The following is a 72,089-nucleotide window of genomic DNA, read 5'->3' as shown; positions in this document are numbered from 1 at the left end:
GTTTAGGGATAGGCTGGATTCTCTATTTAACTCCACTCAGATCGTTACTCCATGCCAGCTGTCAATGTTCTAGTACTGGTTCAGATCTCTCCTGGATCTTTCTGAGGACCTGTCTACTCCAGCGAAGCTAAGTTCCTGCTTGTTCATTTGTTACATATGGTTTTTCTTGCTAAGTTCTAGTCCAGCTTGCTATCATGAAACTGCCTGGCTAGCTGGAAGCTCTGGGGGTGCAGAGTGGCACCACCACCACACCGTGAGTCGGTGCGGGGGTATTTTTTGCACACTCTGCGTGGTTTTGTAGTTTTTTGTCTTGACCGCAAAGATCCCTTTTCTATCCTCAATCTGTTTAGTTAGACTGGCCTCCCTTTGCTAAAGCCTATTTCATCCTGTGTTTGTGATTTCCTCTTAACTCACAGTCAATACTTCTGGGGGGCTGCTTTTACCTTTGGGGAAATTTCTCTGAGGCAAGTGAGGCTTTGTTTCCTTTCTTTAGGGGTAGTTAGCTCTTAGGCTGTGAAGAGGCGTCTAGGCAGAGTCAGGCACGCTCCACGGCTATTTCTAGTTGTGTTGATAGGAGTAGGGTTTGCGGTCAGCAGAGTTCCCATTTCCCCAGAGCTCGTCCCGATTCCGTGTTTAACTATCAGGTCATTCCTGGTGCACCTAACCACCAGGTCATAACAGTTATGCTTATTAGGCAGTTCAAATCATATCTTAGCTCAACCAGGGAGGCCTGGTTAATAGTCTCAGGTTATTGCAAAGCAGCAACAGCTTACATGACCAGCAAATGCAGATGGAAGTAAACACGAACAGCAGATGAAGGAGGATTACTGGAAACTTGTGTATGCAGCAGGAACTCAGAGCAGAGTAGCAGGATCACCACACAGGTTCACAGGAGCAGGTGTAAAGCCAGGGAGTAATCAGAGGTCAGGAGCTGGATGCAAGGCAGAATACTCTAGCACAGACTGAAGGCTGGGGTGGAGTTTTATAGCAGGAGACACAGTGCACATGAGACCAAAGACGCCATCTTGGAAAAGGGCAGTAATGCACAAAAGGTAGAAAATGTTCCGAGTCCTGACAGCAGCCCTCCCATAGAATATAAGGTAGCCTCCTCATAGGGTATAAGGCAGAGCCCTCATAGGGTATAATGCAGACCATCATAAAATATAATGCAGCCCCTCTCATATAGTATCATGCAGCCCCATAGATTATAATGTAGCCCCCTCAAATAGTATAATGCAGCCCCCCATAGAGTATAATGTAGCCTCCTCATAGGGTATAATGCAGCCTCCTCATAGGGTACAATGCAGCTCCCCTATAGAATATAGCCACCTCATAGGGTATAATGCAGCCCCCCATAGAATATAATGTAGACCCCTCATAGGGTATAATGCAGCCCCCTCAAACAGTATAATGCAGCCTCCTCATAGAATGTAATGTAGCTCCCTCATAGAATATAATGCAGCCCCCCACAGAATATAATGTAGCCCCCTCAGGGTATAATGTAGCATCCCCCATAGAATATAATGTAGCCCCCTCATAGGGTATAATGCAGCCCCCATAGAATATAATGTAGTTCCCTCATAGGGTATAATGCAGCCCCATAGAATATAATGTAGCCCCCTCAAAGGGTATATTGTAGCCCTTCTATAGAATATAATATAGCCCCCTCATAGGGTACAATGCAGCCCCTCATAGAATATAATGTAGCCCTCTCATAGGGTATAATTCAGCCCCCTCATAGGGCATACTGTAGCCCCCATAAAATATAATGTAGCCCCCTCTTAGGGAATAATGCAGCCCCCTCATATAGTATAATGAAGCCCCTACTATAGAATATAATGTAGCCCCCTCATAGTGTATAATGCAGCCCCCTCCATAGAATATAATATAGCCACTTCAGGGTATAATGCAGCCCCCTCAAAGGGTATAATGCAGCCTCCCTCCATAGAATATAATGTAGCCCCCTCATAGGCTATAATGCAGCCCCCCATAGAATATAATGTAGCACCCTCATAGTGTATATTGCTGCCCCCATAGAATATAGTGCAGCCCCCTCAGGTTATAATGCAGCCCCCCATAGAATATAATGTAGCCCCCTCATAGGCTATAATGCAGCCCCCCATAGAATATAATGTAGCACCCTCATAGTGTATATTGCTGCCCCTCATAGAATATAGCGCAGCACCTCAGTTTATAATGCAGCCCCCCATAGAATATAATGTAGCCACCTCATAGGGTATAATGCAGCCCCCATAGAATATAATGTAGCACCCTCATAATGTATATTGCTGCCCCCCCATAGAATATAGTGCAGCCCCGTCAGGTTATAATGCAGCCCCCCATAGAATATAATGTAGCCTCCTCAGAGGATAATGCAGCCCCCTTATAGGGTATAATGCTGCCCCCTCATAGGGTATAATGCAACTCCCCATAAAATATAACGTAGCCTCCTCAGGGTATAATGCAGCCCCCTCATAGGGTAAAAAGCAGCTCCCTCATATGGTATACTGCAGCCACCTCATAGAGTATAATGCAGCCCCCCCATAGAATATAATGTAGCCCCCTCATAGGGTATAATGCAGCCCCCTTGTGAAGAAGCCAGATTATATCCTAATTACCTAGACAACTATTTTTAGCTAACAAAGAATGTGCTGTTATCTATACATTTGCTTGTGTAAACCTGTAATAGTGACTTGTAAGCTGATATTTCATATAACATAGTGTGTGCTTATCTTTGATGACTAGTGATGTTTGCTGATATGCTAATTATGCATTGTATTATGGAGACAGTTTGTTGACTTCGAAAGCAGGGAGGGAAAAATTATGCAAATAGATTAAATAATTAAGTAATGCTATTTGATCTCATCACCATTGTTTCCCTTTTCTGTGAGGCTGGACTGAAGGACCAGGGCTAAATCTAAAAATAGGTTACATGCCTTTGTATAAAGAGACTCAGAGACAGAGAGACTGGGAGTGAGAGAGCCAGAGACTCAGCCAAGACACCTAAACACTCAAAAGGACCAGAGACAGGACTGCAGCCAATTCATCATGGCACCATCATGAGGGACACGGATCTATCATTCTACAGGAAACAACCTAGGGGGTTTTGGCTTCGGTTGGAAGAATACAAATCTACTCCATCGCTGCACCATGGATATGTTTGGAGAAAGCCAGGATTGGGACCCGCTGGTCGCTTGGCTCCATGGAGATGTTCGGATAAGCCAGGTTGTGACTCTCATGTCAACTGGTCTTGTACCTTGTATGTGTAAACAAAACCGTCAGCACAGCTAGTGTTGTGGTGCTCAGGTAGGATCCCAGACCTTGTGCAAATAGTAACAAAATCTGGCGCACACCATGTAGATGCTGTGAAAAATGTAATATAAAGTACATACAAAAGTAGATGTTTCGGTCATGATGACCTTCATCAATGTACTAAAGTAGTGTACTATGAGGTATAGTGAATAACAGTAAATCTGTCCAGTATGCGACTAGCGATGGATACCGCATCCTTGTCCCTGCTTTGAATCACATTAGCGATTCATTGCCATCTTGGCAATACCGCCCTCTGCTTTCAAGCTAGTTCGTATAAAGGGGTATTTCTGCCCTAACAGATTTACTGTTATTCACTATACCTCATAGTACACTACTTTAGTACATTGATGAAGGTCATCACGACCAAAACATCTACTTTTGTATGTACTATATATTACATTTTTCACAGCATCTACACGGTGTGTGGCAGGTTTTCTTACTATTTGTATCTTGTATGGACTCAGTGTCATCTTCCTATGCTTGTCTTTACCTCCTCTTTGTGTGTGTACCACAGGTGGATTAGCCAAGCCTGGGAGCTCTGACGTAACATCTGCCATTATCCCGGCGGGTCATCAGAAGGGTGAGACTCAGTAATGTGCACCATCTTGGAGAATTTTTCTGGGACTGTTCTACATGTTATCTGCCTGTTTTGTGGTTCAATAAAGCATTGCCACACTGTTTTACCCTCACCCTGTGTTGTCTGAGTAGTGTTATGCCCACGTTAACGGAAGAGCGGGCGTTAGGTGGGACGATCCCTAGTCCATGCAGTTCCGGCTAGTGGACCTGGGCACCCACTGACCCCCGTGTCTCTACACCCCTCATATAGTATAATGCAGCCCCTCCCATAGAATATAATGTAGCCCCTCATAGGGTAAAATGTAGCCCTATCATAGGGTATAATGCAGCCCCCCTCATATAGTATCTTGCAGTCTCCCATATAATATAATGTGCACCCCCAGAGTATATAATATAGCCCCTTTGGAGTATAATGCAGTCCCCCATAGGGTATAATGCAGCCCCACATAAAATATAATGCAGTCCCCTCATAGAGTATAATGCAGCCCCCTCCATAGAATATAATGTAGCCCTCTCATAGGGTACAATGGAGCCTCCCACATACTGTATAGTATCATGCAGCCTCCCATAGAATGTAATGGTGACCTTCAGAGTATAATGCAGCCCCCCAATAGAATAGAATATAGCCCCCTCCAAGTGTAATGCAGTCCCCTCATAGGGTATAATGCAGCCCCACATAGAATACAATGCAGCCCCATATGGTATAATGCAGACCCCATACAATATAATGTAGCCCCTCAAATAGTATAATTCAGCCCCCCATAGAATGTAATGTAGCCCCCTCATAGGGTATAATGCAGCCCCTTCATAGAATATAATGTAGCCCCCTCATAGGGTATAATGCAGCCCACTCATATAGTATCATGCAGCCCCACCATAGAATATGATGTAGACCCTCATAGAGTCTAATGCAGCCCCCCTTCATAAAGTATAATGTAGCCCCCTCCACAGTATTATGGCCATCAGTACTCACTCATTGAAGTGGCATCACGCACCAGTTGTGTCAGAGGGGAATGATGAGGGAGGGAGGGTCATCTAATGCCCTCTCCTCCATCATGTTTTTCTAACTGTATCGGCATCTATGATCTATGATGTCGATACAGTTGATTGCAGTGAGCGCTGGGGGTAGCAGCGGTGGAGCAGCAGGTGACAGGAGGCAGGAGCCAGCTGCTGCGGCCAAAGTCTGTGCCCACCGCTAAAGATAAATATTCACTTCTCCCCATGAACATGGGTGTGGAGAGAAGTGAATATTCATTCGCTTTAGGAAAAAAAATGAATATCCAGTCCTCTCCACGCCCATGGGTGTAGGGAGCAGTACATTTTAATTTCTCTTTAGCAGCTGGCACAGGCTTTAGTAGCAGCAGCCGGCTCCTGCTCCACTGGCGCTGGGCGGGCCCCCCTGACTCACAGGTCCCATAGCAGCTGCGTAGCGTGCCGCTGTTAGCGACACGCCACTGGCTGGGGACCCCTGGGACACGTATGGGAACAGGGACCTGACAATGGACCTAGCAGCTTACAGACTAGCTAAATACTAATGTTGCTCAGGCGCCTTTCAACAGATGAAGGTTCCTTAAGTACTAAGTGCCTCCCAGCCATTGGCTGGAGACACATCAAGTGCGAGCGCTGTCTCTTTAAGAGACATGGAGCGCCAGCTCAATGAGACCGTGACGCCACAAAGGTCCTTCGCGCAAAGCATCCCTGGGAATGGAAGCCGCCGCGTGCACCGCTGAGAGCCAGGAAGACTCCGGGGGCCATCAGAAGGTACAGTTAGGTCCATATATATTTGGACAGAGACAACATTTTTCTCATTTTGGTTATAGACATTACCACAATTAATTTTAAACAAAACAATTCAGATGCAGTTGAAGTTCAGACTTTTAGCTTTCATTTGAGGGTATCCATATTAAAATTGGATGAAGAGTTTAGGAGTTTCAGCTCCTTAACCTGTGCCACCCTGTTTTTAAAGGGACCAAAAGTAATTGGACAATTGACTCCAAGGCTATTTCATGGACAGGTGTGGGCAATCCCTTCATTATGTCATTCTCAATTAAGCAGATAAAAGGCCTGGAGTTGATTTGAGGTGTGGTGCTTGCATTTGGAAGGTTTTCCTATGAAGTAAACATGCGGTCAAAAGCGCTCTCCATGCAGGTGAAACAAGCCATCCTTAAGCTCTGAAAACAGAAAAAACCCATCCGAGAAATTGCTACAATATTAGGAGTGGCAAAATGTACAGTTTGGTACATCCTGACAAAGAAAGAAAGCACTGGTGCACTCATCAATGCAAAAAGACCTGGGCGCCCACGGAAGACAACAGTAGTGGATGATCGCAGAATTATCTCCATGGTGAAGAGAAACCCCTTCACAACAGCCAACCAAGTGAACAGCACTCTCCAGGAGGTAAATTTATTTTTGGGGCTGTGGGAGAGGGACCTTTTTATGTCAGAGCTTGGATCATCAATGGACCGCATCCCAATGTGGGTGCGGTTCATTGATGATATATTCTTGATTTGGCAGGGCTCGGTGGAATCCCTTCATGAGTTCATGGTAGGGCTAAATCAGAATTCTTTGAATTTGAAGATAACCTATAGCTATGATCGGTATGTGATGGAATTTTTAGATGTAAACATACAGAGGACTAAAGATAACTGCCTACAAACTAAGGTTTTTAGAAAAACCACGGCAGTTAATTCTTTATTGCATGCCACATCATCACATCCCCAGACCATGATAAACTCTATCCCCATAGGCCAGTTCTTGAGGTTACGAAGAATATGCTCGGAAGACACTATATTTGAAGAACAGGCCCTCGAACTCAAGAAGAGATTTCTCGAGAGGGGATATAGTCGTAGATCGATAAAGAAGGGATACAGCCGGGCTAAAAATATCTCCAGGCATCAGGCACTTTATGGAAATAAGCCAGACAAGAATAATCAAATTGTCCGATATATAACGCAATATCACGGACAAAGTGAGATGGTGAGGTTCCAGCTTAATAGATTTTGGGGGATTTTAAAAACTGACCCTGTACTGACCAGATACATAGGTGAGAGACCGAGTATAACCTACAGGAGGTCTAAGAATTTGAGGGATCATTTGGTAGAAAGCCATTACAAGTACAATCCAGTTCTCCCCTCTTTCTTGGACAGTTGCAGGCCTACCATGGGCTGCCGCCCGTGTGGCAAATGTGTGGCATGCCCGAACATAGTGAGGGAGCACAAATTTTGCACATCAAATGGCACGAAAAGCTTTGAAATCATGAGTAATATAACGTGTACAACAAAAGCAGTAATATACTATGCTACGTGCCCATGCTCCCTCATATATGTGGGCATGACCACTAGGCAGCTAAAGATAAGGGTCAGGGAACATGTGCTTGGGATAGAAGCCTCCAAAGAAGAACAGGACATCTCATCCTTGAAAACAATTCCCAAGCACTTCAAACTCTTTCACAATAGTGACCCCATGGGATTTAAGGTAATTGGTATTGACACAGTGAAGATAGGTGAACGTGGTGGACCGGTCACCATACCATTGGCCAAAATGGAAACAAAATGGATATGGGCCCTAGATACTGTCTCACCTAGAGGATTAAATGAAAATATAAGCTTTGCTCCTTTTTTATAATGGAAAAAATTTTTTTAAAAATTTTTTTTTACCTTTATCATGTACACATCCATGAATTTTTATGGATATTTGTTTGAGACCTTTTTTTTTTTAAATAACTCATTTTAACCTGAGGTTATGTTTGTGGTTCAATTTTAATTTATGTCTTAATTAACCCTTTTTATATTTAATTTAATTTAATTTTATTTTATTTATTTATTTTTAGTGTTCATACATACCTGTTTTCAGGATGGATGGGGATATTGAATGATGTCTCTGGCGGCGATGTGGGAACTGAAATAATAAGAAAAGAATTGATGAATTATCCTGCCACTTGCGCGTCCGTTTATGGATTTGTATTTAACTCTTTGTCTACTGATTCAGAACGTTTATGTGTGTATATATATATATATGTATATGTATATATATGTATGTATGTGTATATATATGTATGTACATATGGATTAATGGCAGTTTAGTCTATCGATATACAATGATTGTCCGTTGTAAGCGGGACAGATTGCTTGTAGTGTAGGATATATCCTTTAGTAATTGGTGCATGTATGAATTTATAGAAGTTTGGACTATTTACATATATGTATATATGAACTAATGGCAGTTTAATCTATTTATATATATGAATTGTCTGTTGTAGGCGGGATAGATTGCTTGTAATATAGGATATAGCCTCTAGTACTTTAGTACATGTATGTATATATATGAATGAATAGCAATTTGATATACTAATTAGTCGTGGTAAGCGGGATAGATTATGTAATATATAATATGGGAATTTTTGCGGATAGGGCGCCCCGCAGTGAACAAATGATGTACCTGCAATATTCTGTACATATGCGCCGGCGCAACCAGAGGTACAGACATAGGATGGAATAACATATATAAAGGGTACATTTTCGGACCACAAAACAGGACCCCCTGACGAAGGAAAGAGTCCGAAACGTGCGTAGGGGTACGCAGACACAGGACACGGCCACCCATAGGTATTTACCTGTCAAATCTCTGATTAAACCTCTCCTTATATTTTTGCACACATCGTGTGGTTTTGAATCGGCTGATTAATGCCGTAGCACCTTGCACCTTTGCAATTTATTTGCTCATACAATCCTTCTGCACATTTTGCACTTTTTTGATCCCTATATCACTGCAATATTTAGACCAAAAATAGGGTCTTTCATTATTTATTTTTTATTGTGTTTGCTGCTAATTATTATTTGCACCACGTTTGCACTTTTGGCTATTGGAGTATGTCCATATATAAGTTGTGAGGTTCTGGGATTTTCTATATAAATGTGGCCGGTACATTTTATACTGTATATTATCATCCTTTTGTCCTGTGCTATATATATATTTTTTAATTAATTTTAATTTGTTTTTAATGTATAAACTGAGTTATTTGTTTGTGTATTAAATAAAGTATCAACTTCTATACACTTTCTTGTCTTGGTGTTCTCTGGTGATCCATATTGGGGTGTCTGGGTTGTTAGTTTCCATTAGGTGGCGGCAGTCACTCACTTGCACAGTATACCAGGAATAGGTTGATTTTGAGGATTGATAAGGATATATAAGGCATTCCCTATATTGGTGGTATAACTGTGTATTTAATATTACATATATTGCTGTGTTTCGCACAGGTTTTTTCTCTTTCATCACTAATATGGATTTCAAGACCAGGGAGCTTGCCTGGCAAGGACAGCTCAATGAGGTTTTCTCAAACAATGATGTGGTAACCAAAACAATGGGAGGCTTACAATATGACGAACTCTTCAAAAAAATTAAAAATCTAACATATAAAAGGACCCGTTCTTGGTGGAACAGGGCATTCTTGGAGAATTATGTTCAGCACCACCTAATTCCGAGAGGCTTAAGAATACGTCTGACCCCCGCATTCCCTGTGAATGATGAGGCATTCATTAAAAATTGGGAGGGAATATGTAATTTGGCATCCAAACAACTCATGGAGTTATTAATTACACATCATTCAAAAAATTTATGCGAAGTGGATGAACTGCTTGATAAGATGTTTATTGAAGCCAAATCATATTTACCTGAGGATCAATTCTCCTCCCTAAATGCTCAACTTGAAAAGGAAATGGATCATTGGATCAAAGAGATCCGGGTTAATCAAACTAACAAACTGGTAAGAGATCAGAAAGACTTCTCCCAAGGAAAAATTTATAGATGGCGGAGGGACAATGTGAACGGTGATGTTCGGAGCCGCAATATGTCCGCCTCCTCCAGTGCAGCTGTGGGGGATTTGTCGGGTGCCTCCTCTTCCGCCTCTGGTCTGAATGCAATGGCCTCAACTCCAAAACGTAAACGAGAACCACGGTACATACCAGCAAAACGGACTTATGGACAATCTCCGGAAAGAATGGGAAACAACCTAAAGGTGATTAACCTCAGTAAACATGTATTGTCCCAAAATGAGATTGATATACTTCAAAAAGGGCTAATGTTTTGTCCGACCGCCAAGTTCAATAAATTTGAGGCCATAAAAGATTTACACTTATTTGCGAGAAAATTAATTTTTAAAAAGCAATTTCATAATGAGGATTTGATGCGATTGTTTCCCACAGAGGCGGAACAGGAGGCACTTGCGGTCCTGAATGAATTGGCACAAGAACAAGATGAACCAGTAGGAGGTAAGATCCCTATGTCCATTCGCCCGAAATCACGCAAATTTCCACCCTTGTCAGCTTGCTCTATAATAGATGTATTTGTTAAAACTGTAAGTAAAGCATTTGATGATATTCCAGTGTTCCCCCAACATGACAATTTAAATATAAAAGAAAAAAATGCTTTAAAAAAACTTCAAAACTTGAAGGATGTGGTATTTAAGCCGGCTGACAAGGGTGGAAATGTGGTTGTGTGGCCAAAAGATCTTTATGAGAACGAAGCCCTTCGCCAGCTAAAAGATAGGGCTTGCTATCAAAAACTGACCTTCAACCCGCTGCAGAAATTTCAGAGAGAACTAATGGATATACTTCGGGGAGCCCTTGAGGGGGAAGTAATTTCTAGGGACCTATATGCCGCACTTCAGGTAGTGGAACCCAAAATACCTACTTTGTACCTCCTGCCTAAGGTACACAAAGATCAAGTTAACCCACCAGGAAGACCAATAATTTCAGGTTGCGGGAACTACTTGGAAAAAATTAGTAAATTTGTGGATGCTAAACTTAAACCATTGGTGGAAGAGTTGCCCTCTTATTTGAAGGACACTAATGAGTTTTTAAAGAAAGTAGATGGCTTGTATATTGGTGATGACACTCTATTAGTATCTTGCGATGTGGAAAGCCTCTACACTAATATTCGGCATAGGGATGGAATTCAGGCAGTTAAATTTTTTCTTGAATCATCACTTCTGCCTGAAACAATGAGACGGTTCACCATTCAACTATTGGAGTTCTCTTTAACCAAAAATTTTTTTCTGTTTAGGGGGTCCCTCTACCTACAGCTCCAAGGCACAGCGATGGGCGCGGCCTTCGCGCCCACTTATGCAAATTTATTTTTGGGGCTGTGGGAGAGGGACCTTTTTATGTCAGAGCTTGGATCATCAATGGACCGCATCCCAATGTGGGTGCGGTTCATTGATGATATATTCTTGATTTGGCAGGGCTCGGTGGAATCCCTTCATGAGTTCATGGTAGGGCTAAATCAGAATTCTTTGAATTTGAAGATAACCTATAGCTATGATCGGGATGTGATGGAATTTTTAGATGTAAACATACAGAGGACTAAAGATAACTGCCTACAAACTAAGGTTTTTAGAAAAACCACGGCAGTTAATTCTTTATTGCATGCCACATCATCACATCCCCAGACCATGATAAACTCTATCCCCATAGGCCAGTTCTTGAGGTTACGAAGAATATGCTCGGAAGACACTATATTTGAAGAACAGGCCCTCGAACTCAAGAAGAGATTTCTCGAGAGGGGATATAGTCGTAGATCGATAAAGAAGGGATACAGCCGGGCTAAAAATATCTCCAGGCATCAGGCACTTTATGGAAATAAGCCAGACAAGAATAATCAAATTGTCCGATATATAACGCAATATCACGGACAAAGTGAGATGGTGAGGTTCCAGCTTAATAGATTTTGGGGGATTTTAAAAACTGACCCTGTACTGACCAGATACATAGGTGAGAGACCGAGTATAACCTACAGGAGGTCTAAGAATTTGAGGGATCATTTGGTAGAAAGCCATTACAAGTACAATCCAGTTCTCCCCTCTTTCTTGGACAGTTGCAGGCCTACCATGGGCTGCCGCCCGTGTGGCAAATGTGTGGCATGCCCGAACATAGTGAGGGAGCACAAATTTTGCACATCAAATGGCACGAAAAGCTTTGAAATCATGAGTAATATAACGTGTACAACAAAAGCAGTAATATACTATGCTACGTGCCCATGCTCCCTCATATATGTGGGCATGACCACTAGGCAGCTAAAGATAAGGGTCAGGGAACATGTGCTTGGGATAGAAGCCTCCAAAGAAGAACAGGACATCTCATCCTTGAAAACAATTCCCAAGCACTTCAAACTCTTTCACAATAGTGACCCCATGGGATTTAAGGTAATTGGTATTGACACAGTGAAGATAGGTGAACGTGGTGGACCGGTCACCATACCATTGGCCAAAATGGAAACAAAATGGATATGGGCCCTAGATACTGTCTCACCTAGAGGATTAAATGAAAATATAAGCTTTGCTCCTTTTTTATAATGTAAAAAATTTTTTTAAAAATTTTTTTTTACCTTTATCATGTACACATCCATGAATTTTTATGGATATTTGTTTGAGACCTTTTTTTTTTTAAATAACTCATTTTAACCTGATGTTATGTTTGTGGTTCAATTTTAATTTATGTCTTAATTAACCCTTTTTATATTTAATTTAATTAAATTTTATTTTATTTATTTATTTTTAGTGTTCATACATACCTGTTTTCAGGATGGATGGGGATATTGAATGATGTCTCTGGCGGCGATGTGGGAACTGAAATAATAAGAAAAGAATTGATGAATTATCCTGCCACTTGCGCGTCCGTTTATGGATTTGTATTTAACTCTTTGTCTACTGATTCAGAACGTTTATGTGTGTATATATATATATATGTATATGTATATATATGTATGTATGTGTATATATATGTATGTACATATGGATTAATGGCAGTTTAGTCTATCGATATACAATGATTGTCCGTTGTAAGCGGGACAGATTGCTTGTAGTGTAGGATATATCCTTTAGTAATTGGTGCATGTATGAATTTATAGAAGTTTGGACTATTTACATATATGTATATATGAACTAATGGCAGTTTAATCTATTTATATATATGAATTGTCTGTTGTAGGCGGGATAGATTGCTTGTAATATAGGATATAGCCTCTAGTACTTTAGTACATGTATGTATATATATGAATGAATAGCAATTTGATATACTAATTAGTCGTGGTAAGCGGGATAGATTATGTAATATATAATATGGGAATTTTTGCGGATAGGGCGCCCCGCAGTGAACAAATGATGTACCTGCAATATTCTGTACATATAGTTAGAATATGCTGACATTTGTATATGCACCGGCCAAGTAGAGACATATACAATCCTTATCCATCAATCCAGCATTTGATTGTAAGTAACCGATACATTTTTTGTTTACCGGGTTTTGCTGAACACTTTCGCTACAAGGGAACCTCCTACGCTTTCCCCTGGTGGTGCGCATGCGTGGTTTGCGGCCCGGGGTGCGGGATTGGCGTCCCTGTGACCTTGGCAACGCCGGGACTTTGTCCTGTGCGTCCGGTCACGTGGGGTGTGATCGCGCACTTCCGGGTCCTCCTGACTGCGCATGCGCCGGCGCAACCAGAGGTACAGACATAGGATGGAATAACATATATAAAGGGTACATTTTCGGACCACAAAAAAGGACCCCCTGACGAAGGAAAGAGTCCGAAACGTGCGTAGGGGTACGCAGACACAGGACACGGCCACCCATAGGTATTTACCTGTCAAATCTCTGATTAAACCTCTCCTTATATTTTTGCACACATCGTGTGGTTTTGAATCGGCTGATTAATGCCGTAGCACCTTGCACCTTTGCAATTTATTTGCTCATACAATCCTTCTGCACATTTTGCACTTTTTTGATCCCTATATCACTGCAATATTTAGACCAAAAATAGGGTCTTTCATTATTTATTTTTTATTGTGTTTGCTGCTAATTATTATTTGCACCACGTTTGCACTTTTGGCTATTGGAGTATGTCCATATATAAGTTGTGAGGTTCTGGGATTTTCTATATAAATGTGGCCGGTACATTTTATACTGTATATTATCATCCTTTTGTCCTGTGCTATATATATATTTTTTAATTAATTTTAATTTGTTTTTAATGTATAAACTGAGTTATTTGTTTGTGTATTAAATAAAGTATCAACTTCTATACACTTTCTTGTCTTGGTGTTCTCTGGTGATCCATATTGGGGTGTCTGGGTTGTTACTCTCCAGGAGGTAGGAGTATCAATATCCAAATCTACCATAAAGAGAAGACTGCATGAAAGTAAATACAGAGGGTTCGCTGCACGGTGCAAGCCACTCATAAGTGTCAAAAATAAAAAGGCTAGACTGGACTTTGCTATAAAACATCTAAAAAAGCCAGCACAGTTCTGGAAGAACATTCTATGGACAGATGAAACCAAGATCAACCTCTACCAGAATGATGGAAAGAGAAAAGTATGTTGAAGGCGTGGTACAGCTCATGATCCAAAGCATACCACATCATATGTAAAACACAGCGGAGGCAGTGTGATGGCTTGGGCATGCATGGCTGCCAGTGGCACTGGGTCACTAGTGTTTATTGATGATGTGACACAGGACAGAAGCAGCAGAATGAATTCTGAGGTATTCAGAACCATACTGTGTGCTCAGATCCAGCCAAATGCAGCCAAACTGATTGGTCGTCGTTTCATACTACAGATGGACAATGGCCCAAAACATAAAGCCAAAGCAACCCAGGAGTTTATTAAAGCAAAGAAGTGGAATATTATTGAATGGCCAAGTCAGTCACCTGATCTCAACCCAATTGAGCATGCATTTTACATTTAAAGACTAAACTTCAGACAGAAAGGCCCACAAACAAACAGCAACTGAAAACCACCGCAGTCAAGGCCTGGCAGAGCATCAAAAAGGAGGAAACACAGCGTCTGGTGATGTCCATGAGTTCAAGACTTCAGGCAGTCATTCCCAACGAAGGGTTTTCAGCCAAGTATTAAAAATGAACATTTTATTTAAAATTATTGAATCTGTCCAATTACTTTTGGTCCCTTTAAAAACAGGGTGGCACATATTAAGGAGCTGAAACTCCTAAACCCTTCATCCAATTTTAATGTGGATACCCTCAAATGAAAGCTGAAAGTCTGAACTTCAACTGCATCTGAATTGTTTTGTTTAAAATTCATTTTGGTAATGTCTATAACCAAAATGAGAAAAATGTTGTCTCTGTCCAAATATATATGGACCTAACTGTAAGTATATCCCTATTTTTTATTTTAATTCTTTTTTTTTACAGGAATATGGTACCCAGGGCCTGGAGGAGAGTCTCCTCTCCTCCAGACCCTGAGTACCATCCGGGACCGCTCCCTGCACCATATGTGGCGACCGCAGAGCTCCACACACGCCGTATAAGACGACACCCGGCGTATTAGATGACCCCCGACTTATATGGTGACTATATCCCAAACTCTATATTTTAAATGGAAAAGTTGGGGGTCGTCTTATACGCCAAGTCTTCTTATACGCCGGAAAATACGGTATATATGTGTGTGTTTTGATGAATATTTCCTTTGAAAACGATGTATAAATGACATAGAGAATTGCTCTATGTGAAAGCTCATGTTAAAATCGCATTGCAATCAGATAGCAATCACACTGCTCGAGATGCTAGTTGCGAAAAATCGGATTGTACTCCCATGACACTTGCATTACACTCGTGCGACTCTCGGCAGGAAGACTAGGACCGATTTTTCATGCGTTTAGTGTGAGTCGAGCCTTACAGTCTGTACCTTGTTGCCAGCAACAGGTACCGCAGGGGACATGGGGAGATGTTTTAATTGCCTGCGTTTTATCAGTGGTAGGGTCACACACGTTCAAGTGTAACAATATGATCCCAATGCCCAGAAACTATAGTTAAGTCTGTCTCATGGGCCGATTGTTGAGACAATGCTTTAGAACTCACAGCAGGGCGCTACCTTTTGCTAAGATCCACCTTTTCCGCTGAACAGTACGTTTTCCAGACTTCTAAGCTTTTCCTTTCTGCAGGGGTTCCCAGTTGACTGTGATGTCCTGCCTCCTCTGTAACTAGCTTCTTTCCATGCTGAGCCTTGTAGTTCCACACCCAATTAACCCGTCCTCCTTTGTTTACCACCTCTCCAGCACCCTGTCTCCTCCACACTGTGCTTACTCAACACTGACTAACCACTTTCTATATCCCTATAGCCTCACTGTCTCACAGGAGGTTTACACACTGAATTCATTTCATTTATGGTTCTACCTTCTCTACCTGCCAAGTTAGTACCAGGCCTGCCATGGTTGTTAAAGCACAATCCGGCTATCAATTGGAAAACCCAAGAGGTTAGGTCATGGAGTGACCACTGCTTTTCTAGATGTCGAAATCCCTAGCTTCCACAATGTGTCCCCCTGTATTTAAGAATGTTAAGGTTGATGATTGGTCTTATAGTGATGTCCGTAATGGCAGAACCAGTGCCAGGGCTAAAAAATTTCCTCAGGTCCCAGAGGGTTTTCACTCACCTGGCAAGGTTCCGTCACAAGCTATGAACTCACTTGTCCATGGACTTTGTCAGTGATCTGCCAGACCCAGAGGCGGAGAGACTTACTTCCCAACTTCCCAATTAATTAAAGCCAGGAAGGAGTTAGAAGAGGGTCTTTTAGTAACCAGTGGCCGGGCCAAAAAATGTGCAAACCGCAGACGTGCGAAGGCCTTCGTCTTCATGGTGTGGGAGTTTGTGTTGGTTGTCCATAAAAAATCCACGTCGTAAAGTTGCATATGAGAGGTTTGCCACCAAAATTTGTAGGCCCTTACAAGATAGTTGGAGTTTTGAATCCTGTGACTGTTAAACTTCAATTCCCTGTGGCTTGGAAGATCGGAAATTCCTTTCATTTTTACCTTTTAAAAATGTTTGAGGGGACACCTGGTCCTTGAAACATAATTAAGGTGGATTTGGAGTATGAGGTGGAGCAAATTCTGGATTCCAGGCGAGTCAGGCGACATTTACAGTATGTTGTCAAATGGAAGGGTTATGGTCCTGAAGATAACTCCTGAGTTAATTCAGAGGATCCTCATGCAGATCGCCTGGTGAGAGCGTTTCATAAGCGACATCAGATGGTGGGGGTCCTGAGGGTACAGTGGACAATTGTAGAAGGGAGGGACTGTCATGCCTCGGTTTTGTGACACGTTCCGGTGACCTCTTACTGCATGGTCAATTTCCCTTTCTGCTGAGCCACAGACAGTTTGACTTCTGTCCGACTGCTGATTGTTCTTTTTTCTTTTCTTTCCTTTCTTTGGTTTTGCTTCTATTCAGGTGTCTCTCACTTCCCAATTTTGTTCTGTCCTATTCTCATGACTCCCGGGTATAACTGCTGCGGGGAGAGCTGCGCACCACAGCAAGGGAGCTGAGAGCAGAGCAACGGGGAACTCACCGGGTAGAAAACAGGACCTGAACCATGTGACAGGGTAGGAGGTGGTCGAGGGCTGCGCCAGATGCCAGAGTGCAGAGGAAACGATGTACACTGGAGAGTAGTTAAACGTGCCAAGATCAAACCAGGAGATAACGAGGTAACCAAGGGTGAGGCAAAGGGATAGTCAGAAAGGGAGCCAAAGGTCAGAAAGCCAGCAGAACAAACAAGCAGAGTAAAGCACGGAGCGCAAAGCAAACAAATGCAACCGAGCACACACTCAAGGGGTCAGACACACAGACTAAACGAAAGTATAGCTGACAGGGAATCCTAGTCTGGAGTGAGTATAAATACCCCTTCCAGATCCAAAGAGAGGCCATCAATATTAACCCTGAGAGAGCAGGACATGAACCATGTCCTATACCATGACAGTACCACCCTCTTAACGGGGGGCCACTGGACCCCCAGGCTTCTCAGGGTATCTGGCATGAAAAGCCCGCACCAGTCGATCAGTGTGCACAGAACTGGCCGGAACCCATGACCAATCCTCAAGGGAATATCCCTTCCAATGCATTAGGTACTGAAGCCTTCGGCGCACCCACCGTGAATCAATGATGCGTCCTACCTCGTACTCAAGCTGACCCTCTACCAACACTGGCGGAACATTGGATGAGGAATCTTCTCTAACCGTCCCCACAGGTTTTATTAGGGACCTGCGGAAGACATTAGATATTTTGAAGGAGGTGGGCAACTGTAATCTATAGGCCACCAGGTTGATCATCTCCACAATCTTGTATGGACCTATAAACCTGGGGTCCAGCTTCATAGAGGGTATCTTAAGCTTGATGTTATGGGTGGACAACTGTTGTGAACTCTGTTTTTGGGCTCCCTCTTGTGGTCACAAGTGGTACTGTGTGAGTGTTGTCTTTGGGCTCCCTCTGGTGGCTCTTTGTGTCATTCTGCAGGTCTGAGGTTGGATCAGCTGTCTCATCTGTTAGCTGGTTCCTATTTAGTTCACCTGGACTCTCAGTGGTTGCCTGCTGTCGTTGTATTCAGTGCTATTTTGATTGCTCCTGTCTACATCCATTATCAGTCTCTCCAAGAGAAGCTAAGTTTTGTTTGCTTATTTTTGCTCATCTGTGTTCAAGATGTGTCCTAGTATATGATGTGTTTGGTCCAGCTTGCTAATATGTGATTTCCCTGCTTGCTGGTGCTCTGGGGTGCGGAGTTGCTCCCCCCACATCGTTAGTTGGTGTGGGGGTTCTCGCATTCTCTGCGTGGATATTTTTGCATAGGGTTTTTTTACTGACCGCACAGATCCCTTGCTATTTTCTGCTATCTAGCGTTAGCGGGCCTCATTTGCTTAACCTGTTTCATCTCTGCGTTTGTCTTTTCCTCTTAACTCACCGTTATTATTTGTGGGGGGCTTCTATATCATTGGGGTATTTCTCTGAGGCAAGTGAGGTCTTTACTTTCTCTTTAGGGGTAGTCAGTTTCTCAGGCCGTGAAGAGACGTCTAGGATTTCAGGAAACGTTCCACGGCTACCTTTAGTGTGTTTGGTTAGGATCAGGTTTGCGGTCAGTCCAGTTACCACATCCCCAGAGCTTGTCCTATTATCTCTGACTTAGCTGGTTAGATTTGTGATCCTAAGCCACTGGGATCATAACAGACAACCATACCTTCTCCCCCACTGCCAACACTGGAGTTAACCCCCTCCTCCTGTCTGCAAATCGTTTGTACCTTTTCTGGGCTTTAGAGATGTTCCCCTGGACCTCCCTCCAAAGGGTTCTCAAATGTTGAACCATGGCTTCAGCACCAGGACAACCTGAATCCATGCAGGAAAATACCCCAAACTGCGGGATAAACCCATAATTGACCTGAAAGGGAGACTTTCCAGTAGACTGATTAATGCGATAATTGAGGGCCATGGGGTACTCGGTACCGGGTCCAGTACTTAAAGGGGAATGTCACGGTGGCAGCGACCTGATCCGTGGCCCTGGGCGCCAATGTTAAGGAAAAGTCTTTAAAGGGATTTAGTGAATAAAGTTTTTGTTTGTGACGCCACCTGTGGTATTGGGTCAGTGGGGACCGACACTGCTTAAAGGGGTCCTCTGGGGTGATGTTATGGCAGCTAAGATGGTATATCTTCCCACAGGTGAAGTTGGGTCCCCAGGGCTCCCGGTGTGCAGATGAAGATGATGGATGGTGCGGTAAGAAACAGAGGACACAGGTTTGCAGTCTCTTTACCTGGTTTACTGAGGGCTTCAAGCAGCCGCAGTCCAGGGCACCAGATCACAGGTACAGGCAGGGTCCGGCTAGCTTGGAAGCGAGTTCAGAGTCCCCTTTACCAGGTGGAGTTGAAAGCCTTCCTACCAGTGCTTTGGTGTAATCCCTTGCTGCCTGTGGCTTCTATCAAGGTCCTCACAGTTCTCTCTGTCCTCCATAAAGGTGGGACACTAACCCGTATGACAGGTGGCTTGAGCCTTTTTACAGGGTCTCTATCATGACCCGGGCTCTATGCGCCACTGTGTCTCTTGGATATTAGGGCAGACAGTTGACATGTAGTCCAGCTGTCCTGCCAGTTTCTGCTGTGCCTCCTAGAGTCCGACACAACCTGGGTCTTCCGGATACCGGAATCTGCGCTCTGCAAGGAGGTAGCTCAGTAGCAGCTGTCCTCCCCAGTTGTCACTCTCCTGTGCTTCGCTCTCCTGCATGCTTGCTACAAGCTGTTCTTCCTTCTATATTCTCTTTCTCCTGGAGCTGCAGCACCTCTGGATGCACGGCCCCTTCAGTCCTTCCGACACTCTCTGACTGCTCTCTCCTCTGTCTCTCTGACAGACTGTCTGACTTTCCCTCCAGACCAGAATATATATATAGGGGAGCCACCCATAAGTTGGAAGCTGGATCAGAGCTCCCCCTTCTGGCCTGGAGTGTGAGCATGTTGCATGTTTGTGTATACCTGATAGAAAAGATCTTCCTTCGCTTCCAAGCGTGACATCACTCTCCCTGTGAGGAAAGCAATGCCACTGTGACAACCAGGACCCTGGGGTGTCACAGCTGCAATCCCAGGATGTGCACTTAACACAGCATCATGAAACTCCTGCAGGAGTGTGAGACGGAAATGTTTGGGTACAAACAATTTACCGGAGGGTTTATTCCTGGGAGCTCGTGCTTGTGCTTCCAGAATCTCTCTCTGTAACTCAGATGATACTTCTGCCACAACCACTCCCAGTTGAAGAATGGAGGAAGGAAGTTCTGGAGGGGACACAGAATCAAAACTTCGGGATAAGGCATCCGCCTTTACATTTTTAGACCCTGGTCGGAACGTAATGGTAAAATGAAATTGAGAAAAAAAGTGCCCACCGAGCCTGTCTGGGGGTCAATCTCTTAGCGGACTCGATATAGGCCAAATTTTTATAATCAGTGATGACCATAATGGGATGAACGGTCCCCTCCAAAAAAAAAGCCTCCATTCTTTGAAGGCCAATTTAACCGCCAACAATTCCCTGTAGCCGACGCCATAATTTCTCACAGCCGAAGATAATTTTTTAGAGAAAAAGGCGCAGGGTTTGAGGTAAGTGAGTGTGAGAGGGCCCTGGGATAACACTGCCCCCACCCACAACTCAGAAGCGTCGACCTCTACAATAAAAGGTCTCGACGGATCGGGTTGCACCAACACAGGGGCTGAAGTAAAACATTTCTTCAATATCAGGAAGGAATTTTTTGCAGCCACGGACAAATTTTTTACATCCACCCCTTTGAGAGTGAGGTCCGTCTAGGGTTTCACCACCTGCGAAAACCCTTTAATGAACTTCCTATAGAAGTTAGCGATGCCCAGGAATCGCTGCAACCCCTTTAAGTGATGAGGCTGCACCCAATCGTTAATTGCCTGAACCTTCCCAGGATCCATGCGGAACCCCTCACCTGATATAATCCCAGAAAAGACAGTTCCTGCACAAAGAATGAGCATTTCTCCAGTTTAGCGTATAAATGGTTCTCCCTAAGTCTCATAAGAACCATACACAGATGGTGTAAATGAGACTGAGTGTCCTCTGAGTATAGCAGAATGTCATCCAGGTTGATTACTACATAATGCCCAACCAGGTCAGAAAAAATTACATTAATAAAATTCTGGAAAACAGCAGGGGCCTTAGTGAGACCGAAAGGCATTACCAGGTTTTCAAACAGACCCTCGGTCATCAGGAATGTTGTTTTCCATTCACCCCCATCCCGGACCCTCATAAGGTTATAAGCCCCTCGTATATCGAGTTTAGAGAACTATTTGGCCCCATGAGTTGGTTGCATAAATCGGGAATTAGAGGGAGAGGGTACGTGTTCTTTACAGTAATTTTGTTCAGTTTCTGAAAGTCAAGGCCCGGCAGCAAACGACCATCCTTTTTCTTTTCAAAGAAAAACCCTGCTGCCATGGATGAGACAGAAGGCCAAATATACCCCTTGCAGAGATTCTCTGAGATGTACGCTTTCATGGCTTGGCGCTCAGGCCTGGACAAATTAAGCAGACGAGCCTTGGGTAATTTGGCTCCTGAGACTAAATCAATGGCACAATCAACAGGTCGATGTCGTGGAAGCTACTCAGCATCGCTTTCGGAGAACACGTCTTCGAAATCCTTAACGTATTCCGAAATACCCTACAGACAAACAGATGACACAGATACAGATTTTACCGGGTTGACAAAAGGTCACAGGTTACAACATGAACCATTATCCTTACATCCCCATTGAGTGACCTCCCCATCACCCAATCAATGACAGGATTGTGGCGTTGCAGCCAGGGCATCGCCAGTACCTTTCCTGCAGTCAGATTATTCATAACGAAACAACTCAATTTTTCCACGTGAGTGGAACCCACTTTCAGAGAAAAGACAACAGTCATGAAACAAATTCCATCCCGGGTAAGAGGGGATGAATCAACAGCCACAATTTTAACAGTTAGTTTCAGCCTGATTGTATCTATCTTATTAAGTGTCACAACTTGGGCATCAATCAGATTAATGGAGGAACCGCAGTCAACAAAGGCGATGGTCACGACAGGACCGCCGGCAAGTTCCAAATCCACCTGCAGAACAATTTTAGCAAGCGAGGCAAAATGTACCTTGGAGTCTTGACAACCTCCTCGATTGTTGCCCAGACTCAGTCGTTTTCCGATGGTTTCACTGAAGAAGGGAAGGAGGGACAGTCCCTTTTCCATTGTCCAGAGGCTCCACAGTTAAAGCAAAAAACATAGTAGGTTGTCTCTGCGGTGTCTTCTCTCTTTTTCCTTTACCGAGATAGCCCCAATCTCCATGGGCTCAGGTACGGGTGTAGTGTCATACAATTTGGAGTACAAGGGAGTCTCTTGTTGCATCACTCCTCTAGCATGGAGTCTCTGATCCATGCAGACCGCCTGCGTCATGGCGTCCTCCAGGGTATCTGGAGGATGTAATGCCAGAGCGTCCTATAGATGGTCAGACTGGCCTCTGCGGATCAACCAACTCAGGGCGGTGTCATTCCAAGATACCTTGGCTGCCCAACGCCTAAACTCTGAGCAGAACCATTCAGCGGAGTGCCTCCCCTGTGTCACACTCACCACCATATCCTCTGCCAGACACACTCTATCAGACTCATCATAAATGTGCCCCAGAGCCTCAAAGAACAGGTTCACAGACATACGTTCAGGAGCAGAGGAAGATAGAGAGAAAGCCCATGCCTGTGGAGCCTCCCTTAACAAGGACATTACGACCCCCACCCTCTGCCTTTCGTTTCCAGAGGCCCGGGGACGCTATTCAAAAACCAACTTGCATCCCTCCTTAAAGCCTAAAACAATTTTTTATCTCCGGAAAAACTGTCAGGTAACTTTACCAGTGGCTCGGGGTCCACTAGGAATACATCAGTGGGACCCCCCTCCCGTAACCCCGACGGAGCAGACCCCTGTAGAGTGCCTGACACATCTCTGCACCTGTTGGTGCGAGCGAACCAGGACTTGCTGCTCCATGGACCGTATTTTTCGCTTTATAAGACACTCCGGATTATAAGACGCACCCCAAATTTTGAGGAGAAAAGTAGGATTTATTTTTATAAAATGGTGGTGCTTCTTATAATCCATGCATCTTATTGCTTACCGGGAGTGGTGGCAGTGGTGAAGTGGGGACCCAGGGTCGCTGCTGAAGGAGGCAGGAGTGTGGTGATGCTGCATGAAGCATTAAAGTTGATTGAATCTAGAGCTAACAGTGGTCTCCTGTAGTCACGTCTAGCTTCAGTGCAGTGATTACAGGCTCTGTAGAAAAGAGCTTGTAAGCACTGCGCATGTTCAGTCGCTCCTGCTAGAAAGCAATGGTGGTGGCCGGGTAACTAGGCAAAGAGCAGTAAAGCATAAAAAATACAATTGAAATTAATTTGAATAACATTACCATTAATAATAACAATAATAATAATAATTTTATGAATATAACGTAAACATATTCTGCAGCGCTATGCAATCAAGTAGAACAGGAACAGACAATAACAGTATGAGGCAAGCTTACAATCTATAAGGAAATGGGTGGGGGAGAACAAGATAGGTAAAAAGTTCTTGTAATGCAAAGTCCAGCCATCGTCATAGTAAATAGGGGTTTTCAAATAAAGCTACATGAACCAGTCATCAGACAGTATCTACAGTGGGGAAAAAAGTATTTAGTCAGCCACCAATTGTGCAAGTTCTCCCTCTTAAAAAGATGAGAGAGGCCTGTAATTGACATCATAGGTAGACCACAGCTATGAGAAAACAAAGCCAGAAAATCACCTTGTCTGATTTGGCAATATTTATTTTGCAAATTATGGTGAAAAATAAGTATTTGGTCACCTAAATCATGCAACATTTCTGGCTCTCGCAGACCTGTAACTTCTTCTTTAAGAGGCTCCTCTATCCGCCACTCATTACCTGTATTAATTGCACCTGTTTGAACTTGTTATCAGTATAAAGAGACACCTGTCCACAACCTCAAACAATCATACTCCAAACTCCACTATGGTGAAGACCAAAGAGTTGTCGGACAACAGAAACAAAATTGTAGCCCTGCACAAGGCTGGGAAGACTGAATCTGTAATAGGCAAGCAGCTTGGTGTGATGAAATCAACTGTGGGAGCAATAATGAAAAAAAATTGAAGACATTCAAGACCTCTGATAATCTCCCTCGATCTGGGGTTCCACGCAAGATCTCACCCCGTGGGGTCAGAATGATCATAAGAACAGTGAGCAAGTGAATGACCTGAATAGAGCTGGGACCACCATAACAAAGACTACCATCAGTGACACACTAAGCCGCCAGGGACTCAGATCCTGCAGTGCCAGACGTGTCCCCCTGCTTAAACCAGTACATGTCTGGGCCCGTCTGAAGCTTGCTAGATAGATTTTGGATTATCCAGAAGAGTATTGGGAGAATGTTATATGGTCTGATGAAACCAAAGTAGAACTGTTTGGTAGAAACAAAACTCGTTGTGTTTGGAGGAGACAGAATGCTGAGTTGCATCCAAAGAACACTATACCTACTGTGAAGCATGGGGGTGCATCCAAAGAACACCATGCCTACTGTGAAGCATAGGGGTGGCTGAGTATCTGCAAAAGGACCAGGACGACTGATCCGTGTACGTGAAAGAATGAACAGGGCCATCTATAGTGAGATTTTGAGTGCAAACCTTCCATCAGCAAGCGCATTGAAGATGAAACATGGATGGGTCCTTCAGCATGATAATGATCCCAAGCACATCACCAGGGCAACAAAGGAGCATATGAAGGTCCTGGAGTGGCCTAGCCAGTCTCCAAATCTCAACCCCATAGAAAACCTTTGGAGGGAGTTGAAAGTCCGTGTTGCCAGCAACAGGCCCAAAACATCACTGCTCTAGAGGAGATTTGCATGGAGGAATGGGCCAATATACCACCAACAGTGTGTGCCAACCTTGTGAAGACTACAGAAAACGTTTGACCACTGTCATTGCCAACAAAGGATATATAACAAAATATTGAGATGAACTTTTGCTAATGTCCAAATACTTATTTTCCACCATAATTTTAAAAATAAAACTTCCCAAATCAGACAAGGTGATTTTCTGGATTTGTTTTCTCATTTTGACTCCCATAGTTGTGGTGTGGTCTACCTATGATGTCAATTACAGGCCTCCCTCATTTTTTTAAGTGGGAGAACTTGCACAATTGGTGGCTGACCAAATACTTTTTTCCCCACTGAAAGCACAATTATCAAGTGCTATTGGATGCATGGAGAATGCGGAGACAGATGAATAAGAGATTACAGTTTTGGCGCTTTTACACACTAAAAACTATTTTATAGAAAAAATAATTATTTTTGCATAACTTTATTCTGACAGCTATCATTTTTTAATTATTCTGCTGATGGAGCTGTATTGTGGCTTGCTTTTTGCGGGACAAGATGATGTTTTCATCGGTACCATTTTTATTTACATCCGTCTTTTTGATTGCGCATTATTGCACTTTTTGTTTGGCGGTATGATGATAAAGCATTGTTTTTTGCCTCACTTTTCCTTTTTTTACATTGTTCACTGTAGGGGTTAACTAGTGGGATAGTTTTATAGAGCGGGTCTTTACAGACGCTGCAATACCAAATATGTGTAAGTTTATTGTTTTTTTTATTTGCATAAATAAATGTATTCCTTGGAAAAATATTTATTGATTTTTTTTTTCTTTATTTGGGGATTTTAAAAAAATATTTTTATTTTTACACTTTGTAATTTTTTTAAACTTTTTTACATTGTCCCAGGATGGCACATCACAGTATTGTGTCAGATCGCAGGATCTGACAGGCAGGGAAGGAGGCATGCTTCACAGCAGGCGCTCACAAGCCACCTTCCCTGTAAGACCCGGAAGGACCCCGCGGCATTGCGTTGTCCTGATGGAAGTACGCAGGGAGCCCCATCCCTGCATGATGCTCCTCTATGCCGCTGTCACTACTGACAGTGGCATCAGAGGGGTTAAATGCCTGCGATTGGTGCTAGCTCCATTCCTTCCAAGCCCTGCTGTGCGCCCAAACAGTAGTATTCCCCCACATATGGGGTATCTGCGCATTTAGGAGAAATTGCACAACAAATTGTATCACATCCTCTTCTTAACCAATGTTTTACTTAAAAAAATCAGCTGTGATCCCCTGCTGTCCTTTATGTATACATCTTTTCTCACCTGCCCAGGAGCTGTGGTATGATCAGACCATGTTCCTGTACGGTCAGACACAGCCATTACACAGTACACAGCAGGGGCACATTTATAAGATTATCTCAGCACAGGAACATTTTATTTAACCCCTTAATGTCCACTGCGGGCAGTGTCTGTCATTGGACGCCTTACCCTGTTTGGTGCAGGCTCCGGCGATGCACTTTTTCCGGCACATGACAGCAGATCAGATCCACTGACATGCGCCCCAAACAGCTGCGGGTGGAATCACGATCTACTCACGGCTGTTAACATGTTAAATGCCACTGTCAAACTCTGACATCAGCATTTAACATGCACGCGCAGGAAGCGCGTCATTACCTCTTACCATCGGCGTCTGTGTCACATGACCATGGGTCGCCGATGGGTTGGCATGACAACCCAGGGTCAGCAGGAGACCCCTGTGGTTGTCATTGCTGGATCGTATGAGCGCTGCCTGGTGGTCTGCGCTCATTGCAAGTGAGCATATCTGCTACATAGAGCAGGGCTGCAGCCTTGCTCTATGTAGTACACGAGATCGGATGATCACAGCCTCTAGTCTCTCATGGAAACTACTGAAGCAAGTAAAAAGTAAAAAAAAATGTTTTTAAAAATATTAAAAAAATAAAAAATGTATAAAAGTTCAAATCACCCCCTTTTCGCCCCATTCAAAAATAAAACAATAAAAAATCAAATATACACATATTTGGTATCACCGCGTTCAGAATCGCCCGATCTATCAATGTCTAAAAAGAATTAATCCAATTGGTAAACAGCGTAGCGAGAGAAAAAAATCGAAAAGCCAAAATTACGTTTTCTTGGTCACTGCAACATTGCAATAAAATCCAATAAAGGGTGATCAAAAAATCGTACATACACCAAAATGGTATCAATAAAAACGTCAGATCAGCGCACAAAAAATAAGTCCTCACCCGGCCCCAGATCCTGAAAAATGGAGACGCTACGGGTCTCGGAAAATTACATTTTTTTATTTTTTTTTACAAACTTTGGAATTTTTTTTCACCACTAAATAAACAAAAACCGAGACATGTTTGGTGCCTGTGAACTCATAATGACCTGGAGAATCATAATGGCAGGTCAGTTTTAGCATTTAGTGTACATGGTAAAACAAAATCCAAAAAATAATTGTGGAATTGAACTTTTTTTGCAATTTCACTGCATTTGGAATTTTTTTCCCCATTTTCCAGTATATGATATGGTAAAATCAATGGTGTTATTTAAAAATACAACTCTTCCCGCAAAAAAACAAGCCCTCACGTGGTCACATTGACGGAAAAATAAAAAGTTATGGCTGTGGGAAGTAGGGGAGTAAAAAATGGAAACGCAAAAACGGAAATACCCCTGGTCCTAAAGGGGTTAAACATATCCAATTGTGGAAGTTATTATTCCAAGATCTATTAATTAAAATGAACTTTTGTTCGTGGGAAAATCTCTTTAATGACATAATTTAGACTTCACATACACTCATGTAAACTATTGACTCATTGAAGACACCAATAATCTTTTTTGGACTCCTTGGTCATGAGCAGCCAGACATTGAATCATCATGGATGGAGAAGATTGTCCTGCACTGTCCATAATTTATAGTCTGTAGATCTGCTATCATGGGTGGTCCATTATTCAGATATACAGTGTATGTATATACCTCATGCAGTGGGAAAAATAAGTATTTGATATACTGCAGATTTTGCAAGTTTTCCCATCTACAAAGAATGGATAGGTCTGTAAATTCTATCATAGGTACACTTCACATATGAGAGACATAAGTGTATCATCAAATAGTTATTTTCCCCACTGTATGCTATTTTGGAAATGCAACATTTTTGCTAATGTGGCTTGTCACATGTTGCACACCTCATCAGAGCTTTCCCACTTCTCACTCTGTCCTCTGCTTATTTTGCTGAGCTTCAGTTTTCTGTTGAGGCCTTCATGTAAGAAGAATGTGACAGTCCAGGTGCACCCTCTACTGGTGGTTCAGCAGAATACAAGAACTAACTACAATGAATTACATTGCCTTCAAATGAGAATAAGTGTGCAAAAAACAATACTTGTAACAATAATATTGCAAATGCCTTACTATATTACAAACACATCTTATAAACATTTATATGACACAATATCCCCTAACTAATGTAACATTAGAGAAGAACAAATCTATCCAAATTCTATTCTCAAGTATGCACATGCAAATTCAAAATCTGATACACAAATCTTATCATCTCTACTAGATCTATGCCTTTAGGCTTGAAACTGAAAAACCTTGGGACCATCAGCTTAGATTGACAGCAGCACTCAAATGGTTAAAATTATATTTAAGTGGTTAAACTGCATCGATCGGAGCCAGCTCCAGTCACTGCAGTAACAGGCAGATGCCAGCTATGTAACACAGTCATAATCTGCTGCTTACAAAGCAGTATCAGCTACTGAGCTGGTGTCATGCATTCCTTATTGACCTATGATGAAAATGTACATCATAGGTTGTTAAGCAGTTGAAGGGCCTTTCTTGAGTTAGAAAAGCTTGGCCACAGGTTGTGCATGGTATTTCAGCTCAGCTCCATTGAAGTAAATGGGGCTGAGCTGCAGTACCATATACCACCTTTAGATAGGTGTGGCACTGTTTTGTGAAAAAATGCAGCTGCCTTTTACTTTTTAATCCAGGATAACTCTTCGCCATAGGCCACTGATTGCTATATTGTGCGTGCTCTGGAGCCGAGACTTCTTTATATGCAAGATATGCTTCACTATTTTACCACACTTGGATTTTTTTCCCTATATTCCAATACATTATACGGTAAAATGAAAGAAATAAATAAAAGAAGTCAAAACTATATGGAAGGCCGCAACACTGCCAACAGGAGGAGAGGAACATGTACAGAAAGATATGAAAACCCAGGTTAACAAAATTAAAACATGTTCATATAAAGTAGAGAGGGAAAGTTAAGGAGTGCTAAATATAAATATAAAAAGAATAACCTCCCAGAAATCTAAAGAGGTAAAAGGAAGAGGAAATGGGAAGGAAAACAAACAGACTCACTGCAGGAATTCGACTGGTGTTTACCATGCAAGGTAAACCCCTTAGCTGAAGGGCTGGAACTCCTAAACCCAAGTCCACCTAGGTCCTAGAGGTATAGCCAGCAAGACAGTGCAGTGAAGGGTAAACATATAAAACACAACCCAGAATGTGATAGGGCAGACAAAAAGGGGAAATGGAAAACACCTGGAGAGGAGCAAACCAATAAGGGGGGGAACAAAGACAATTAGAATCATCGGCAATTGGACAAGGAAGAAAAGGCAAGAGCTCAGCAGAGGAACCGCCCACGGAGCAACAGGTCAGCAGATCGAATCCCCAAACTGAGCCATGACACATGTATACACAGTCTTTCATTGTATAGAAAAAAAACAGCAGCATTATATAATAGTGAGTTTATTCATAGAAGCAAAAGAAGGCATTGAAGTGGTTCTCTCAAAAAATGCACGTTTATCCTTTATCTAGGAGAGAGGATAACTTGCTGATTATTGGAGTTCTGACCACTGGGATCCCCAGTAATCCTAAGAATGAGACTCCAAAACCTGAGAACACATGTGCGTCTCCATTCGATGTCAAAGGGACTGATGGAGGTAGCTGCATTCTGCTTTTTCTAGCAGCCTCATAGACTCATAGACAATGAAAAAAGTGGAGATTGAGCATGCACACCTTTGCTCCATTCAAGATGGGGCTCAACAGCCTGTGGGGCCTCAATTCAAGAGGGTGCCCTTAACAGGGCAAAACTTGTAATTTTGGGAAAAACTCCTTTAACTTGCTAGCACAGGTTTGTGATGTTGAGTTGACTACAATCATGTCATGATGGGACAGCAATTGGGACATTGGGTATGTCATCCAGCTCTCCACACTGAACTTTCCTATCTCGGCCTGTAGCAAAAACTTGGTATGTCATCCAGGTTTCCACACTGAACTTTCCTATCTCATCCAGCTTTCCACACTGAACTTTCCTATCTCAGCCTGTAGCAAAAACTTGGTATGTCATCCAGCTTTCCACGCTGAACTTTCCTATCTCAGCCTGTAGCAAAAACTTGGTATGCTTTTCAACTGACCCCTGCAATATCCAGAATGTTATTTATGGCCTTGTTTATTCTGCCTTGATCATATACATCTGGTCCACTCTTAATTATCTCACCAAGATGAGCACTGACCACTCCCCTCTGCTTCACCCCTGAATGCACTTTGTTGCACATATATTGTATAGCATAAATCTGTCAAGACGTCAGTCTGCCCCATGTGTCACATAAGTGTATCATAGAAGTGTGATGCTCAGAATTAATTCCAGAATTGAACCAGAAGGGAACTGAAGGTAACTGGATACAGTCACTGTAAACAATGTTTCTGTTTGTTTTCACTCTCACCAATATAATCCTTCACTTTCTTCTAACCCCCCTAATCCCTACACCTAGTAAGGAACTGGTCATCTCTTCATCAATCCTCCCTATCCATCTCACCTCCTCCTCTGAACTGTTCCTCAAAATACAATCCTCTGTCTTTAAACACGGACAGTCTCCTCATGTCCTCTACTGCTCTCACCTGCTAACACTTTCTCTGCTCATCCTCACTGCCGGTGATATTGCTCCAAATCCTGGTCCTCCTCACCACATTCCCACAGTCATTTCTACCTCCCATCCAAGCTCTATCACAACTTTCACTAACTAACATCTAACCTTATACCCATTTGCCCAGCCGCTGCTTCCCCAGTCCCACTAACAGGAGCACTATAGAACACTCGCTCTGCCTACAGCAAACTTTCCTACATCCATTGTCATTACTCATAAACTTTCCTTCCTCGTCATCACTGAAACCTGGCTCAACCCTTCTGACAGAACCTCTCCTGCTGCACTCTCATATCGTGGATTCCACCTTTCCCACACACCCCCACCCCAGCAGCAAGCATGGTGGAGGAGTTGGTTTTCTCCTGTCAGATAACTGCTCCTTCACCCCAATCCCACTGCCACCCTCTGTTACCCTCCCTTCCTTTGAGGTGCACTCTGTGGGCATCTATTCCCCCTCCAACCTCCAATTGGCTATCATTTACTGCCCCCCAGGGCCAGCCGACACCATCCTTGACCACTTCACAACCTGGCTACTTCATTTGCCTTCCCACAGACATCCCGACTATCATCATGGGCAACTTCAACATCCATATTGACACTTCCCTCTCAGCTGACACTAAATTTCTATCTCTCACTTCCTCCTTCAGCCTCGCTCAATGGTCTTCTGCAGCCACTCACAATAATGGCCACACATTGACCCTCATCTTCACGCAGCTTTGCTCCCTATCTAACCTCTCTAACTCACCTCTCCCTCTTTCTGACCACAAGCTACTGACATTCTCTTCCCTCTCCACTCCTTGTCCACAATCACTGTTATGATCCGGTGACCTTGGAGCCGCATGAGAGACTTTCTCAGGAGTAGGTGGTACCTGTACTGACCGCAAACCCTAAACTGACACCGCAACTAGAAGTAGCCGTGGGGTGTGCCTAACACGTCCTAGACACCTCGACACAGCCGGAGGACTAAATACCCCTATAGATGGAAATGGGAATTCTATCTTGCCTCAGAGCAGAACCCCAAAGGATAGGCAGCCCCTCACAAATATTGACTGTGAGTATAAGAGGAAAGACACACGCAGGCAGAAAAACAGAATTTAGCAAAAGAGGCACTTCTAGCTAAATAGAAAAGGATAGGACAGAATTCTAAGCGGTCAGTATTAAAATCCTAAAAATATCCACAGCAGAAAATACAAATATTCTACATCTAACTAAAGACATAGCAAGTATATCTGCAACTCCTGAGAATCCAGCATGACTGAAAAATCCAAACAAAGTCTAAGCTGGACAAAAACACAAAGAATTGCACTGAATTGCAAAGCACACTGCATGTGTGCACAGAGACAAAAAAAACAGACACTTATCTTAGCTGAATTGGCAGCAGAGCATGAGGAACCAGAGAGAGATGCAATCCCTCCAAGAACAATGGACAACTGGCCAGGAGTAATAGATCCTGCACACCTAAATACCTAGTAGAGCTGCAATCAGCAGAAACACCTGCCCTGGATTACAACCCCAAGACAACTGCACTTCCACTAACAACCACCGGAGGGAGCCCAAGAGCAGAATTCACAACAGTACCCCCCCATTGAAGAGGGGTCACCAAACCCTCACCAGAGCCCCCAGGCCGATCAGGACGAGCCAGATGAAAGGCACGGACCAAATCAGCAGCATGGACATCAGAGGCAAAAACCCAAGAATTATCCTCCTGGCCATAACCCTTCCATTTGACAAGGTACTGAAGCCTCCGCCTCGAAAGGCGAGAATCCAAAATCTTCTCAACCACATACTCCAACTCCCCATCAACCAACACAGGAGCAGGAGGATCAACAGAGGGAACAACGGGCACCACATATTTCCGCAATAAAGATCTATGGAAAACATTATGGATGGCAAAAGAGGCCGGAAGGGCCAAAGGAAAAGACACCGGATTGATAATCTCAGAAATCCTATAAGGACCAATAAACCGAGGCTTAAACGTAGGGGAAGAAACCTTCATAGGAACATGACGGGAAGACAACCAGACCAAATCCCCAACCCGAAGCCGGGAACCAACACACCGACGACGGTTAGCAAAACGCTGAGCCTCCTCCTGAGACAACACCAAATTGTCCACCACATGAGCCCAAATCTGTTACAACCTGTCAACCACAGAATCCACACCAGGACAATCAGAAGGCTCAACCTGCCCCGAAGAAAAACGAGGATGAAAACCAAAATTACAAAAGAAGGGCGAAACCAAGGTAGCCGAACTAGCCCGATTATTAAGGGCGAACTCGGCCAATGGCAAGAAAGCCACCCAATCATCCTGATCAGCAGACACAAAGCATCTCAAATAAGTTTCCAAAGTCTGATTAGTTCGCTCGGTCTGGCCATTTGTCTGCGGATGAAATGCGGAAGAAAAAGACAAATCAATGCCCAGCCTAGCACAAAAGGCCCGCCAAAACCTAGAAACAAACTGGGAACCTCTGTCGGACACAATATTCTCCGGAATACCATGCAAACGAACCACATGCTGAAAAAACAACGGAACCAAATCAGAAGAGGAAGGCAATTTAGGCAAAGGCACCAAATGAACCATCCTAGAGAACCGGTGTTATGATCCTTAGTGGTTGAGGATCACAAATAACTCCAGCTAAGTAACAAAACATAGGACAAGCTCTAGGGAGGTGGTAAACTGGACTGACCGCAAAACTGAACCTGTCCAAACACACTAGAGGTAGCCGGTGAACGTGCCTAAAAATCCTAGACGTCTCGAGCCAGCCTGAGGAACTAACTACCCCTAGAGAGAAAGAAAGACCTCTCTTGCCTCCAGAGAAATAATCCCCAAAGATATAGAAGCCCCCAACAAATAATAACGGTGAGGTAAGAGGAAGGCACATACACAGGGGTGAAAGCAGATTCAGCAAATGAGGCCCACTAATACTAGATAGCAGAAAATAGGAAAGGGGTCTGTGCGGTCAGTAAAAAACCCTTACAAAATATCCACACTGAGATTTCAAGAACCCCCGCACCAACTAACGGTGTGGGGGGAGAAACTCAGTCCCCTAGAGCAACCAGCAAGCGAGGAGATCACATTTTAGCAAGCTGGACAAGAAACATGATGAATGCTGATAATCAAAAAATGAACAAACAAAAACTTAGCTTGTCTTGGAGAGACTGGGAGCAAGGTAGTCACAAGGAGTCTGAAGAGCACTGAATACATTGATAGCAGGCAAGGAACTGAGTATCCAGGAGAGCTAAATAGGAAACCAACCAATGATAACGAACCAGCTGATGCAGCCAACCTGCAGAAAGACAACACTACACAGTACCACTCGTGACCACTAGAGGGAGCCTAAAAACAGAGTTCACAACAGTACCCCCCCCTTGAGGAGGGGTCACCGAACCCTCACCAAGACCCCCAGGGCGATCAGGATGAGCCGCGTGGAAGGCACGAACCAAATCGGCCGCATGAACATCAGAGGCGACAACCCAGGAATTATCCTCCTGACCATAGCCCTTCCACTTAACCAAATACTGAAGCCTCCGTCTAGAGATACGAGAATCCAAAATCTTCTCCACCACGTACTCCAATTCGCCCTCGACCAGCACCGGAGCAGGAGGCTCAACAGAAGGAACCACAGGTACCACATACCTCCGCAACAAAGACCTATGGAACACATTATGAATGGCAAACGATGCTGGGAGATCCAAACGAAAAGACACCGGGTTAAGGATTTCCAAGATCTTATAAGGACCGATGAAGCGAGGCTTGAATTTAGGAGAGGAGACCTTCATAGGAACATACCGAGAAGACAGCCACACCAAATCCCCAACACGAAGTCGGGGACCCACACCGCGGCGGCGGTTGGCAAAACGCTGAGCCTTCTCCTGTGACAGCCTCAAATTGTCCACCACATGGTTCCAAATCTGCTGCAACCTATCCACCACAGAATCCACCCCAGGACAGTCGGAAGACTCAACCTGACCCGAGGAAAAACGAGGATGGAAACCAGAATTGCAGAAAAAAGGCGAAACCAAAGTAGCAGAACTAGCCCGATTATTAAGGGCAAACTCGGCCAATGGCAAAAAAGTCACCCAATCATCCTGATCAGCAGAAACAAAACATCTCAAATAAGTTTCCAACGTCTGATTAGTTCGCTCGGTTTGGCCATTAGTCTGAGGATGGAAGGCTGACGAAAAAGACAAATCAATGCCCATCTTAGCACAAAAAGTCCGCCAAAACCTGGACACAAACTGGGATCCTCTATCAGACACAATATTTTCAGGAATGCCGTGCAAGCGAACCACATTCTGAAAAAATAGAGGAACCAAATCGGAGGAGGAAGGCAACTTAGGCAAGGGCACCAAATGGACCATCTTGGAAAAACGATCACACACCACCCAGATGACAGACATTTTCTGAGATACTGGAAGATCCGAAATAAAATCCATGGAAATGTGCGTCCAAGGCCTTTTCGGGACAGGCAAAGGCAAAAGCAAACCGCTGGCACAAGAACAGCAAGGCTTAGCCCGAGCACAAATCCCACAAGACTGCACAAAGGAACGCACATCCCGTGACAAGGAAGGCCACCAGAAGGACCTAGCCACCAAATCTCTGGTACCAAAAATCCCAGGATGACCCGCCAACACCGAAGAATGAACCTCGGAAATAACTCTGCTGGTCCATCTATCCGGGACAAACAGTCTCTCTGGTGGACAACGGTCAGGTCTATCCGCCTGAAATTTCTGCAGCACTCGTCGCAAATCTGGGGAAATGGCAGACAAAATCACTCCCTCTCTGAGAATACCAGCCGGCTCAGAAACTCCCAGAGAGTCAGGCACAAAACTCCTAGAAAGTGCATCAGCCTTCACGTTCTTCGAACCAGGCAGGTATGAGACCACGAAGTTGAAACGGGAGAAAAACAACGACCAACAAGCCTGTCTAGGATTCAGGCGTTTGGCAGATTCGAGGTAAATCAGATTTTTGTGATCAGTCAAGACCTCCTTCGAGCCAATGTCGCCACTCCTCAAATGCCCACTTCATAGCCAACAACTCCCGATTACCAACATCATAATTCCGCTCGGCAGGCGAAAATTTTCTTGAAAAGAAAGCACATGGCTTCATCACAGAGCCATCAGAGCTTCTCTGCGACAAAACAGCCCCTGCTCCAATCTCAGAAGCATCAACCTCGACCTGGAATGGGAGAGAGACATCTGGCTGACATAAGACTGGAGCTGAAGAAAACCGGTGCTTCAGCTCCCGAAAGGCCTCCACGGCCGCAGGAGACCATTTAGTCACATCAGAACCCTTCTTGGTCAAATCCGTCAAAGGTTTAACCACGCTAGAAAAATTAGCGATGAAACGACGGTAAAAATTAGCAAAACCCAAGAACTTCTGAAGACTCTTAACAGACGTGGGCTGAGTCCAGTCATGAATAGCCTGGACCTTGACTGGGTCCATCTCCACAGTAGAAGGGGAAAAAATAAAACCCAAAAAGGAGACCTTCTGTACTCCGAAGAGGCACTTTGAGCCCTTCACAAATAAAGCATTAGCACGCAGGACCTGAAACACCATCCTGACCTGCTTCACATGGGACTCCCAATCATCAGAAAAGACCAAAATGTCATCCAGATAAACAATCATAAATTTATCCAGATATTCTTGGAAGATGTCATGCATGAAGGACTGAAACACAGAAGGAGCATTAGAGAGTCCAAAAGGCATCACCAAGTACTCAAAATGGCCTTCGGGCGTATTAAATGCTGTTTTCCATTCATCTCCCTGCTTAATGCGCACAAGGTTATACGCACCACGGAGATCTATCTTGGTGAACCAACTGGCACCCTTAATCCGAGCAAACAAATCAGACAATAATGGCAAAGGATACTGAAATTTGACTGTGATTTTATTCAGAAGACGATAATCTATACAAGGTCTCAAAGAACCGTCCTTCTTGGCCACAAAAAAAAATCCTGCACCAAGAGGGGAAGAGGATGGGCGAATATGTCCCTTCTCCAAAGACTCCTTTATATAACTCCGCATCGTGGCATGCTCTGGTATAGACAAATTAAAAAGTCGTCCCTTAGGGAATTTACTATAAGGAATTAAATTTATAGCACAGTCACAATCCCTATGAGGGGGCAGGGCACTGGACCTGGGCTCATCAAATACATCCTGGTAGTCAGACAAAAACTCAGGGACCTCAGAAGGAGTGGAAGAAGCAATAGACACCAACGGAGTATCGCCCTGAATTCCCTGACAACCCCAACTTGACACAGACATAGCTTTCCAATCTAAAACTGGATTATGAGCCTGCAGCCATGGCAGACCCAAAACGACAACATCATGCAAATTAGGCTAGGTTCCCATTGCGTTAATGGGATAGCGCTAACGGACAGCGTTGCACGGCGAAATTAACGCCGTGCACCGCGTCCGTTAGCGCTCCCATTGCCGGCAATGTTAGAGCGCATTGCTAGCGCGTGTCATTTTCGGCACGCGCTAGCGATGTGCCGGTCTTTTGTAGCGCGCCTCGGACGCTGCTTGCAGCGTCCACGGCGCGCCAGAGGTCCGTTCCCCACTCTCGCAGATCGGGGATCTGCGAGAGCGGGGACGTTAACGCGACCCCTGAACGCGGCCCCGAAAAAGACATTGCGTTAGCGCAATCCGCTAGCGCAATCTGAACCTAGCCTTATGCAAAACAAGAAAGCGAATCACCTCCTGATGTACGGGAGTCATGCACATGGTCATTTGCGTCCAATACTGAGGCTTATTCTCAGCCAATGGCGTAGCATCAATTCCCCTCAGAGGAATAGGAAATTCCAAAGGCTCCAGGACAAAACCACAGCGCCTGGCAAACGACAAATCCATCAGATTCAGGGCAGCACCCGAATCCACAAAAGCCACAACCGGGTAAGACGACAAAGAACAAATCAAAGTAACAGACAAAATAAATTTAGGCTGTATAGTACCAATGGTGACAGGTTTAGCGATTTTCTTTATGCGTTTAGAGCATGCTGAGATAACATGAGTAGAATCACCACAGTAAAAGCACAACCCATTTTGACGTCTATGACTTTGTCGCTCAATTCTGGTCAGAGTTCGGTCACATTGCATAGACTCAGGTCTCTGTTCAGAAAATACCGCCAAAGGATGAGCAGATTTGCGCTCCCGCAAACGCCGATCAACCTGAATGGCTAAAGCCATAGAATCACTCAGACTTGTAGGGGTGGGAAACACCACCATAACATTCTTAACGGCCTCAGAAAGACCCTCTCTGAAATTTGCAGCCAGGGCACACTCATTCCATTGAGTAAGCACCGACCATTTCCGAAATTTTTGACAATACACCTCTGCTTCATCCTGACCTTGAGAGATAGCCAGCAACGCTTTTTCTGCCTGATTCTCAAGATTAGGCTCCTCATAAAGCAGTCCAAGAGCCAGAAAAAATGCATCTACATTAAGCAATGCAGGATCTCCTGGCGCCAGAGAGAAAGCCCAATCTTGAGGGTCGCCACGCAACAAGGAGATAACAATTTTAACTTGCTGAGCGGAATCACCAGAGGAACGAGGTCTCAGAGGTAGAAATAACTTACAATTATTCTTAAAATTCAGAAACCTAGATCTATCTCCAATCTCCAGAAAACAACTCATGAATGGGTATCTTTGGTTCTGACATAGGGCTATGAATAACAAAATCCTGAATACTTTGCACCCGTGCAGTAAGATGATCCACACTAGAAGTCAGAGTCTGAATATTCATGTCTGCAGCTGAGCTCAAAACCACCCAGAGTTCAAGGGGATGAAAGAAGCTAAACAGACTGCAGCAAAGGAAAAGCGGGAGGAGAAAAAAAAAAAATGTACTCAGGTCTTCTTTTTATCCCACTTCTGCGATGCATTAAACACTTTTTTGGCCTGCTATACTGTTATGATCCTTAGTGGTTGAGGATCACAAATAACTCCAGCTAAGTAACAAAACATAGGACAAGCTCTAGGGAGGTGGTAAACTGGACTGACTGCAAAACTGAACCTATCCAAACACACTAGAGGTAGCCGGTGAACGTGCCTAAAAATCCTAGACGTCTCGAGCCAGCCTGAGGAACTAACTACCCCTAGAGAGAAAGAAAGACCTCTCTTGCCTCCAGAGAAATAATCCCCAAAGATATAGAAGCCCCCAACAAATAATAACGGTGAGGTAAGAGGAAGGCACATACACAGGGGTGAAAGCAGATTCAGCAAATGAGGCCCACTAATACTAGATAGCAGAAAATAGGAAAGGGGTCTGTGCGGTCAGTAAAAAACCCTTACAAAATATCCACACTGAGATTTCAAGAACCCCCGCACCAACTAACGGTGTGGGGGGAGAAACTCAGTCCCCTAGAGCAATCAGCAAGCGAGGAGATCACATTTTAGCAAGCTGGACAAGAAACATGATGAATGCTGATAATCAAAAAATGAACAAACAAAAACTTAGCTTGTCTTGGAGAGACTGGGAGCAAGGTAGTCACATTCTTAACGGCCTCAGAAAGACCCTCTCTGAAATTTGCAGCCAGGGCACACTCATTCCATTGAGTAAGCACCGACCATTTCCGAAATTTTTGACAATACACCTCTGCTTCATCCTGACCTTGAGAGATAGCCAGCAACGCTTTTTCTGCCTGATTCTCAAGATTAGGCTCCTCATAAAGCAGTCCAAGAGCCAGAAAAAATGCATCTACATTAAGCAATGCAGGATCTCCTGGCGCCAGAGAGAAAGCCCAATCTTGAGGGTCGCCACGCAACAAGGAGATAACAATTTTAACTTGCTGAGCGGAATCACCAGAGGAACGAGGTCTCAGAGGTAGAAATAACTTACAATTATTCTTAAAATTCAGAAACCTCACAAGGAATCTGAAGAGCACTGAATACATTGATAGCAGGCAAGGAACTGAGTATCCAGGAGAGCTAAATAGGAAACCAACCAAGGATAACGAACCAGCTGATGCAGCCAACCTGCAGAAAGACAACACTACACAGTACCACTCGTGACCACTAGAGGGAGCCTAAAAACAGAGTTCACAACAACCGGTCACAAACCACCCAGATAACCGACATCCTCTGGGAAACCGGAAGATCTGAAATAAAATCCATAGAAATATGCGTCCAGGGCCTCTCAGGGACCGGCAAAGGCAAAAGCAACCCGCTAGCACGGGAACAACAAGGCTTGGCCCGCGCACAAGTCCCACAGGACTGCACAAAAGAACGCACATCACGTGATAAAGAAGGCCACCAAAAGGACCTACCAACCAAATCTCTGGTACCAAAAATACCAGGATGGCCTGCCAACACAGAACAATGCACCTCCGAAATCACTCTACTAGTCCATCTGTCAGGAACAAACAGTTTGCCCACTGGACAGCGGTCAGGTTTCTCAGCCTGAAATTCCTGCAGAACCCGTCGCAAATCAGGGGAAATGGCCGAAAGGACCACCCCTTCCTTCAGAATGCCGACCGGTTCCAGTACCTCAGGAGAATCAGGCAAAAAACTCCTAGAAAGGGCATCAGCCTTAATATTCTTAGAACCCGGAAGATAAGAGACCACGAAATCAAAACGGGAGAAAAACAAGGACTATCGAGCCTGTCTAGGATTCAGCCGTTTGGCAGACTCGAGGTAAATCAGATTTTTATGATCGGTCAAGACAACAATACGGTGCTTGGCTCCCTCAAGCCAATGTCGCCATTCCTCAAATGCCCACTTCATAGCCAACAACTCCCGATTGCCGACACCATAATTGCGTCCAGCAGGCGAAAACTTACGGGAAAAGAAGGCACACGGTTTCATCAAGGAACCAACAGAATTCCTCTGAGACAAAATGGCCCCTGCCCCAATCTCAGAAGCGTCAACCTCAACCTGAAACGGAAGAGAAACATCCGGCTGACACAACACCGGGGCAGAAGTAAATCGGCGTTTAAGCTCCTGAAAGGCAGAGACAGCCACAGAGGACCAATTCATTACATCAGCGCCTTTCTTCGTAAAATCGGTCAGGGGTTTAACCACACTGGAGAAGTTAGCAATGAAACGGCGATAAAAATTAGCAAAGCCCAAAAATTTCTGAAGGCTCTTCACGGATGTGGGCTGAATCCAATCATGAATGGCCTGAACCTTAACCGCATCCATCTCTATAGATGAGGGAGAAAAAATTAAGCCCAAAAAAGAAACCTTCTGCACTCCAAAGAGACACTTAGACCCCTTCACAAACAAAGCATTATCACGAAGGATTTGAAACACCATCCTGACCTGTTTCACATGAGACTCCCAATCATCGGAAAAAATCAAGATATCATCCAAATATACAATCATGAATTTATCAAGATAATTCCGGAAGATATCATGCATGAAGGACTGAAAAACAGATGGAGCATTAGAGAGTCCGAATGGCATCACAAGGTGTTCAAAATGGCCTTCGGGCGTATTAAACGCAGTTTTCCATTCATCACCTTGCTTAATACGAACAAGATTATATGCTCCCCGAAGGTCAATCTTAGTAAACCAACTAGCCCCCTTAATCCTGGCAAACAAATCGGAAAGCAAAGGTAAAGGGTATTGAAACTTGACCGTGATCTTATTCAAGAGGTGATAATCAATACAGGGTCTCAAGGAGCCATCCTTCTTAGCAACAAAAAAAAATCCCGCTCCCAACGGTGAAGAAGATGGCCGAATATGCCCCTTCTCCAAAGACTCCTTAACATAACTCCGTATGGCGGTATGTTCAGGCACAGACAGGTTGAAAAGTCAGCCCTTGGGAAACTTACAGCCTGGAATCAAATCAATAGCACAATCACAGTCCCTATGCGGTGGAAGGGAACTGGACTTGGGCTCATCGAATACATCCTGAAAATCAGACAAAAACTCTGGAACCTCAGAAGAGGTGGAAGAGGAGATTGACATCAAAGGAACGTCATTATGAACCCCCTGACAACCCCAACTAGTCACAGACATAGACTTCCAATCCAACACAGGATTATGTATCTGCAACCATGGAAAACCCAGCACAATAGCATCATGCAAATTATGCAACACCAGAAAACGACAATCTTCCTGATGGGCTGGCGCCATGCACATGGTCACCTGTGTCCAAAACTGGGGTTTATTTTTAGCCAAAGGTGTAGCATCAATGCCCCTTAAAGGAATAGGGTTCTGCAAAGACTGCAAGGGGAAACCACAACGCCTGGCAAATTCAAAGTCCATTAAGTTCAAAGCGGCGCCTGAATCCACAAACGCCATGACAGAAAATGACGACAATGAGCAGATCAAGGTCACAGATAACAGAAATTTAGGTTGTACAGTACTGATGGTAACTGAACTAGCGATTCTCTTTGTACGCTTAGGGCAGACTGAAATGACATGAGAAGCATCGCCACAATAAATACACAACCTATTCTGATGTCTGAATCCTTGTTGTTCCGTTCTAGACAGAATCCTATCACACTGCATAGGCTCAGGCATCTGCTCTGAGGACAACGCCACAGCGCGCACAGATCTGCGCTCCCGCAAGCGCCGATCAATCTGAATGGCCAGAGACATAGAATCATTCAGACCAACAGGCGTGGGAAACCCCACCATAAAATCTTTAACAGATTCAGAAAGACCCTTTCTGAAAATTGCAGCCAAAGCATCATCATTCCATTTAGTCAGCACAGACCATTTTCTAAATTTCTGACAATACACTTCTGCCGCTTCTTGACCCTAAGACAGGGCCAACAAGGTCTTCTCCGCTTGATCCACAGAATTTGGTTCATCATATAATAATCCTAGAGCCTGAAAAAAGGCATCTACACTAAGCAAGGCCGGATTCCCAGATTCCAGTGAAAATGCCCAATCCTGAGGGTCGCCACGCAACAGGGAGATGACAATTTTAACCTGCTGAATGGGATCACCAGAGGAACGAGGTTTCAGAGCAAAAAACAGTTTACAGTTGTTTTTAAAACTCAAAAATTTGGACCTGTCCCCAAAAAACAAATCAGGAGTAGGAATCCTAGGCTCTAAAAGCGGAGTCTGAACAATATAATCAGAAATACCCTGTACCCTAGCAGCAAGCTGGTCTACACGAGAAACTACCGTATTTTTCGGACTACAAGACGCACTTTTTCCCCCCCAAAAAAGGGGGGAAAATGGGGGGTGCGTCTAATAGTCGCAATGCAGGCTTACCGTGGCTTAAGAGGTGCGGCGGCAGAGGTGTGGCAGCAGAGGTGCGGGGATGAGGAGGCGCAGTGAGCGGGGTCCCTTTCCCCGGTGAGGTGATGCAGCAGCCCGGTAATGCAGCAGAGCCGGGTGAATCATGTTGTTACCGGTGGTTGCGGCCATCTTCCGGAGGCCGCGCGTGCGCAGATGGAGCGCTCTGCTGCCCGGGGCTTCAGGAAAATGGCAGCGGGATGCCGCGCGTGCGCAGATGGGGATCGCGGCGGCCATTTTCCTGAAGCCGAGATGCGGTCCACTATTTCATCCTTCTTCTCCACTAGATTTCTAAAACTTAATATGGACAAAACAGAATTCATCATCTTTCCCCCATCTCACTTGACTCCCCCAACAGACCTATCCAATAAAGTAAATGGCTGCCCACTCTCCCCAGTCCCACAAGCTCGCTGCCTCGGGGTAATCCTTGACACTGATCTCTCCTTCAAACCACATATCCATGCCCTTTCTACTTTTTGCCAACTCCAACATATTTCCCGGATCCGTACATTCCTCAAACAAGAATTTGCAAAAACCCTAGTCCATGCCCTCATCATCTCCCGCCTTGACTACTGCAGCCTCCTGCTCTGTGGCCTCTCCTTCAACACTCTCGCACCCCTCCATTCTATTCTAAACTCTGCTGCCCGACTAATCCACCTGTCCCCCCGCTCTTCCCCAGCCTCTCCCCTCTGTCAATCCCTGCACTGGCTCCCCATTACCCAACGACTCCAGTTCAAAACCCTAACCATGACACACAAAGCCATCCACAACTTGTCTCCTCCATACATCTGTGACCTTGTCTCCCGGTACTTACCTGCACGCAACCTTCGATCCTCACAAGATCTCCTTCTCTACTCTCCTCTCATCTCCTCTTCCTACAATTGCATACAAGATTTCTCCCGCGCATCCCCCATACTCTGGAACTCTCTACCCCAACACATCAGACTCACGCCTACCATGGAAACCTTCAAAAAGAACCTGAAGACCTACCTCTTTTGACAAGCCTACAACCTGCAGTAACCACCGATAGACCAAACCGCTGCACGACCAGCCCTACTCTCTCCTACTGTATTCTTATCCATCCATTGTAGATTGTGAGCCCTCGCGGGCAGGGTCCTCTCTCCTTATGTAACAGTCGTGACTTGTATTGATTAAGATTATTGTACTTGTCTTTTATTATGTATACCCCTCCTCACATGTAAAGCACTATGGAATAAATGGCGCTATAATAATAATAACTAATAATAATTGGGTCAAGTTTGGAGAACACTATAGTGCCTATGGTGTACTAAATCTGCTAATGAGTATTTCTTAATGACAGTGGCCTTTTGCAGTTGAATTATGCACCCTAAAACACTGCAAAAATTGATCAGGAATTGTTTAAGAAATATGACAAAGACTTCAAGGTGTTGCCTTGGCCCCAAATCCTACATAAGTCTGGTCCATGGAGGTCCCAATTCAACAAGTTACAGGACTAAAATGATCTGCTGGTAACTTCTGGGGCCAGATGTGATAGAGTGCTTTCAGAGTTCTTGTGAAGTGAATACTTTAGAGGAAGCCAGTCAGGAGACACATTGTGTTCGAACAATAGCCATAACAAAACAGAGAATTGAATAAATGCTATTGTTATACTAAGCAGCTCTACTAGATCAATCATTCGCAGGTTGACATTATAACTAATGGTGTGACTCCCTGACAATTTCTTGTCACTTGACTTTGCCTGATTGACAGATTTCTACCTATAAACAAATATGGAAAGACATGTCAATCAAGATTAGTAAGTGTCAGGGATCCGGATATTTGTCAGGACTTCCTTAATCCCACAAATCCCTGATATCACAGGCCGGGAAGGTCACAAGTACACAGCTCTCTGCTGCATCCTATCATCCGGACAATTACACGACTGCCTAACGATCAACGGAGAAGGCCACAGCCTGTTCGCACCACTAGGCCGGCTATCAGAAAATTAGTGCTGAGCGTACGGCATATACACCTCTGGATTCCAACATAGGGAATATGTGTTCACACCCCGGTACAGTCAGAGCCAACTCTCAGATAACCCCAGACTACTCGCTGCCACCACTAATCTGTTTCGGTCGATTAGACACCATACGGTAGCTTATGGCTTCGAGGCGTAGTTACAGAAGGAACAGAACTATTACATTTTATATTTAATCCAATGGGAGGCAGTGTTTATGGAAAGTATACAAAAGATTTTACAAAGGGGACAAAACAATACAGCATAAACAGTTGCATAAAATAAAAGGGATTAACAGAAGAACTTACTACACCGATCGCAGAGACGATTCAGTTTAGCCGAAGGAGAGCACTTCAATTGATCTGTCGATAAACAGGGTCCCTACATACTTGAAAATGTAACTCTTTTGTACGAACACTGATGACAATTGGGATCGATCTTTTATCAGACGCCGAGTCCCACCCACACACCCCTCTACGATGACTTCACAAGGTCACAGTTGTGGGCTGGACTCAGCCCTTCATAATTTTAGGGAATCCCAATTTACGTAATAACTTCTCATAGAGTGATCACAGAAGGTCAAGACTGATGTAATCTTTTCTATCAGCATTTTAGCTACGCTTAGAGCCCAAACATGGCCTAGCTACTGGTGGTTATATGGCCCCTATGGATTTGGTGCCTTTTGGTGGGGGTTATGATTAAAAGAAAATATGTGTATGATTGCCTAGTTATCCCAGTGCCGACAATATACGTCTCATTAATATCGGATGGATGGAAATTCCAATATTCCAGATTGTCTCTCGGAGATGTACTGTCTCTGTCGCTAGTTGTAAAGGGTGTGAGATCTTCTTTGGTCCACTTGGATCCTAATTACCTTTTCCTGTCTCTCTCTCTCTGGTCATAATAGACTTTCTTTGAAGTTACCTGGCCATAAAGAGAATCCTTGTATCTTAACCCCTTAACGACAAAAGACGGATCTAACCGTCATTGGATGCCTCTCCGTTTGGTGTGGGCTCCGGCGATGAGCCTGCACCTTTTCCGGCACATGACAGCTGATCTGATCTGAGGTATCATTTGGATACCTTGATACTTGTTTATAGTGTAAAATGCCAGGTATCCTTGGAGGATTGTGCATCTGCAAAAACTGTCCCACTATTATTTTTATTAAAAAAATATTTGAAGCAAATCTTTTTTAATTAGTTAAAATGTTATTTGCAAAGCTGCATATTTTTTGCATTTTTTTAAAGAATCACTGCAAATTCTATAAATAATGATTTATACCTTTAGATCTTGAAAAATCTAACAATTTTATAACTGGAACAATTTTTGCTAGTCTGCTCCTGTGTTTAGATATTTCTGTAACATATATTATGATATATTATGAAAGGGTGTTTGCATGTTACTGACCAGGCCAATTTTTACAATTCTGACCACTGTCCCTTTATAAGGTTAGAACTCTGGAACGCTCTAACAAATCCCGGTGATTCTGACAATGTTTCTCGTGATATATTGTACTTCATGATAGTGGTAAAATTTCTTTGATATGACTTGCATTTATTTGTGAAAAAAATGGAAATTTGGCGAAATTTTAGAAAGTTTAGCAATTTTCCAACTTTGAATTTTCATGGCCTTAAATCACAGAGATATGTCAAAAAAATACTTAATAAGTAACATTTCCCACATGTCTACTTTACATCAGCACAATTTTGGAACCCAAATTTTTTTTGTTAGGAAGTTATAAAGGTTAAAAGTTGACCAGCGATTTCTCATTTTTACACCATTTTTCTTTAGGGACCACATCACATTTGAAGCCACTTTGAGGGGGTCTATATGATAGAAAATACCCAAAAGTGACACCATTCTAAATACTGCACCCCTCAAGGTGCTTAAAACCACATTCAAGAAGTTTATTAACCCTTCAGGTGCTTCACAGGGATTTTTGGAATGTTTAAAATAAACTGAACATTTAACTTTTTTCACAAAAAAATTACCGTAATTCAGATCCAATTTGCTTTATTTTACCAAGGGTAACAGGAGAAATTGGACCCCAAAAGTTGTTGTGCAATTTATCCTGAGTACGCTGATACCCCATATGTGGGGGTAAACCACTGTTTGACTGTTTGGGCGCATGGCAGAGCTTGGAAGGGAATGAGCGCCGTTTGACTTTTCAATGCAAAATTGACTGGAATTGAGATAGGATGCCATGTCGCATTTGGAGAGCCCCTGATGTGCCTAAACAGTGCAACCTCCCCCCACAAGTGACACCATTTTGGAAAGTAGACTCCCTATGGAACTTATCTAGATGTGTGGTGAGCACTTGTAACCCCGAGTGCTTCACAGAAGTTTATAATGTAGAGCTGTAAAAATTAAAAATCATATTTTTTTTCACAAAAATGATCTTTTCACTTCCAATCTTTTATTTTCCCAAGGATAACAGGAGAAATTGTACCCCAACAGTTGTTATTCAATTTGTCCTGAGTACGCTGATACCCCATATGTGGGGGGGAACCACCGTTTGGGTGCATGGCAGAACTCGGAAGGGAAGAAGCACCGTTTGAGTTTTTCAATGCAGAATTGGCTGGAATTGAGATCAGACGCCATGTCACGTTTGGAGAGCCCCTGAGGTGCCTAAACAGTGGAAACCCCCACAAGTGACCCAATTTTGGAAGCTAGACCACCCAAGGAACTTATCTAGATGTGTGGTGAGCACTTTGAACCCCCAATTATTTCACTAAAGTTTATAATGTAGAGCCATGAAAATTAAAAAATCCTTTTTTTCCCACAAAAATGGTTTTTAGCCCACAATTGTTTATTTTCCCAAGGGTATCTGAATAAATTGGATCCCAATAGTTGTTGTGGAATTTGTCCTGAGAACACTGATACCCCACATGTGGGGGGGAACCACCGTTTGGGAGCATGGCAGAGCTTGGAAGGGATGGAGCGCCATTTTGGAATGAAGACTTTGATGCAATGGTCTGCGGGCGTCACGTTGCATTTGCAGAGCCCCTGATGTACCTAAACAGTAGAAACCCCCAAGTGACCCCATATTGGAAACTAGAACCCCCAAGGAACTTATCTGGATGTGTTGTGAGAACTTTGAACCCCCAAGTGTTTCACTAAAGTTTATAACGCAGAGCCGTGAAAATAAAAAAATCATTTTTTTTTCCACAAAAATGATTTTTTAGCCCCCAGTTTTGTATTTTCCCAAGGGTAACAGGAGAAATTGGACCCAAAAAGTTGTTGTTGAATTTGTCTGGAGTACGCTAATACCCCATATGTGGGGGTAAACCACAGTTTGTGCACACGACAGAGCTCGGAAGGGAAGGAGCACCGATTTTACTTTTTCAACGCAGAATTGGCTGGAATTGAGATCAGACGCCATGTCGCGTTTGGAGAGCCCCTGGTGTGCCTAAACAGTGGAAACTCCCGAATTCTAAATCCAACCCTAACCCCAACACACCCCTAACTCTAATATCAACCCTAAACCATAACCCTAACTACACCCCTAACACGAACACACCCCTAACCCTGTTCCCAACCCTAATCCCACCCCTAACCCTAATTTTAGCCCCAACCTTAACCCTAACTTTAGCACTAACCCTAATGGGAAAATGGAAATACATTTTTTTATTTTAGTATTTTTCCCTAACTAAGGGGGTGATAAAGGGGGGTTTCATTTACTATTCATAGCGGGTTTTTATAGCAGGTTTTTATGTTTGCCTGCTGTCACACTAAAAGACGCTTTTTATTGCAAAAAATAGTTATTGCATCACCATATTTTGAGAGCTAGCCTCTCAATTAATTCATCGATCCAGGGCATCGGGTAGGCATCGGTCATAGAATTGCCATTCCCCATCTGGTTTTGTCACTACTCCTATTGGGCTGGCCATCAGACAAGGAGCTTCCACGGGTTCTCTTTCCTGCCATGGCTTGATCAGATTCACGTGGTACACCTGGTAGGGCTTCCGCTTCCCCAGTTGGTGGATTTTGTAGTTGACCTCACCAACTTTCTTCACCACCTCATAGGGACCCTGCCACTTGGCCAGGAATTTCTTTGGCGCCCTAGGACAAGGGAATTTGCCAGTACCCTTTTGTGAGGTCAAGGGAGGGTAGTAATGTACCGAGCCGGCCCTAGCCGCTCAATTAATTCATCGACCCAGGGCATCGGGTAGGCATCGGTCTTAGAAACATTGATCAGCTTCCGATAGGCAATGCAGAATTTCCATTCCCTATCTGGTTTTGTCACTAGGCCTATTGGGCTGGACCAGCCACTCTTGGATTCCTCGATGACTCCCAAGCTCAGCATCTGCTTCACCTCCCTGGAGATCATCTCTCAGCGTGCTTCGGGAATCCGGTATGGCTATAAGTTGACCCGGACATGAGGCACCGTCATGACGTCATACTCTCTGACTTTCGTACATCCTGGAAGATCTGTGAACCGGTCTCTGTTGTGCTGTAGCAACTCTCGGCACTGCTGCATCTGCGAGCGAGACAAGGAGTCTGCCACCTTACCATCTTCCACACCAGAGGCGTAGCTAGTGTTTTGGTCCAGAGGGGGGCGAAGCTTCTGAGTGGGCCCCTAACCAGGTAACCTTGACTACAACACGGTGACTCGCCCTAATACTGGAGAACCTCAGCAGATGACCGCGCTGTTACTGAAGATAATCTCTATATAAAGACCAATATGGATATTACCGCCACATGGTCAGTGGTAGATACCAGCCCTACAGAACATATAACAGATCACTGTACAGTTACAGATGTCTTACCGCTGACGTCCTTTCTGATGGAATCGTTCATTTTTCCCGTCTTTTCCATCTGGCCCAGACCGACATGACAACTTCTTGCAGCAACGACTCACCTGAAGAAAATACAACAAAGACACGTTTCACTTTTCATATTCCAGCCCCATCACCATCTACTACCAACTTGCCCAATACTGAGCCGCTGCTGCCATATGTGTCCCTATTACTGCACCTGATACCCCAATGCTGAGCCACTGCTGCCGTATGTGTCCCTATTAGTGCACCTGATACCCCAATACTGAGCTGCTGCTGCCGTATGTGTCCCTATTACTGCACCTGATACCCCAGTGCTGAGCCGCTGCTGCCGTATGTGTCCCTATTACAGCCCCTGATACCCCAATACTGAGCCGCTGCTGCCATATGTGTCCCTATTACTGCACCTGATACCCCAATGCTGAGCCACTGCTGCCGTATGTGTCCCTATTAGTGCATCTGATACCCCAATACTGAGCCGCTGCTGCCATTTGTGTCCCTATTACTGCACCTGATACCCCAATACTGAGCCGCTGCTGCCATATGTGTCCCTATTATTGCACCTGCTGTGTGGTTCTCTGTGCCCTCTAAATTCTAAAGCAACTCTCTACAATATAGTAATGCCAGGTGCAAGTGCCCTAGAAAACAGTGCCCAAATTTTGCCCCTAGAAAGTAATAATGCCCTGTGTGCCCCTTTGATAGCCACAGTAACCTGAGTTCCCCTATAAAAGTAAGTGCCCACTTTACATTTAATAAAGTCCCGAGTCTCCCCTTGTACAGCTCCCCTTTACACAGCATGATGCTCTTTTATACACAGTATAATGCACCCACACAGTATACTGACTCCTTAGTAGCCCCCAAACTGTTTGATGGCTCCAACAATGTATAATAACCCCCACACTGTAATCTCCACACTGTATGATGGCCCCCTAGATAGCCTCCATACACAGTAGCATAATGCACCAAATAGTCCACAATATAGTATAATGCACTCCCCATAGGCAGATTCTATAGCATACGGCAGCCCCCATAGGCAGACACTGTAATAAGGCAGCACCCCCATAGGCAGACTCTGTAGTATAAGGCAGCACCCCTATAGGCAGACCCTGTAATGAGGCAGCACCCCTATAGTCAGACCCTGTAATAAGGCAGCCCCCATAGTCAGACCCTGTAATAAGGCAGCCCCCATAGTCAGAACCTGTAATAAGGCAGCCTCCATAGTCAGACCCTGTAATAAGGCAGCACCCCCATAGTCAGAGCCTGTAATAGGGCAGCACCCCCATAGACCCTGTAATAAGGCTGAACCCCATAGTCAGACCCTGTATAAAGGCAGCCCCTGTAATAAGGCAGCACCCCCATAGTCAGACCCTGTAAAAAGGCAGCCCCTGTAATAAGGAAGCACCCCCAAAGTCAGACCCTGTAATAAAGCAGCACCCCCATAGTCAGACCCTGTAAAAAGGCAGCACCCCCATAGTCAGACCCTGTATAAAGGCAGCCCCTGTAATAAGGAAGCACCCCCAAAGTCAGACCCTGTAATAAAGCAGCACCCCCATAGTCAGACCCTGTAAAAAGGCAGCACCCCCATAGTCAGACCCTTTAAAAAGGCAGCCCCTGTAATAAGGCAGCACCTCCATCGTCCGACCCTGAAATAAGGCAGCACCCCCATAGTCAGACCCTGTAATGAGGCAGCCCCCATAGTCAGACCCTGTAATAAGGCAGCCCCCTTAGTCAGACAATGTAATAAGGCAGCCCCCATAGGCAGACCCTGTAATAAGGCAGCACCCCATAGGCAGACCCTATAATAAGACATCACCCCCATAGTCAGACCCTGTAATAAGGCAGCACCCCTATAGGCAGACTCTGCAATAAGGCAGCACCCCTATAGTCAGACCCTGTAATAAGGCAGCACCCCCATAGTCAGACCCTGTAATGAGGCAGCACCCCCATAGGCAGCCCCTGTAATAAGGTGGCACCCCCATAGTCAGACCCTGTAATAAGGCAGCCCCCATAGTCAGACCCTGTAATAAGGCAGCACCCCCATAGCCAGAGTCTGTAATGAGGCAGCACCCCCATAGTCAGACCCTGTAATAAAGCAGCCCCCATAGTCAGACCCTGTAAAAAGGCAGCCCCTGTAATAAGGCAGCACCCCCATAGTCAGACCCTGTAATAAGGCGGCAGACCCTGTAATAAGGCAGCACCCCCATAGTCAGACTCTGTAATAAGGCAGCTCCCATAGTCAGACCCTGTAATGAGGCAGCACCCCTATAGTCAGACCCTGTAATAAGGCAGCACCCCCATAGTCAGACCCTGTAATAAGGCAGCACCCCCATAGTCAGACCCTGTAATAAGGCAGCCACCATAGTCAGACCCTGTAATGAGGTAGCACCCCTATAGTCAGACCCTGTAATAAGGCAGCCCCCATAGTCAGACCCTGTAATAAGGCAGCCCCCATAGTCAGACCCTGTAATAAGGCAGCCTCCATAGTCAGACCCTGTAATAAGGCAGCACCCCCATAGTCAGAGCCTGTAATGAGGCAGCACCCCCATAGTCAGACCCTGTAATAAGGCAGCCCCCATAGTCAGACCCTGTAATAAGGCAGCACCCCCATAGTCAAACCCTGTAAAAAGGCAGCAGCCCCTGTAATAAGGCAGCACCCCCATAGTCAGATCCTGTAATAAGGCAGCACCCACATAGTCAGACCCTGTAATAAGGCAGCACCCCATAGTCAGACCCTTTAAAAAGGCAGCCCCTGTAATAAGGCAGCACCCCCATAGTCAGACCCTGAAATAAGGCAGCACCCCCATAGTCAGACCCTGTAATGAGGCAGCCCCATAGTCAGACCATGTAATAAGGCAGCCCCCTTAGTCAGACCCTGTAATAAGGCAGCCCCCATAGGCAGATCCTGTAATAAGGCAGCACCCCCATAGTCAAACACTGTACTAAGGCAGCACCCCTATAGGCAGACTCTGCAATAAGGCAGCACCCCTATAGTCAGACCCTGTAATAAGGCAGCACCCCCATAGTCAGACCCTGTAATGAGGCAGCACCCCCATAAGCAGCCCCTGTAATAAGGCGGCACCCCATAGTCAGACCGTGTAATAAGGCAGCCCCCATAGTCAGACCCTGTGATAAGGCAGCCCCCATAGTCAGACCCTGTAATAAGGTAGCCCCCTGTTGTGAATTCTGCTTTTGGGCTCCCTCCGGTGGTTGTAAGTGGTAATGCAGTTGCCCCTGAGTTGCAGTCCTGGTCAGGTGTATCTGCTGATTGCAGTTCTGACTGGGGTATTTAGGTGTGCAGGATTCATTAGTCCTTGCCAGTTGTCAATTGTTGTTGGGAGGTGTTGGACCTCTGCTTGGTTCCTCCTGCCTTTCTGCCAAATCAGCAAAGATAAGTGTCTGGGTTTTTTTCCTGTGGCACATATGCTATGTGCTTCACAATTCAGTGCTATTCTTTGTGTTTTCTTGTCCAGCTTAGATTGTGTCAGTATTTTCTCAGTCTTGTTGGATTCTCTGGAGTGGCAGATATACATTCCATGTCTTTAGTTAGATTGTAGAACTTTTTGTATTATCTGCTGTGGATATTTTTGGAAGGGTTTTAATACTGACCGCCTAGTAATCTGTCCTATCCTTTCCTATTTAGATAGAGTGGCCTCTTTTGCTAAATCCTGTTTTCTACCTGCGTGTGTCTATTCTTCTCCTACTCACAGTCATTATTCGTGGGGGGCTGCCTATCCTTTGGGGGTCTGCTCTGAGGCAAGGTAGCATTCCTATTTCCATCTATAGGGGTTTTTAGTCCTCCGGCTGTGTCGAGGTGTCTAGGGTATGTTAGGCACACCTCACGGCTACTTCTAGTTGCGGTGTTAGTTCAGGATTTGCGGTCAGTACAGGTTCCACCGACTCCAGAGAAAGTTTCATGCGGCTCCAAGGTCACCAGATCATAACAGTACAACTGGCCAATAATGAGTTAAATGCATCTCAGAAGAAGGGAAGAAAGGTGTTGAGCCATTTTTTTTTCTGCAGTCTGTTTTGTCTTCTCTTCCCTCTTTATTTATGGGTGGCTGAGGAGTCTTGTGCCAGCATGGATGTTCAGGAATTAGCTTCTCGTGTAGACCAGCTTGCTGCTAGGGTACAGGATATTTCTGATTATATTGTTCAGACTCCTGCTTTAGAGACGAAGATTCCTACTCCTGATTTGTTTTTTGGTGATAGGTCCAAATTTTTGGGTTTTAAAAACAATTGTAAACTGTTTTTTGCTCTGAGACCGCGATCCTCCGGTGATTTCACTCAGCAGGTTAAAATTGTCTTCTCCCTGCTGCGTGGCGATCCACAGGATTGGGCATTTTCCCTGGAATCTGGGAATCCGGCCTTGCTTAATGTAGATTCCTTTTTTCAGGCTTTAGGATTATTATATGATGAACCGAATTCTGTGGATCAAGCGGAGAAAACCTTGTTGGCCCTGTCTCAGGGTCAAGAGGCGGCAGAATTGTATTGTCAGAAATTTAGAAAATGGTCTGTGTTGACTAAATGGAATGATGATGCTTTGGCGGCAATTTTCAGAAAGGGTCTTTCTGAATCCGTTAAAGATGTTATGGTGGGGTTTCCCACGCCTTCCGGTCTGAGTGATTCTATGTCTCTGGCCATTCAGATTGATCGGCATTTGCGGGAGCGTCAAACTGTGCGCGCTGTGGCGTCGTCCTTAGAGCAAAGTCCTGAGCCAATGCAGTGTGATAGGATTTTGTCTAGAACGGAACGACAAGGATTCAGACGTCAGAATAGGTTGTGTTATTATTGTGGCGACGCTTCTCATGTCATTTCAGTCTGCCCTAAGCGGACAAAAAGGATCGCTAGTTCATTTACTATCAGTACTGTACAACCTAAATTTCTGTTATCGGTGTCCTTGATCTGCTCATTGTCATCATTTTCTGTCATGGCGTTTGTGGATTCAGGCGCCGCCTTGAACTTAATGGATTTTGAGTTTGCCAGGCGTTGTGGTTTTCCCTTGCAGCCTTTGCAGAACCCTATTCCTTTAAGGGGGATTGATGCTACACCTTTGGCTAAAAATAAGCCCCAGTTTTGGACACAGGTGACCATGCACATGGCGCCAGCCCATCAGGAAGATTGTCGATTTCTGGTGTTGCATAATTTGCATGATGTTATCGTGCTGGGTTTCCCGTGGTTGCAGGTACATAATCCTGTGTTGGATTGGAAATCTATGTCTGTGACTAGTTGGGGTTGTCAGGGGGTTCATAATGATGTTCCTTTGATGTCAATCTCCTCTTCTTCCTCTTCTGAAATTCCAGAGTTTTTTACTGATTTTCAGGATGTATTCGATGAGCCCAAGTCCAGTTCCCTTCCACCGCATAGGGACTGTGATTGTGCTATTGACTTGATTCCAGGCAGTAAGTTTCCTAAGGGCCGACTTTTCAACCTGTCTGTGCCTGAACATACCGCCATGCGAAGTAATGTTAAGGAGTCTTTGGAGAAAGGGCATATTCAACCATCTTCTTCACCGTTGGGAGCAGGGTTTTCTTTTGTTTCTAAGAAGGATGGCTCCTTGAGACCTTGTATTGATTATCGCCTCTTGAATAAGATCACGGTCAAGTTTCAATACCCTTTACCTTTGCTTTCCGATTTGTTTGCTAGGATTAAGGGGGCTAGTTGGTTTACGAAGATTGACCTTCGGGGGGCATATAATCTTGTTCGTATTAAGCAGGGTGATGAATGGAAAACTGCGTTTAATACGCCCGAAGGCCATTTTGAATACCTTGTGATGCCATTCGGGCTCACTAACGCTCCATCTGTTTTTCAATCCTTCATGCATGATATCTTCCGGACTTATATTGATAAATTCTTGATTGTATATTTGGACGATATTTTGATTTTTTCCGATGATTGGAAGTCTCATGTGGAACAGGTCAGGATGGTATTTCAGATCCTTCGTGACAATGCCTTGTTTGTGAAGGGGTCTAAGTGCCTCTTTGGGGTGCAGAAGGTTTCTTTTTTGGGCTTTATTTTTTCTCCCTCATCTATGGAGATGGATCCGGTTAAGGGTCAGGCCATTCATGATTGGATTCAACCCACATCCGTGAAGAGCCTTCAGAAATTTTGGGGTTTTGCAAATTTTTATCGCCGTTTCATTGCTAACTTCTCCAGCGTGGTTAAACCCTTGACTGATTTGACGAAAAAAGGCGCTTATGTGGCGAATTGGTCCTCTGCGGCTGTCTCTGCCTTTCAGGAGCTTAAACGCCGATTTACTTCTGCTCCGGTGTTGCACCAACCAGATGTTTCTCTTCTGTTTCAGGTTGAGATTGATGCTTCTGACATTGGGGCAGGGGCCATTTTGTCTCAGAGGGATTCTGTTGGTTCTTTGATGAAACCGTGTGCCTTCTTCTCCCGCAAGTTTTCGCCTGCTGAACGCAATTATGATGTCGGCAATCGGGAGTTGTTGGCTATGAAGTGGGCGTTTGAGGAGTGGCGACATTGGCTTGAGGGAGCTAAGCACTGTATTGTGGTCCTGACCGATCATAAGAATTTGATTTACCTCGAGTCTGCCAAACGGCTGAGTCCTAGACAGGCTCGATGGTCCTTGTTTTTTTCCTGTTTTGATTTCGTGGTTTCGTATCTTCCGGGTTCTAAGAATATTAAGGCTGATGCCCTTTCTAGGAGTTTTTTGCCTGATTCTCCTGAGGTCCTTGAACCGGTTGGCATTCTGAAAGAAGGGGTGGTCCTTTCTGCCATTTCCCCTGATTTACGGCGGGTTCTTCAGGAATTTCAGGCTGATAGACCTGACCGCTGTCCTGTGGGGAAATTGTTTGTTCCTGACAGATAGACTAGTAGAGTGATTTCTGAGGTTCACTGTTCTGTGTTGGCTGGTCATCCTGGTATTTTTGGTACCAGAGATTTGGTTGGTAGGTCCTTCTGGTGGCCTTCGTTGTCACGTGATGTGCGTTCTTTTGTGCAGTCCTGTGGGACTTGTGCGCGGGCCAAGCCTTGTTGTTCCCGTGCTAGTGGGTTACTTTTGCCATTGCCGGTCCCTGAGAGGCCCTGGACGCATATTTCTATGGATTTTATTTCTGATCTTCCGGTTTCCCAGAGGATGTCGGTTATCTGGGTTGTTTATGACCGGTTTTCTAAGATGGTTCATTTGGTGCCTTTGCCTAAATTGCCTTCCTCTTCAGAGTTGGTTTCGTTGTTTTTTCAGCATGTGGTTCATTTGCATGGTATTCCGGAGAATATTGTGTCCGACAGAGGTTCCCAGTTTGTTTCTAGGTTTTGGCGGGCCTTTTGTGCTAGGCTGGGCATTGATTTGTCTTTTTCTTCTGCATTTCATCCTCAGACAAATGGCCAGACCGAGCGAACTAATCAGACTTTGGAGACTTATTTGAGATGCTTTGTGTCTGCCGATCAGGACGATTGGGTGGCCTTTTTGCCATTGGCCGAGTTTGCCCTTAATAATCGGGCTAGTTCGGCTACTTTGGTTTCGCCTTTTTTTTGTAATTTTGGTTTTCATCCTCATTTTTCTTCTGGGCAGGTTGAGCCTTCTGACTGTCCTGGTGTGGATTCTGAGGTTGACAGGTTGCAGCATATTTGGGCTCATGTGGTGGACAATTTGGTGTTGTCTCAGGAGGAGGCTCAACGTTTTGCTAACCGTCGTCGGTGTGTTGGTTCCCAGATTCGGGTTGGGGATTTGGTTTGGTCGTCTTCCCGTCATGTTCCTATGAAGGTCTCTTCCCCTAAGTTTAAGCCTCGGTTTATTGGTCCTTATAGGATTTCTGAGATTATTAATCCGGTGTCTTTTCGATTGGCGCTTCCGGCCTCTTTTGCTATCCATAATGTCTTCCATAGATCTTTATTGCGGAAATATGTGGTGCCCGTTGTTCCCTCTGTTGATCCTCCGGCCCCTGTTTTGGTTGATGGGGAGTAGGAGTATGTGGTTGAGAAGATTTTGGATTCTCGTTTTTCGAGGCGGAGGCTTCAGTACCTTGTCAAATGGAAGGGTTATAGCCAGGAGGATAATTCTTGGGTTTTTGCTTCTAATGTCCATGCTGCTGATTTGGTTCATGCTTTTCATCTGGCTCGTCCTGATCGGCCTGGGAGCTCTGGTGAGGGTTCGGTGACCCCTCCTCAAGGGGAGGGTACTGTTGTGAATTCTGCTTTTGGTCTCCCTCCGGTGGTTATAGGTGGTAATGCAGTTGCCCCTGAGTTGCAGTCCTGGTCAGGTGTATCTGCTGATTGCAGTTCTGACTGGGGTATTTAGGCGTGCAGGATTCATTAGTCCTTGCCAGTTGTCAATTGTTGTTGGGAGGTGTTGGACCTCTGCTTGGTTCCTCCTGCCTTTCTGCCAAATCAGCAAAGATAAGTGTCTGTTTTTTTTTTCCTGTGGCACACATGCTATGTGCTTCACAATTCAGTGCTATTCTTTGTGTTTTCTTGTCCAGCTTAGATTGTGTCAGTATTTTCTCAGTCTTGTTGGATTCTCTGGAGTGGCATATATACATTCCATGTCTTTAGTTAGATTGTGGAACTTTTTGTATTATCTGCTGTGGATATTTTTGGAAGGGTTTTAATACTGACCGCCTAGTAATCTGTCCTATCCTTTCCTATTTAGATAGAGTGGCCTCTTTTGCTAAATCCTGTTTTCTACCTGCGTGTGTCTATTCTTCTCCTACTCACAGTCATTATTCGTGGGGGGCTGCCTATCCTTTGGGGGTCTGCTCTGAGGCAAGGTAGCATTCCTATTTCCATCTATAGGGGTATTTAGTCCTCCGGCTGTGTCGAGGTGTCTAGGGTATGTTAGGCACACCCCACGGCTACTTCTAGTTGCGGTGTTAGTTCAGGATTTGCGGTCAGTACAGGTTCCACCGACTCCAGAGAAAGTTTCAAGCGGCTCCAAGGTCACCAGATCATAACAGCCCCCATAGTCAGACCCTGTAATTAGGCAGCACCCCCATAACCAGAGCCTGTAATGAGGCAGCACCCCCATAGTCAGACCCTGTAATAAGGCAGCCCCCATAGTCAGACCCTGCAATAAGGCAGCACCCCCATAGTCAGACCCTGTAATAAGGCTGCACCCCCATAGTCAGACCCTGTAAAAAGGCAGCCCCTGTAATAAGGCAGCACCCCCATAGTCAGACCCTGTAATAAGGCAGCACCCCCATCGTCAGACCCTGTAAAAAGGCAGCCCCTGTAATAAGCCAGCACCCCCATAGTTAGACCCTGTAAAAAGGCAGCCCCTGTAATAAGGCAGCACCCCCATAGTCAGACCCTGTAATGAGGCAGCACCCCTATAGTCAGACCCTGTAATAAGGCAGCACCCCTATAGGCGGACACTGTAATAAAGCAGCACCCCCATATTCAGACCCTGTAATAAGGCAGCCACCATAGTGAGACCCTGTAATGAGGCAGCACCCCCATAGTCAGACCCTTTAATAAGGCAGCCCCCTTAGTCAGACCCTGTAATAAGGCAGCACCCCCATAGTCAGACCCTGTAATAAGGCAGCACCCCTATAGGCAGACTCTGTAATAAGGCAGCACCTCTGTAGGCAGACCCTGTAATAAGGCAGCACCCCCATAGTCAGACCCTGTAATGAGGCAGCACCCCTATAGTCAGACCCTGTAATAAGGCAGCCCCCATAGTCAGACCCTGTAATAAGGCAGCACCCCTATAGGCAGACCCTGTAATAAGGCAGACCCTGTAATAAGGCAGCACCCCTATAGGCAGACCCTGTAATAAGGCAGACCCTGTAATAAGGCAGCACCCCTATAGGCAGACCCTGTAATAAGGCAGCACCCCTACAGTCAGACCCTGTAATAAGGCAGCACCCCTATAGGCAGACCCTGTAATAAGGCAGCACCCCCATAGTCAGACCCTGTAATAAGGCACTGTTCCACACCGAAATCAGACTTGGCCATCAGACAGGGAGCTTCCACAGGTTCCCTTTCCTGCCATGGCTTGATCAGGTTCATGTGGTACATGTGGTAGGGCTTCCGCTTCCCCGGTTGGTGGATTTTGTAGTTTACCTCACCAACTTTCTCCACCACCTCATAGGGACCCTGCCACTTGGCCAGGAATTTGGACTCCAGCCTGGGTACCAGCACAAGTACTCGATCGCCTAAGTTGAACTGTCTCACCCTGGCTAACCTATTATATGCCCTGGACTGGACTTCCTGAGCCTTGAGGAGGTGCCCCTTCATAATGGGCATCATGTTGGCAATCCTCTCTTGCATGTGGGTGACATACTGTACCACTCTTCTATAGGGGGTGGTTTCAGCCTCCCAGTATTCCTTCGTCACATCCAGGAGCCCTCGAGGGTGTCATCCATAGAGCAGTTCAAATGGGGAGAAGCCAGTGGAAGCTTGGGCAACTTCCCAGATGGAGAACAATAGGTAAGGAAGCAGAAAGTCCCAGTCTCGGCCATCCTTCTGCACTGCTTTCTTCAGCATATTCTTCAAGGTTTTGTTAAATCTCTCCACCAGTCCATCAGTCTGGGTATGGTACACTGAGGTTCTGAGCTGGGAGACTTGCAGGGTCTTGCACAGTTGGAGCGCCCCCAGACGCAGGGCCGCGGGGTACTCGGTACCGGGCCTCTCTGTATCGGTCCTGGGGTTGTCACGGTGGCTAAACCCGGTCCGTGACCCTGCTAAGGGGCGTCCAATGAAAGGTGTGATGGTGGTGCGTGGTGCAAGGCGCGGTGAATAACGAGGACACAGGGTTGTAGTCTCTTTAACTTTTTACTGAAGGCTTCAGGATCTGCAATCCAGAGTACTGCTAACAGGGCTGGCTGAGACCGGCCGATCCAAAGGCACATCCAGAGTTTCCTTTGCAGGTGGAAATCAGTGCCTACCTTCTAGCGCCTGTGTGTTGTAGTACCTCCCTGCTGAGCACCACGGGATAGTCCTCACAACTGTTGTGTCTGTTTCTGATGTTCTTCTCTCACAACTCGTATCTGTTCTGATGTTCTTTCTCCGTCCCCCAGATGATATGGATAGGACACACCCGTATGACGGGTAGGCCTGGAGTTCTTTCGGGACCCTAGCGTCGCCCCTCTCCCACAATTGCCCCCTATGTCTGCTTAGGTGATTTAGGTGAGAGAGCCAGCCTAAAATTAACTGTCCTGCCGCTGTTTGAAGTACTGCTTGGAGCCTAATACTTCCTCGGCGTTCCGGCCACCGGCTACACGCCTCAGTAGGATGTTGCCTCGATCTTACGGCACGACTCCTGCTGGCTTTATCTCCTTTTTGCTGCGATCTCGTTTCTCACTTCTCCACCATAAACCTCGCTTCTTTTCCTTTCTTAGGATGCCACCGCATTCAAGTGCAGGCGCGGCTCCGTAACGTTCTGTTCTGTTCGCTAGGCCACTGTCAGGATCCCACCCTTGACAGAGACCCCCCTGAATCTTCCCCCACAACACCCTCTGCCACAGGATGTTGCCTGGATCCAACCCAGTCAGCTTCTGACTAACTTCCTATCCAGCCCCCAGTTTTACCAGATTGTGAGGAGTGGCCTAATACATAGAACCCTTTGCTCCCCCTGGTGGCCAGAATGTGAAGTGTAAAGTGTGACTGTGATACCTGGTCAGGTGAACTCCTTAAGTGCCATCAGACGTACCATCACTCCCCTTAGCGGCGGAGCATCAGTACTGCAACGACCAGGACTCTAGGGCGCTGCACAACTCCCTCATGACCTTCGACATGAAGGGGGTCCCCTTGTCCTGATCTGTATCCTGTCCTGTGTCCTGTATCTCCTGATATGGATCAGCTCCTTAGAGATACATTTAGCAGAGGCATTTCTTAAGGGTACCGCCTCTGGGTACCGGGTAGCATAATCCAGGATCAGCAGTATGTATTGATGTCCTTTTGCTGACTTTACCAGGGGTCCCACCAGGTCTAACGCTATCCGCTCGAATGGTACCTCGATGATGGGCAACGGTACCAGAGGACTGCCGAAGTGAGCTACTGGTGAGGTCAGCTGGCACGTGGGGCAGGAACGACAGTAGTTCAAGATTTCTCTGTAACACCCAGGCCAATACAATCTCTGCAGAATGCGCTCCTTGGTCTTATCTGTCCCCAGGTGACCACCCAACACATGGGAATGAGCCATGTCTAGCAATCTGTGTCTATAGGGCCCTGGTACCAATAACTGTTCTATCACCTCACCTCTTGGCTTGGTTACCCTGTAAAGCAGATCCCCAATCACAGAAAAATGAGGGAACCAACCGACTGTCGGCCCCCGGCTCCTGAGGCACACCATTTAACCCAGTGACGATTTCAAGTGCCCCTTTAACTCCTTCACCCCCGGAGCTTTTTTCGTTTTTTCGTTTTCGTTTTTCGCTCCTCTCCTTCCCAGCCATAACTTTTTTATTTTTCCCTCAATATGGCCATGTGAGGGCTTATTTTTTGCGGGACGAGATGTACTTTTGAACGATACCATTGGTTTTACCATGCCATGTAACAGAAAACAGGAAAAAAATTCCAAGTGCGATGAAATTGCAAAAAAAAGTGCAATCTCACACTTGTTTTTTGTTTGGCTTTTTTGCTAGGTTCACCAAATGCTAAAACTAACGTACCATTATGATTCTCCAGGTAATTACGAGTTCATAGACACCAAACATGTCTAAGTTCTCTTTTATCTAAGTGGTAAAAAAAAATTCCAAAGTTTGCTAAAAAAAAAAAAATTCCCGCCATTTTCCGATACCCGTAGCGTCTCCAATTTTCGTGATCTGGGGTCGGGTGAGGACTTATTTTTTGCGTGCCGAGCTGGCGTTTTTAATTATACCATTTTGGTGCAGATATGTTCTTTTGATCGCCTGTTATTGCATTTTAATGCAATGTCATGGCGACCAAAAAAAGCGTAATTTTGGAGTTTTTATTTTTTTTCTCGCTACGCCATTTAGCAACCAGGTTAATACTTTGTTTCTATTGATAGATTGGGCGATTCTGAACTCGGCGATACCAAATATGTGTAGGTTTGATTTTTTTTATTGTTTTATTTTGATTGGGGCGAAAGGGGGGGATTTGAACTTTTACATATTTTTTTTTTTTTTTATATTTTTAAACACTTATTTTTTCATTTTGGCATGCTTCAATAGCCTCCATGGGAGGCTAGAAGCTGGCACTACACGATCACCTCTGCTACATAGAGGTGAAGCACAGATCACCTCTATGTAGCAGAAATGCAGGGTTGCTTTGAACGCCGAACACAGGGAGGCGCTCAAAGCAATCAGCCATCAACAACCATAGAGGTCTCAAAGAGACCTCTGATTGTTATGGCAATGCACCGATGACTCCTGATCATGTGATGGGGGTCAGCGGTGCGAGCACCTCCGGCCGCGCGGCCGGGAGCGCTAGTTAAATGCCGCTGTCAGCGTTTGACAGCGGCATTTAACCAGTTAATGGGCGCGGGCGGATCGCGATTCCACTCGCGCTCATTGTGCGCACATGTCAGCTGTACAAAACAGCTGACATGTCGCGGCTTTGAGGTGGGCTCACCGCCGGAGCCCACCTGAAAGCAGGGGATCTATCTGCCAGCTGACGTACTAATCCGTCAGCTGGCAGAAAGGGGTTAAGAGTTAGGTCTCTGAGTTGGGCGGTTCCAAAGTTTCCCCCGGATACCTCCAGCTCAGGGATGTTGGCCTCAGTGGATGCTGCTTCATCCTCATTGCCAACCAACACACACAACGGAAAGCTGTCATCTGCAGCCTGTGATGTGGTTTCTTTGGGAGCATCCTGGCTGCTGTCCAAACAATCAGGCGTTCTTCTTTTCCCCCACAAGTCCCAAAATAATACAAAATCCTGCCCTAGTATAATCGGGTGCAATAGGTCCTTGACCACACCACCCTCATGGGACTCTATGCCACAGTTTGTGTTAATGACCACTTGAGCCACAGGATAGTCCTTAGCGTCGCCATGGATACAGCGGACGCCCACCCTTTTTCCAGGAATCAGCCGATGGGAAATGGTAGCACTCACAAGGGTTAACAAACTCCCTGAGTCCAGCAGACCAATCACTTGCACCCCATTTACTGTTACGGGACATGCTTGTGGCTCCTCCCCGTCTGAGGGAGAGCACTGCAGGCAGGGTATACAAAATATGAGCAGTGGCATTCTGTGCTGCAGTACTGAAGCGATGGCCGGGGGACCACCATGGTGCAGGAAGACTACTGTACACAAGATGAGGTGCAAACAACAAAGGGTAGATTTATTGGGAGGCAAGGAATGAAGTGGGTGAGGAAGATACAAACAGGGATATGCAATGGCAAGAGACACTTTACAAGAGTTATAAACTTTATCTTGTCCGTAAAATAGCACGGTGCTCCAACTATAACAGACAAAAATATGTCTCACAAGCAAATTTAAACAATAAACAAATAACGATGCGACTCTACATATAACCTCCCTGGCCTTTACTAAACAGGCCACACGGCTCCCGTGTACTGACTACTGAAGCCTACACTAGGCCCTAACAGGTGCACCAAACAGGAACAGACTCACGGTGATGTTGGGGACTCAGGTCCAGTCCCAGGGGGCCCCCAGCAGTTTAATATGGTGGTGCGCACGGCTTTCTGTCAGCTCTGTGAAGCGTGGTCTTCTCCTTGCTTCTGGATCCTAGGGATGCTCCTGGAAACTGTAAGTCCCTTTCTCATTATCTTCGTGGCTTCACAAACTAGCACAGAACAGCCACCTTTGCTGTACCCAGAAAAGTCTTGCAAATTTCACAAGTACACTCCGTCCCAGGCTGTGGGACCTTTCTTGTAGCAAACAGCACAAAGTTCTCTCTGTAGCAGCTTCAGCTCACACACACAGTTCAGGCTCAACTCCTCCCCTAATTCTAGGGCAGCTCATCTTCACAGTCTATAGCAGGGGGAAGCAGAACATTCCATAACACCAGACAAGGGGGTGCTGTCTCTTAAAGTGGCAGCGTGTTACTGTCCATAACAGCACCACCCTCTTACAGTACATTGGCTCGGTGGTCATGGGTCAAAGGGCCACTATGTGGCCAGGTGTATGACAGCTCCAACAAATTACATTATGTGAAAGGACCTTGGGCACTAACTCCGGTACTCTTGGCCGCCCACCAGGTGTGGCTCTAATGCCCCTCTTTTGGGTGTCAGCCCCGCTTTGGGAACCCCAATATGGGGAGGCTCCACCCCCTTGCTTCCTCACGGAACTCTCAACTGCCTAGTACCTATCCACCAGGCTCACTAGGTCATCAGCATTACAGGGATCTCCCTGGGCAACCCAGGATTGCACTGGTCTCGGCAGGGAGTGTATTAACCTGTCCATAAAGACCCTCTCCACCATCTGTGCTGGGGAGGAAGATTCAGGTTGCAACCACTTTTGGACCAGGTGTAGAAGGTCAAATATTTGGGATAGTGGAGGTTTGTCACTGCGATAGGCCCACTGGTGCACTCGCTGCGCCCTGACAGTCAGAGTCACTCCTAAGTATGCCAAGATCTCAGCTTTCAACTTCGAATATTCTTTAGCGTCCTTCATTGCAAGGTCATAGTAGGGCTTCTGCTTTTCACCTGTTAAATATGGCACCAGAACCTCCGTCCACTGCTCCGGAGGCAATTTATCCTATTCCGCCACCCTCTTGAAAACAGTCAGGAATGCCTCAACGTCATCCCCTGGGGTCATATTTTGCAATGCTCTTCTTACCGCCTTCCGGAGTCATCAGCCAGACCTGAGGTTGGGGCATTCATCCTCCCCAGGATGGCGGTTGCCAGAAGCTGCATATGCTGCCATAGCTCCTGCTGGCTCTGCTGGATCTGCTGTAACAACAGCCTGTTGGTCTCTTGCTGCTGCGACTGGACCAAGTGTTTCAGCAGGTCCTCCATTTTGTCTGGTGATGCTTGCTGGCTTGCAACAGACTTAACACAGGACATGCGGTTTCGAATTGGGATTTGTGCCTGCATTCTCCACCAATTGTAGCAATCTGTACTCACTTGGTTGCGGTTGAGGTAGGCACAGGATGCAGTATTGTGGAAATGTCCAAGCAAGTTTATTAAAGTTGCATAAATCGCTCTGGATGCTCAAAACAAATGAACAGCCTTTTCAAGCACAAGGTGAAAAGTAAACAGGAACAAATAAACAGTCCATATAATAAAGCGGGTCCGCCCGCTCTGGTCAGTGTCTTTAGCACACACATATGGGAGGTCTCCACAAATGCAGCCACAGACACTGAATGAGGCAATTGGCCTCCATTTTATTATCCAAACCACGCCCCTGGGGTGGGGATATGTCAGCGGTCATTCCCACCTATCTCTTATGACCACTCGCAAAACCCGGCCCTGGAGCAGCCCAAACAACTCTCTCAGCACTACATGTGCTGGAGCATACTTCCGAGCTCACATCACCACATCCAATAGCCGCGATGACACATATCTCCCTTCCAGGACTCGTCCGGTGGCCATCTTACATTGTTAATCCATTGAATTGGGTCTGGCTGTAGCTTCAGACAAGACAGGAGACCTTAGGTTCAGATTAACAGGTTCAGCTTTACTGTGCAATTCGGTTACATACGGCTGCAGCATACAGAATAATACATTGTCCCATTTTAATGATGTTTCCTTTGTTCCCTGGCCTGTCAGTCTTTGTCTCCTTTTTGTCCAACTTGTCCCTAGCCCAACTGTTCTTATTTACTCTAGGGAGCCTCCTAAAGGCATAGCAGCTTCCCTGAGGACCACCATGCCTCTCTGCCACCCAGTCAACACCTTCCTCACAGAGGGATATGGCACTTCAGGACCTGAAAGCCCAAGACTGCCCCGGCGTCCAGACAAAACTTCAAAAGGGTCCTCATGCTGTGGGGAAACATGAAATGACAGCACCCTTTGGCTCTGAATCTGTTAAGACAGAGTTGTCTAGTTTTTCTACTTCTCCCTGACCCCTGACTAGACTCTTTTTCTCTCCACTCCTCCAGAATTCCCTTTAAGGGCAGACAGACTGCTGTATTTCTTGTGGGAGAATCGCATCCTAAACCTTGTACTGGCTGTTGGCTCTCCTGACCTGAGCTTGACAGCTGCATAGTAATTCATCACGCTGTCTTTCTCAGGTCAGGAGAGGTGCCAGGCCAGTCCGTGCAGTGCGATGCGATTCTCCCACGAGAAAGAGAAATATGGCAGTCTGACTCTGCCCTAACCTGGAAACTTTCCTTATAATAACCCATGTAACCCCTCCCAATAAATGAGCTAATCACATCACTATTAACTATCTATTGTCTTGTGTAGTGCAGTCTATATTCCTATACCTAATGTCCCTTAGTGGACAGATCTCCCGCATTCCCAGGGAGTGCTATAAGGCAAAGCAAAGAGGAAAACCAAATACAATACCGGCCATAGAAATAGAATAAAACCTTTTTTTTTATCACACATGAGAACACATTAAGATAATAAACAACATTATGTAACCCCTTGTTGCTACGGCGCCTTCATCGACCCTACAGTACCAACTCCATACAGATGTATACCATTGATTGGTCACTAATTTGTTGTGACTTTAAAACCTCTTTAAATATGTGTTAGATTTTCCCAAAGATGGAAGCACTTAAGGTAAATTCACAAAAGTATCATAATAGGAGCACTTTTAACGTTCTCTATTTTACAAACTGGCATGAACATTGGGTGGGTTTTATGTGATTTTATTAAACACTTATTCAGTTGATAATTACATCTTAAACGCATGGCTCAGACTTGACAGATGATGCGAGAATTGGCTGAATTTGCAATATCATGGTTGCCAAATATTTTCGCTGACATTTGTTCTCATAAGTAAAATGCAAACAACCTGTTCAGTAAATAAAGTGTATTAAAAAAGTAAGAACAGTTATTGTTATAGTCTGCATACCCCATATGACCTCTGCTGTCAATCACTCATTCCAGCAGCCTTATCCATATAACATTGTGGCCATTGATTGGCTGCAGAAGATACAGTAAGTGGAATGTATTCGGGTTGTGGAATATTCAGGTTGTGAATGCTGCGGCCAACGTAAGCCGGGAACCAGAAGGGAGAATCTGTAATGCAGATCTGGAATGGCAGTATGCAATGGGCAGCTCTTTAATTACCTGTACAGTACTTTACATCATTCGCTAGCTGCAGGTTCCATTTTCATCATTTATGTGACTATTCGGGATGAAATCCAATGATGGAATGTTCTTCCCTCTGGTGAAATGTATCCTACTATTCCTTTATCTCTTCCTTAACAACTTAAGGACCAGGGGTATTTTCGTTTTTGCGTTTCAATTTTTTGCTCCCCTTTTCCCACAGCCATAACTTTTTGATTTTTCCGTCAATATGGCAATGTGAGACCTTGTTTTTTGAGGGATGAGTTGTACTTTTGAATGACACCATTGATTTTTACCATATCATGTACTGGAAAATAGGAATAAATTCCAAATGTGGTGAAATTGCAAAAAAAAGTGAAATTCCACGATTGTTTTTTGATATTTTTTTACCAAGTTCACTAAATGCTAAAACTGACCTGCCATTATGATTCTGTAGGTAATTATGAGTTTGTTGACACCAAACATGTCTAGGTTCTTTTTTATTTAAGTGGTGAAAAGAAAAATCCAAATTTTGCATTAAAAAAATGTGGCCATTTCTGAGACCCGTAGCATCTCCATTTTTCGGGATCTGGGGCTGGGTGAAGGCTTATTTTTTGCATACCAGTCTGACCTTTTAAGGCTAGGTTCACATTGCTTAAGTGCAGTCCGTTCAACGCATATGTTAAACAGACTGAGTCACACAAGTGCCTTTTAAAGATCGCGTTATGCGATCGCGCTAGTGCAGATGCTCCATCTGTGCTAGCGGTGACGGACCCTGAAACGCTGCAGACCACGTCCGAGGGTCCGTCACAGAATGACGGCACATCACTAACGCATGCCGATTATGACATGCGTTAGCGATGCGCTACATAATGGCAGTCAATGGGTGCGCTAACGCATCCGTTACATAGCGTTAGTGCCGCTATGTAACGGATGCCGTCAGCGGATTGCCATTAATGCAATGTGAACTAAGCCTTATTGATATAATGTTGGTGTGATTATGATCTTTTGATCGCCTGTTAGTACATTTTATAAGTTGTAAAGCGCTGCGGAATATGTTGGCGCTATATAAATAAAAATTATTATTATTATATTATTATTATTATTTATAGCAATGTTGCAACGACCAAAAAAAAGTAATTCTGGCATTTCGAATTTTTTCTCTCGCTACGCCGTTTACCAATTAGATTAATTTTTTTATATTGATAGATCAGGCAATTCTGAATGCGGCGATACCAAATATGTGTATATTTGATTTTTTAAAATCTTTTTATTTTGTATGGGGCGACAGGGGGTGATTTGAACTTTTATATATTTTTTATATTTTTTATATTTTTAAAAACTTGTTTTCTTGCTTTAATAGTCCCCATGGGAGACTAGAAGCTGCGATCATCCGATTGCTTGTGCTACATAGAGCAGGGCTGCAGCCTTGCTCTATGTAGCAGATATACTCACTTGCTATGAGCACCGAGTGCTGGGCGGTGCTCATAGCTATCCGGCTATGACAACTATAGGATTAGTAATGGATAGGCTTGATGTTACCGGACAATACAAAGGTGACATCAACCTCATAAATATGAACCCCACATGCCACGGCTACAAGGCAAGTGGGAAGAGCCGGGCAAAGCATCAGGATTGGCGCATCCAATAGATGTGCCTTTTCTGGATGGCTGATGTTTTTAGGCTGGGGTGCCAATATCAATGGCCCATTACCAGCTTGAGAATACCAGCCCCTGGCTGTCTGCTTTAGAAGCTGGTTGTCAAAAATGGGGGGACCCCAAGTCATTTTTTAAAAATTATTTATTTAAATAATTTAAAAAAAACCGTGGAGACCCCTCTAATCTTGATAACCAACCTTGCTAACGCTGACAGCTGAGGGTTGCAGCTGGCTGGTTATCAACAATGCCTGTGGAACCCAAGCAGTTTTTTTTTAATCATTTATTTAGAGTGTAGATGCCGGCTGATGAATACTCCCATCAGCCGCTCCTGCTCTCGCTGTCATTAGCAGCAGGCGTAGGCTGATGGGAGCAGTAGTCCCATCAGCCGACACCAGTGACCGGAGGTTAACTTTATGCCTCCGATCACAGCTGTGGGTTCATGCTGTCACTTGACAGTATGAAAACCGTAGCTGTCTGACCGGCGGTAATGATTTTACCGCCAATCAGAAGCAGTGTTTGCCGTGCTGTCATGCACATGACAGCACAACAAACACCCGATGTTCGGGGGGCCGAACCGGAATAGTAACACGGACATCCTGGTGAAGTCCATGTTCGGTGTCCATACCTGAACTGTAGGTGTTCACTTCGGACGACGAATTTTACTGCTCGGGTTAACCCATCTCTATTAGTTATAGTTCAATTCCCTCTACCTTGTTGATGCTGATGCTAGTTGTTTGTGACCTCCACCCCTTTTACTTCTTATAATGAGTGAGACAAGGAAGGGCTTGAACCTCTGTCTTTTTCTTGTGCAATGAAGGGTGCTCACATCCAGTGGAATACTGTATGTCTAATAGTTTTTCGGATGGAAACATTTGTCACATTTTGTATTTTACATGATTTTTCCCCACTGCAATTTTTAATATATCAGAAAAACTGTTGTTAGATATCTTTTTGATCATTTCAGGAAAATTACTTCAGGCACAAGACAGTTGATTAAACTCATGCAAGAAGCTCATGATGGCAATCCTATACTTAAAAGGTTTGCAGGGCTAGAACAGGTTCAAGCCCAAACACATGGAAGTGACAGTCATAAGCTACTATTCTAAAAAGGTGGCCTCGTGGAAAACTAAAACAAAAGAATTAGGCCTCACTGAGTTTAATACATAATGATCTCAGCGTATTCTTATAGGTTGGATATCTTACAACAATTGTTCACTGACACATACTAAGATCTTTTATTATATTCTGTATGTTTTTAGTAAAATCATCTAGAAGTTGTGTTAATTTAATGTGGCTTTAAATTGAGGCAGACTACATCAAAATCATTGTTTTTCCAACCCGCAGAAGCATAATAAATCGCAAAAAGGCCAGTTTAACAAGCTGCCTGCTTCACCCCCCCTAGACTTTGTACACTATTTAAGGTTTTCTATAATAATGAAGATGGTTTTTACTGCTGGGTGAGTGCCTTCAATCACTTCTCCCTTAGACATTTATGGCTACATGCAGGGCCAAGGCAAGGTATTTGGGAGCCCAAGGAAGATGAAGCCAATGGTGCTGTCCACCTATGAAGGAATGGGTCAGAGACTAAGGTAACAGGACCCCTTAAAGCACCCCACCATCCCCATGTGATGGGTCAGATAACAAGCTCTAATGACCAATTACACTGAAATTGTAACCTTTTTCATCAAAAAAATATCAGCAAAATTAAAAAAACTGGTATTGTATTCTTATACTGATTGTGGTTCTGGTGACATTCATGTAGTGATGGTTGTTCCGATGCTGTATTCATCAACAGAACCATCAGCACTACATCAATATGAAACCAAAATCATCATCAGCACATAAGTAGAACACCAGAGCCATTAATAGTACATAAGTATGGCACCAAAACCATCATCAGTAAATAAATAGCTCACTACAACCACCTTCAGTTACATGAATAAATTGCCAGGACCACCATAAAGTACATGAATACGGCACCAGAACCACCATCAGCACATAAATGCATCACCAGAAGCACATCAGTACCAGTACCATCATCAGTACATGAATATATTACTATTATTTATTATTATACTTTTATTTATTATTATGGCGCCATTTATTCCATGGTGCTTTATATGTGAAAAGGGGTATAAATAATAAAAAACAAGTACAATAATGTTGAACAAAAGGAGTTACTGAATGGTAAAATAGAAGATAGTACCGTGCCCCTGAGGGCTCACAGTGTTAAGGGCTGACCTGAGTTGGAGTAGTGATATTTCAACCACTAGGGGCATCACCAGCAGGTAGCGTTGTCAGGATATAGCCAGAGGTTGGTACAGGGAGCAGCAGTGTAGTTGGAAGGATAAGCAGCAGGAATCATAGTCAGGATATAGTCACAGGTCGGTACACGGAGCAGCAGTAGGATCTTGAGGATAAGCGGG

Source organism: Ranitomeya variabilis, chromosome 4, assembly GCF_051348905.1.
Source record: "Ranitomeya variabilis isolate aRanVar5 chromosome 4, aRanVar5.hap1, whole genome shotgun sequence".
Classification (NCBI taxonomy): Eukaryota; Metazoa; Chordata; class Amphibia; order Anura; family Dendrobatidae; genus Ranitomeya; species Ranitomeya variabilis.
This window is presented reverse-complemented; position numbering follows the sequence as displayed.